Source organism: Triticum urartu, chromosome 7A (assembly GCF_056163025.1).
Source record: "Triticum urartu cultivar PI428250 chromosome 7A, HENAU_Tu73, whole genome shotgun sequence".
Taxonomy (NCBI): domain Eukaryota; kingdom Viridiplantae; phylum Streptophyta; class Magnoliopsida; order Poales; family Poaceae; genus Triticum; species Triticum urartu.
In genome coordinates this window covers 44,326,861-44,398,949 of record NC_141879.1, presented here as the reverse complement: position 1 = coordinate 44,398,949, position 72,089 = coordinate 44,326,861, and the positions used below count along the sequence as shown (strand labels likewise).

The 72,089-nt window shown below is 46.6% G+C and overlaps 2 pseudogenes; one reads left to right on the top strand and one right to left on the bottom strand.

Annotated features, from left to right (window-relative positions):
• Positions 1 to 11,086: 11,086 nt before the first annotated feature.
• Positions 11,087 to 13,278, bottom strand: LOC147957525 (uncharacterized; annotated as a pseudogene).
• A 27,685-nt stretch (positions 13,279 to 40,963) lies between these two features.
• On the top strand, positions 40,964 to 45,144 carry LOC125518241 (uncharacterized; annotated as a pseudogene).
• The last annotated feature ends 26,945 nt before the right edge of the window (positions 45,145 to 72,089 follow it).

Sequence of the window (72,089 nt, the reverse complement as noted above, 5' to 3'; positions counted from 1 at the left end):
GAAGGGGAGTGCATCTACATACCCTTGTAGATCGCTAAGCGGAAGCGTTGCAAGAACGCGGATGAGGTATTCGTACTCATGGCGATTCATATCGCGGTTGATTCCGATCTAAGCGCCGAACAACGGCGCCTCCACGTTCAACACACGTGCAGCCCGGTGACGTCTTCCATGCCTTGATCCAGCAAGGAGAGAGGGAGAGGTTGGGGAAGACTCCGTCCAGCAGCAGCACGGCGGCGTGGTGGTGGTGGAGGAGCGCGGTACTCCAGCAAGGCTTCGCCAAGCACTACGAGAGACGAGGAGGGAGAGAGGTAGGGCTGCGCCTTGAGGAGAGAGACTTGTGTTGGGCAGCCCAAAACCTCCACTATATATAGGGGGAGGGGAGGGGCTGCGCTCCCACCTAGGGTTCCCTCCCTAGGGGTGGCGGCAGCCCCCAGATCCCATCTGGGTGGCGGCCAAGGGGGGGGGGGAAAGAGAGGGGGGCGCACCTAGGGTTGGCCTTAGGGCCCATCTGCCCCTAGGGTTTGCCCCCTCTCCTCTTGAGGGCACCTTGGGCCTTGGTGGGAGGCGCCCCAGCCCACCTAGGGGCTGGTCCCTTCCCACTCTTGGCCCACGAAAGCCTCCGGGGCAGGCGGCACCTTCCGGTGGACCCCCGGAACCCTTCCGGTGGTCCTGGTACATTACCGGTGATGCCCGGAACATTTCTGGTGGCCAAATCCACACTTCATATATATCAATCTTTACCTCCGGACCATTCCGGAACTCCTCGTGACGTTGGGGATCTCATCCGGGACTCTGAACAACATTCAGTAACCGCATACATACTTTCCCTATAACCCTAGCGTCATCGAACCTTAAGTGTGTAGACCCTACGGGTTCGGGAATCATGCAGACACGACTGAGACATCTCTCTGGTTACTAACCAACAGCGGGATCTGGATACCCATGTTGGCTCCCACATGTTCCACGATGATCTCATCGGATGAACCACGATGTCAAGGATTCAATCAATCCCATATACAATTCCCTTTGTCTACTGGTATGATACTTGCCCGAGATTCGATCGTCGGTATCCCGATACCTTGTTCAATCTCGTTACCGGCAAGTCTCTTTACTCGTTCCGCAACACATCATCCCGTGATCAACTCCTTGGTCACATTGTGCACATTATGATGATGTCCTACCGAGTGGGCCCAGAGATACCTCTCCATTACACGGAGTGACAAATCCCAGTCTCGATTCGTGCCAACCCAACAGACACTTTTGGAGATACCCGTAGTGCACCTTTATATCCACCCACTTACATTGTGATGTTTGGTACACCCAAAGCATTCCTACGGTATCTGGGAGTTGCACAATCTCATGGTCTAAGGAAATGATACTTGACATTAGAAAAGTTTTAGCATACGAACTACACGATCTTGTGCTAGGCTTAGGATTGGGTCTTGTCCATCACATCATTCTCCTAATGATCATTCTCCTAATGATGTGATCCCGTTATCAACGACATCCAGTGTCCATGGTCAGGAAACCGTAACCATCTATTGATCAACGAGCTAGTCAACTAGAGGCTTACTAGGGACATGGTGTTGTCTATGTATCCACACATGTATCTGAGTTTCCTATCAATACAATTCTAGCATGGATAATAAACGATTATCATGAACAAGGAAATATAATGATAGCCAATTTATTATTGCCTCTAGGGCATATTTCCAACAGTCTCCCACTTGCACTAGAGTCAATAATCCAGTTCACATTGCTATGTGATTAACACTCAAGGTCACATCGCCATGTGACTAACACCCAAAGAGTTTACTAGAGTCAACTATCTAGTTCACATTACCATGTGATTAACACTCAATGAGTTCTGGGTTTGATCATGTTATGTTTGTGAGAGATGTTATAGTCAACGGGTCTACAACAATCAGATCCGCATGTACTTCGCAAAACTTTATGTCATATCGTAGATGCTGCTACCACGTTCCACTTGGAGCTATTCCAACTGGTTGCTCCATTATACATATCGGGTTTTTTTTCTACTCATAGTCATCCGGATAGGTGTTAAAGCTTGCATCGACGTAACTCTTAACGTCGAACTCTTTATCACCTCCATAACCGAGAAATATTTCCTTATTCCTCTAAGGATAATTCTTGACCACTGTCCAATTATCCACTCCTGAATCACCTATGTACCCTCTTGCCCGACATATGGCAAGGCACAAATCAGGTGCGGTACTCAGCATGGCATGCCGTATAGAGCGTATGACAAAAGCATAGGGGACGACCTTCGTCCTTCCTCTTTCTTCTGCCGTGGTCAAGCTTTGAGTCTTACTCAACTTCACACCTTACAACTCAGGTAAGAATCCCTTCTTTGACTGATCTATTTTGAACTCCTTCAAAATCATGTCAAGGTGTGTGTTCTTTGAAAGTATCATCAGGCGTCTTGATCTATCTCTATAGATCTTGATGCCCAATATGTAAGTAGCTTTATCCAGGTCTTCCTTTGAAAAACACTCTTCAAACAACCATTTATGCTTTCCAGAAATTCTACATTATTTTGGATCAACAATATGTCATCCACATATACTTATCAGAAATGTTGTAGTGCTCCCACTCACTTTCTTGTAAATACAAGTTTCTAGCAAACATTGTATAAACCTAAAAGCTTTGATCACTCCATCAAAGCATATATTCCGACTCCGAGATGCTTGCTCTAGTCCATAGAAGGATCGCTGGAGCCAGCATACCTTTTAGCATCCTTAGGATTGACAAAACCTTTATTGTATCACATACAACTTTTTCTTACGAAAACTGGTAAGAAAACTTGTTTTGACATCCATTTGTCAGATTTCATAATCAAAAAATACAGCTAATGCTAACATGATTTCGACGGACTTAAACATCGCTACGGGTGAGAAAATCTCATCGTAGTCAACTCCTTGAACTTGTGAAAAGACTCTTTGCCACAAGTCGAGCTTCATAGACGGTAACATTACCGTCCACGTCCGTCTTCTTCTCAAAGATCCATTTATCTCAATGGCTTGCCGATCAATGGGCAAGTCCACCAAAGTCCATGCTTTGTTCTGATACATGGATCATATCTCGGATTTCATGGCTTCTAACCATTTGTCGGAATATGGGCCCACCATCGCTTCTCCATAGCTCGTAGGTTCATTGTTGTCCAACATGATATCTAAGATAGGATCACCGTACCACTCAGGAGTAGTACATATCCTTGTCAACCTACGAGGTTTGATAGCAACTTGATCTGAAGCTTCATGATCACTATCATTAACTTCCCCTTCAGCCGACGTAGGCGCCACAGAAACATCTTTCTGTGTTGCACCAATTTCCGGTTGAAGTAGAGGTTCAACAACCTCATCAAGTTCTATCTTCCTCCCACTCAATTCTTTCAAGAGAAACTCCTTCTCGAGAAAGGACCCGTTCTTAGCGACAAACACTTTGCCCTCGGATCTGAGATAGAAGGTATACCCAACTATTACCTTTGGGTATCCTATGAAGATGTATTTGTCTGCTTTGGGTTCGAGCTTTTCCGGCTGAAGCCTTAAGCATCGCAGCACCAAATATTAAGAAACGACAACTTTGATTTCTTGCCAAACCAATGTTGATACGACGTCGTCTCAACGGACTTAGATGATGCCCTATCTAAAGTGAATGCAGCTGTCTATAACGCATAACCTCAAAATGATAGCGGTAGATCGGTAAGAGACATCATAGATCGCACCATATCTCATAAGGTTCGATTACGACGTCCGGACACGCCATTACGCTATGGTGTTCCAGGTGGTGTCAACTGTGAAACAATTTCACAATGTGTTAAGTGATTGCCAAACTCATAACTCAAAAATTCTCCATCGATCAGATCGTAGCAATTTGATCTTCTTGTTATGATGGTTCATAACTTCACTTTGAAATTGCTTGAACTTTTCAAACGTTTCAGACTTGTGCTTCATTAAGTAAATATACCCATATCTACTCAAATCGTCAGTGAAGATGAGAAAATAGCGATGTCCACCGCACGCCTCAATTCTTATTGGATCACACACATCAGCATGTACGATTTCCAACAAGTCACTTGCCCGTTTCATTGTGCCTGAAAATGGGGTCTTAGTCATCCTGCCCTTGAGGCATGGCTTGCATGTGTCAAGCGATTCAAAATCAAGTGACTCCAAACATCCATCGACATGGAGTTTCTTCATGCATCTTACGCCAATATGACCTAAGCGGCAGTGCCACAAGAAAGTGGTACTATCATTATTAACTCTACATCTTTTGGCGTGAACATGTGTATTACCACGACTGACATTCAATGAACCATTCACATAGGGTGCATGACCATGAAAGGTATTATTCATGTAAATAGAATAACCATTATTCTCTAACTTAGATGAATAACCGTATTGCAATGAACATGATCTAATCATATTCATGCTCAACGTAGACACCTGATAACATTTATCTAGGTTCAATACTAATCCCGAAGGCAGATGGAGCGTGCGATGGTGATCTCATCAACTTTGGAAACACTTCCAACACACATTGTCACCTCGCCCTTAGCCAGTCTCGTTTAGTCCGTAGCTTTTGCTTCAAGTCACCAATAATAGCAACTGAACCGGTAGCCAATACCCAGGTGCTACCAGGAGTACTAGTAAGGTACACATTAATAACACGTATATACTTTGTTGAAGTTGCCAGCCTTCTTATCTACCATGCATTTGGGGTAATACCGCTACCAGTGACCGTTCCCCTTACAATAGAAGCACTTAGTCTCGGGTTTGGGTTCAACCTTGGGTTCCTTTACTGGAGCGGCAACTAGTTTGCCATTCATGAAGTTTCCCTTCTAGCCCTTGCCCTTCTTGAAACCAGTGGTCTTGTTAAACCATCAACACTTGATGCTCCTTCTTGATTTCTTCCTTTTGCGGTCTTAAGCACCGCGAACAGCTCCGGGATCATCTCCATCCCTTGCATGTCATAGTTCATCACGAAGATCTAGTAGCTCAGTGATAGTGACTAGAGAACTCTATCAATCACTATCTTATCTGGAAGTTTAACTCCCACTTGATTCAAGTGAATGTAGCACCCAGACATTCTGAGCGTATGCTCACTAGTTGAGCTATTCTCCTCCATCTTGTAGGCAAAGAACTTGTCAGAGGTCTCATACCTCTCAACACGGGCATGAGCCTGAAATCCCAATTTCAACTCTTGGAGCATCTCATATGTTCTATGGAGTTCAAAACGTCATTGGAATCCCGATTCTATGCCGTAAAGTATGGTGCACTTAACTATCAAGTACTCATCAGGACGTGTCTGTCAAATGTTCATAACATCCACAGACGATGTTGGAGGGGTTGGCACACCGAGCGGTGCATCAAAGACATAAGCCTTCTGTGTAGCAGTGAGGACACTCCTCAGGCAACGGACCTAGTCCGCATCATTGCTTACAATATGTTTCAACCTAATCTTTCTCTAGGAACGTATTGAAACAAGGAGCTACAACGCGAGCTATTGATCTACAACCCTTTTTGCAAAGACAACTTAGACTATTGTTCATGATAAATAAGTTCATCTAATCAAATTATATAATGAACTCCCACTCAGATAGACATCCCTCTAGTCATCTAAGTTATACATGATCCGAGTCAACTAGGCCATGTCCGATCATCACGTGAGACGGACTAGTCATCATCGGTGAACATCCTCATGTTGATCGTATCTTCTATACGAATCATGTTCGACCTTTCGGTCTTCCGTGTTCCGAGGCCATGTCTGTACATGCTAGGATCGTCAAGTCAACCTAAGTGTATTGCGTGTGTAAATTTGACTTACACCCGTTGTATTCGAACGTTAAAATCTATCACACCCGATCATCACGTGGTGCTTCGAAACAACGAACCTTCGCAACGGTGCACAGTTAGGGGGAACACTTTCTTGAAATTATTGCGAGGGATCATCTTATTTAAGCTACCGTCGTTCTAAGCAAATAAGATGTAAAACATGATAAACATCACATGCAATCAAATAGTGACATGATATGGCCAATATCATTTTGCTCCTTTTGATCTCCATCTTTGGGGCGCCATGATCATCATTGTCACCGGCATGACATTATGATCTCCATCATCATGATCCCCATCATCGTGTCTTCGTGAAGTTGTCTCGCCAACTATTACTTCTACTACTACGACTAACGGTTAGCAATAAAGTAAAGTAATTACATGACGTTTATGTTGACACGTAGGTCATAAATAAATTAAGACAACTCCTATGGCTCCTGCCGGTTGTCATACTCATCGACATGCAAGTCGTGATTCCTATTACAAGAACATGATCAATCTCATACATCACATATATCATTCATCACATCCTTTTGGCCATATCACATCACACGACATATGCTGCAAAAACAAGTTAGACGTCCTCTAATTGTTGTTGCAAATTTTACGTGGCTGCTATAGGTTTCTTAGCAAGAACGTTTCTTACCTATGCCAAAACCACAATGTGATATGCCAATTTCTATTTACCCTGCATAAGGACCCTTTTCATCGAATCCGATCCGACTAAAGTGGGAGAGACAGACACCCATTAGCCACCTTATGCAACTAGTCATGTCAGTCAGTGGAACCTGTCTCACGTAAGAGTACGTGTAAGGTCGGTCCGGGCCGCTTCATCCCACGATGCCGCCGAATAAAGATAAGACTAGTAACGGCAAGTAAATTGACAAAATCGACGTCCACAACAACTTGTGTTCTACTCGTGCATAGAAACTACGCATAGACCTAGCTCATGATGCCACTGTTGGGGATCGTAGCAGAAATTTAAAAATTTCTACGCATCACCCAGATCAATCTATGGAGTAATCTAGCAACGAGGGGAAGGGGAGTGCATCTACATACCCTTGTAGATCGCTAAGCGGAAGCGTTGCAAGAACGGGGATGAGGTAGTCGTACTCGTGGCGATTCAGATCGCGGGAGATTCCGATCTAAGCGTCGAACAACGGCGCCTCCACGTTCAACACACGTGCAGCCCGGTGACGTCTCCCATGCCTTGATCCAGCAAGGAGAGAGGGAGAGGTTGGGGAAGACTCCGCCCAGCAGCAGCACGACGGCGTGGTGGTGGTGGAGGAGCGCGGTACTCCAGCAGGGCTTCGCCAAGCACTATGAGAGACGAGGAGGGGGAGAGGTAGGGCTGCGCCTTGGGGAGAGAGACTCGTGTGTTGGGCAGCCCAAAACCTCCACTATATATAGGAGGAGGGGAAGGGCTGCGCCCCCACCTAGGGTTCCCTCCCTAGGGGTGGCGGCAGCCCCCAGATCCCATCTGGGTGGCGGCCAAGGGGGGGGAGAGGGGGGCGCACCTAGGGTGGGCCTTAGGGCCCATCTGCCCCTAGGGTTTGCCCCCTCTCCTCTTGAGGGCGCCTTGGGCCTTGGTGGGAGGCTCCCCAGTCCACCTAGGGGCTGGTCCCTTCCCACTCTTGACCCACGAAAGCCTCCGGGGCTGGTGGCACCTCTCGGTGGACCCCCGGAACCCTTCCGGTGGTCCTGGTACATTACCGGCGAAGCCCGGAACACTTCCGGTGGCCAAATCCACACTTCCTATATATCAATCTTTACCTCCGGACCATTCTAGAACTCCTCGTGATGTCCGGGATGTCATCCAGCACTCTGAACAACATTCAGTAACCGCATACATACTTTCCCTATAACCCTAACGTCATCGAACCTTAAGTGTGTAGACCCTACGGGTTCGGGAATCATGCAGACATGACTGAGACATCTCTCTGGTTACTAACCAACAGCGGGATCTGGATACCCATGTTGGCTCCCACATGTTCCACGATGATCTCATCGATGAACCACGATGTCAAGGATTCAATCAATCCCGTATACAATTCACTTTGTCTACTGGTATGATACTTGCCTGAGATTCGATCGTCGGTATCCCGATACCTTGTTCAATCTCGTTACCGGCAAGTCTCTTTACTCGTTCCGCAACACATCATCCCGTGATCAACTCCTTGGTCACATTGTGCACATTATGATGATGTCCTACCGAGTGGGCCCAGAGATACCTCTCCGTTACACGGAGTGACAAATCCCAGTCTCGATTCGTGCCAACCCAACAGACACTTTCGGAGATACCCGTAGTGCATCTTTATAGCCACCCAGTTACGTTGTGACATTTGGTACACCCAAAGCATTCCTACGGTATCCGGGAGTTGCACAATCTCATGGTCTAAGGAAATGACAGTTGACATTAGAAAAGCTTTAGCATACGAACTACACGATCTTGTGCTAGGCTTAGGATTGGGTCTTGTCCATCACATCATTCTCCTAATGATGTGATCCCGTTATCAACGACATCCAATGTCCATGGTCAGGAAACCGTAACCATTTATTGATCAACGAGCTAGTCAACTAGAGGCTTACTAGGGACATGGTGTTGTCTATGTATCCACACATGTATCTGAGTTCCCTATCAATACAATTCTAGCATGCATAATAAACGATTATCATGAACAAGGAAATATAATAATAGCTAATTTATTATTGCCTCTAGGGCATATTTTCAACAACACCTACGAAATTTATTGTACATGATTTACGTACGAGCTTAGGTGGAAGTTTTTGGTTGGCGAAAATCAGGGGAAGGGCCCCCACCCACTTGAAATTTAGGGGGGGGGGAGATTATAGAGGAAGGTTGGGTAATGCTACACTCACATAAATAAACTAGGTGTTTTACCTAAAAGGCAACGTGGATAATTCAGATTGGAGAAGGGAGAGGAGGGGGCCCACCCACCTGAAAATCGAGAGGGGGTGGGGGGTGAGATTGATTATTAGGCAGTTTACGTAAATCATTTCGTAGCTTCTCGTAGATGTAGGATTATCGGATGAGGGCTACGTGAAAATTTTGTAACACGTTCTTAGGTGTTGGATTATTGGCAGGTGGCGAGCAAATGGCAATCACAGGAAGCTGCATGCAGGGAGCAATGCTACATCCACGAAAATTAACGTAGATCTTTACGTAATTAGCAACTTGTCAAGTTATGATTGGAAATAGAGGGAAAAGGAAGCCCACCCCATGAAAATCAGGGGGGGGGGGAATTAAGGGAAAGTTACGTAGGATCACGTAGTGGGTTACGTAGATGTAGCATTTACGTAGATGTAGACTAGTAAATATGCTCGTGCATTGCTACGGGCCATTGTCTGAACCATCCATAATGTAGTTCAAAGAAGTTGCACTCATGTCCTCTTTGGCAGAGCTTGCATCAGCTCGGCACTGCCCTCGAGTGGAGGGTTCTGGTTGTATAGGAATTCGGACAGATGCTTATTTTCTTCTCAACTTTGAAACATACTCTTTGAGACTCCGGTTACTGCTACTCGTGAATGTTTCATCATTGTTACCTTTATACATAACTTATTGCGTGCTCTTAGTTTTTTTCCGTATCAAGTTTCAAATGGATCTTATCTTTCAAGCATGCATATTTTGAATTGACTACTATAATATATTAGAAATTAATAAGCCCCTATGACAAATGAAAATTAGCATATTTTCATCTCGTAAAATGAAGCTGCAGTTTTCTTGCAATACATAAGTGAATCCTCTAAATATGGGCATTTGTACAACTGATTTGTTTTCAAAGCATTTCCCTATTTGATACCACCTATCTTCTGTAAATTATTTAAAGATGTCCAAACAAAAAAAATTGAAGAATGATAATGAACAATTTAAGACAATCGCAAGTATGTACATATCTTAAATAAACGAAGATGAATACACCAATGCTTCTACCGATTCTCGTCCTACACAGCAAGAAATTACGAACAATATTTTCTTTCACACTGCATATTTGGACCAACCAAAGCATGAACAAGATTATGTTTATTCTATAGCTTTTTCACCCTTCTAGTAAATATACCCATGAGTTGCGAAGAGTTGATTTCATATTTTTAGGCAAACTTGGTTAGCACATACATCCAGTCAAATATGTAACAAGGCAGCGGATGCATTTCGAGAAAAAAAAATACGTGTAGTTTAAAAAACATAGTGAAGCACTGTAATTAAATAGGTGCCTGGGCGCGAAACGGGAATCAAAGTGTAATTCTTGCCGGAGTAATGAAGTCAGCCAGATTACTGATGCAGGAAGTTACATGGTATTTATATTGGTTTATACATTTTGGAAACGATATTCAACCAAATAATATGCCACATTCATCTATATGTGTGTATCATTTCCAAAATGGCAAAAGAAGGCCTCCAAAATGTCATTCAGCAGGATCACCTGCAGCTTTTGGTTTCTTTTGTTATACCTGAAAGTGCCAAATATATTGATTTTTCACTTTTGTTACATGTCAAATCTCTTTCAACAGAGGTCAGGTAAACTCTCCTCTTCTCCATTGAAAACGGTTATAACTTTTAGATGCTAATAACAGCCTTTCCAAGTGAACAGAGCATTCCATCAGAGTAAAAAAACTGACATAGTTACTCATTAATTGCAGGCCATTCAGATGATAATCGCCTTTACAAGTCCGAATTTCACAGAAGGTAAAAAACTCAAGTAATTAATAGGCAATAATATCCAGTTGACCCTAATGTTTTACAACCAACAAATTATGAGGCACACTTTCCTGTGGCCTTTTCCAGAATAACGCACATGAACTTGTATCTAATAAAGCGGCACGCCTCTACATACATATCCGACAGTTATAATGTTCTAGAAAAGCTAACCTTGATTTATCTATGTGAGCTTGCAAGTGTAATTGTTAAGATCCTCCTTTCACATACACAGACATGTAAATCAGCCGAGGTGAGCATCTGTTTATTTCTACATTGAAAGCACCCTGAAAAAGATGATTTCGGCCAATACCATAACAGAACGAAGTGGATCTGACACGAAAGAGAAAAGCTTCACTTTATCGCTACTCCAAGAGCCTAGTTGAGGTGAGAGGCTGGATCCCAATGTTTGGAGAGAGGGGTTCGTGGCCTGGTAGACAATGACCACATATTGTGCTGGAAGAAGGCGGCTGGTAGGATCAAGTACTCTACCAGGTCTAGGGCGTAGGTGGTAAGGGAAGGATGGAGGGAGACGTGACGAGGATCGGGCGCGCCGGCGGCAGGGCGCCGTCGCGGCTAGGAGAAGGGCGGCGGCTAGGGCTGTTGGCGGCTAGGGTTCCGGCTCCTCAGGGAGCCGGGCAATAGGAGATAATATTCTTCTTATTGCTTGCCTTCAAAACGAGTCTTACAACCTATATTTATATTCTAGATAACTTGTAGAAGAATCAACCTAAGATAACTTGCCTAATCTGAAAATAAAAACTAAGATAACTTGCGGGCCTAAGCCGGCCGGCCATAACACTTCTCCCCGCCTGCACAAACAGCTCGTCCTCGAGCTGCAAGGTGGGGAAGCGCTTGCTTGAACTCTTTGAGGTAATCAACCAGCGTCAAACACCTTCTCGACATCTGGGGCGGCCAGGTCAGCGGCGACGACGTCCTCCGGAATGTAGTCTGCCACCTCCAGGTAGAAGAGTCGCGGGCAGGCGTGGCCGGGCTTGTAGGGTTCGTCGCAGTTGAAGCACAACCCTTGGCGGCGACGCTCGAGTATCTCAGCTGGGGTGAGCCGGCGGAACGGGCGCCCCGCGGTCGCGGCGAGGGGTGCCGCAGAAGCCTGCACAGGCCGACCCTGCGCGGAATCCGGTCCGGGTAGCGACCCAGTAGTCTGGGACGGTGATTCCTGCTGGATGGCCACCGCGCGGCACTCGAACGCGCGGGCGTAATACATGGCCGACTGGAGATCATGGGGTCCCCGAAGCTCCACATCCATGCGGATATGGTCCGGTAGACCGCCCACAAATAACTCGGCGCGCTGAGTGGCGGAGACGCCCGGCGCGTGGCACGCCAGGGCCTAGAAGCGGTCGGCGTAGTCCTGCACCGTGGATGTGAAAGGTAAGCGGCCGAGGGCCGCCAGTCGGCTCCCGCGGATAGGAGGCCCGAACCGGAGGAGACAAAGCTCCCGGAAGCGCTCCCATGGTGGCATGCCGCCCTCGTCCTGCTCGAGGGCGTAGTACCAGGTGTGCGCTGCGCCTCGAAGATGATAGGACGCGAGCCAGGTGCGATCCAAAGCGAGCGTCCGCTGCCCTCGAAAGAACTGCTCGCACTGGTTGAGCCAGTTGAGGGGGTCCTCCGTGCCCTCGTAGGTGGCGAAGTCCAGTTTGGCGAAGCGAGGCGGTGTCGGCCCGCCGTGCCCGGGGGCGGCCGTAGTTGCCGCCGGCGCGTATGCTGGGTCGGGAAGCGCCGGGGCGTAGTTCGCCGAGCTGGAGGGGTGATCAAACCGCAGGGAGGGCGTCGGGTGTTCCGGCGTTGTGGAGTAGACCGGCCACGAAGACGAGCCGGTCGCCCAAGCGGGGATCGGCGATGGTGACGGTGGAAACTGCACCTGGTGCAGGGGCCGACCCGTAGCCCTAGGCGCGGGTGGTGGTACTGTCGATGGCGGCGGCGCCTGGTGGAGCTGCACCGGCGCCTGCGGCGTGGGGGGCGGCGGTGACGCCGGAAGAAGCTGCTGGGTCTGGCCCTGCTCCGAGGCGCCGGTGCCCAGGTTAGGGCTGGGCGGGGCCGGTGGAGGACCCTGCTCCGAGGCCGCTGGAAGGTAGGGCGCGACGGAGGACGGCGCGACCGGCGCGGTCCAGGTGGGCCACTGCGGCCCCGTGGTGGCGAGAAGTGGCGGGGCTGCCGGCGCGATCTGCGGCGGCCACTGCGCCCAAGGCGGCGGTGCGGCCGCTGGGGCGGGGAGCGCCGGGTAGCCTCCGGTGACGGCCCCCGGTGCCGAGTACCACGGAAGCGCCTGCTGACCCGTGGCCATGGCTGGATGGAGTCCGGTGATGGCCTCCGATGCCGGGTACCACGGAAGCGCCTGCTGACCGCGGCCATGGCTGGATGGAGTGGTGGGGGCGGCCCGTACGGACCTGCCAGGTAGAGGCGGATCCCTTGAACCGCGGTGACGAGGTCGTTGAGGACACCCGCCATGGCCTCCGGCGTGAACTGTTGCGGCTGCGGGGGAGGTGATGGCGGCGGTGAGTGTTGGACGGGGGCCTGTGGCTGCCCTTGACCCGGCGTGGTGCCGGGTGCCGTTAGGACCGGTGCTGAGAGCGACGCAGTGGTGCCCTCCGAGAGCGAGGCCGTGACGCCCGGCGCAGAGGCGGCGGTGGTGGAGGAGTTGGCGGGCAGCGGTGGTGGTGGCAGTGGAATTGGCGGAGACATGGTCGAAACCCGGTTACCTGATACCAAATTGGTAGGATCAAGTACTCTACCAGGTTTAGGGCGTAGGTGGTAAGGGAAGGATGGAGGGAGACGTGGCGAGGATCGGGCGCGCCGGCGGCAGGGCGCTGTCGCGGCTAGGAGAAGGGCGGCGGCTAGGGTTGTTGGCGGCTAGGGTTCCGGCTCCTCAGGAAGCCGGGCAATAGGAGATAATATTCTTCTTATTGCTTGCCTTCAAAAAGAGTCTTACAATCTATATTTATATCCTAGATAACTTGTAGAAGAATCAACCTAAGATAACTTGCCTAAGATAACTTGCCTAATCTGAAAATAAAAACTAAAATAACTTGCGGGCCTAAGCCGGCCGGCCATAACAGCGGCGATCGAGGACAGTGGCACGAAGAAGACAACACTGATCCAAATGAAGATTCGAGGCTATATTCTTGGCGGGCACAGGAGGATTCGTACCGCACCGTGATCATTTATCTGACACATAAGACCTTGATAGATTGGTGTGGCGGATGCTAAAGTTTCACACCAGTATAGATTTTCACTCATGATTTACTTGGCCCCAATGAAGATCATTGAAAATTTGTACAATCTTGTCAAGTTTTACTTCTCCTGTTTGGATAGAGTGCTTCATCTCTTCGAATCTAGTGTGGTGTCATCCAAACTCTTATGTAGTCAAATCCTGGTAAAATTCATGTATGCAATTAGCCAAAAAAAGAGACGTTCATCAAACATGCATGCTTACATGCATCCAGTGCCTCCCATCAGCTTCTTGGTAGAACGCCGATGGAGTGTTGTGCCTGGACTCATCACGTGGACATGCATGCTTGCAGACTCTTCCAACGACTCTCTGCTGTTGGATGCTATCGGATTTACACGATGACTCTCTGCTGTTGGATGCTATCGGATTTGCATGATGACTTGTCTGGCCTCACAACAACAACACCCCGAGTCATCCTCTTCTTCATCGCTCCTCATAGCAGGCGTGCACGACCTCATGGGGACCTCCCGGGGACAGCAAGTGTGCAGGACCTTCCCTGTGGCCAGCAAGCGTGATGGCAAACCTGACAAGGGACCCAAAAGTGATGCCCTTGCCCTTGTAATCCCAACGTATTCCTATCAGGGAATTTTTTGTGTGGAGACGGTATGCAAAGCCTCTTCCGACACCTGTCCCTGCTATGCATCGGAGGGAATCATGTTCTCCCATGCTCGTGGCTTCCTCGATCGGCTCGATGGGAGTAAATAGGATAAAACTACTACTTTACATGTTAGGGTTTTAAAAAACTATCGAATATTTTTTTTCTCTGATAACTACCAAGTCAGAGGTCGGCTGTTTCAAAAAACTCTAATCGTCAAGTGCTTTACTATTGATCGTGATTATGACAGTTGGGACCCGCATGTAAAAAAACCGTTTATGTGACCGTCAGTTTGACCGTTACCTTACATGTGGAGCCCACATGTCAGTGTCCCTTTGTTATTCTAATTAGAAAAATCTGTTCCTTTACGCATTTAGAGAAAACCCCTGTAGTTTTCTAAAAAAAGCAATCGGGTCGCTAAATGTTTTTCGAAAAAGCAATCGGGTCCCTGGCAACTTGTGCGCCCAGAGGAAACGACGTCGGCGGCTCGCCGGCCGCCAGGTCGCTGGCAGGCGAAAGGAGGCGGCCGACTGCTGCAGCTGCTCATGGCCATGGCGCGCAGTCGGAGCCCTTGGCCATGGCACGGCTGGTGGCGGCCGGTGCTCCTTGGCCCGTACCAGCGAGGCGCGAGGCGAGGCGGCCGACCGCTACCGCTGCTCGTGGCCATGGCGCGCGGTCGGAGCCTGCGCTGCTCCCGGCGCTCGCGGCTGGAGCCGCCGTGAAGTCCCACGTGAGCGGCCTCTCTCTCTCCTCCCTCTTCCTGGGCGCGGCGGCCCGAGCCCGAGCCCCTGGCCATGACGCTCAGCTCGCGGCAGCACGTGCTCCTGGGCGCGTCGGCCTGAACCCTCGCCATGGCGCGCGGCGGCCCTCTCCTTGCTCCGGCGCGGCTCCCGGCGCTCGCGGCTTGTGCCGGCCCTTGCTCGCCTTGCTCCTGGGCGCGGCCGTGTGGTGGAGGTGGTCGTCGGTGAGTGGTGGAGGTGCTGTAGCTTGGGCAAGGAGGAGAGAAGAGAGAGAGAGGAGAGAATGGAGGAAGAAGAAACATCTTACATGTGGATCCCACAATAAGTTAACGGTCAAATAAAACAGTCAACAAACGGATTGTTTAGGAGCGGGCCCGACCTGTCATAAACCGGTTTAAAATGTTAGCAATGAAGAATTTGGGTTTTTTGAAACAGCCGACCCCTGAATTGGTAGTTATTTGAGAAAAAAAATATCCAGTAGTTTTTTGGAACCCTAACCTGTAAAGTAGTAGTTTTATGCTATTTACTCGCTCGATGGGGTGCCCCATCAGCTCTAGCTCACTGTAACTAAGGCAAGTGCGGACATGGCTGATCGCGGGAATTGCGAGACGACAAGAGCGTCAAGGCATAGCGCCTCGCGCCTGATTAGTGGCGGCGGCGGACCGGATTTTGTGGAGACCTCTACCAGTGAGTTTCAAGATCATTCTTGCTGGGATCCTCGTCCATCGCATGGATGATAACAATTAATGTTCTAGACCTTGACGGTGATAGGGCATCTTGACATGGATAAGAATCAATTAATTGAGGTTCTAGACCATGGCATCAATGTACGACATGCTGTCGCCGGCGGGGGGCGGCTTTCGTCTAGCTTGTTGACGCATCGAACCCCTTGCTTCTCAATCGCTCCATCTCCATCTCGACTGTTGTGCCAAGGCAAGGCCACGACGTCCTCCTGTTCTTCCACCACCGCCAGGCGCTACTCGTTGTTCTCGGAATTCCGGCGATCGGTCATGGCCACGCGGCCTCGGTTGCACCTAAGCTAATCTAGACGCACAATCGCGAGACGGCGGAATGCGCCATCGAGCCGATCGAGGAAGCCATGGGCGTATGAGAGCCGGGTTCCATCCAACGCATCACAAGGATAGGTTCGCCAGATCAATGTGGGTACGCATGGGAGGGGCTTTGCATATGGCCGGTCTCCACACACCACAAATCATGCCCTCCTGAGATTGTTCCTGTCGCCGTCACCTCCTGCAGCACACGACGGCGCTCCCATGATTGGCGCTGCCGCCGCTAGCTATAGGTTCCTTCCTCTCCCTCGTACGTGTGGTTCTGGTTTTTATTACCAAAGAGTTCGATGTCCTCGCAGCTGGTCGAGGAGTCACTAATGGACACGATTGTGTTGGAAATATGAGCAATTTACCAAATGATTTTATTAACAGAAATATTAGATAAAGCATAACTAATATAATAGTGACAAAACAAGTCATGCGATTTGACAAAGAGAAGGTAAACATCATCTTCATATATGAACTGTAACTGAAAATATCTAGAGCAGACATTATAGCAAGTTGCATATATGAAATAGAGTCTACCATATCTAGGGAAAATACTAGAACAAGGAACTGTAGCAGGACCTCTAACAGAAAGGAGAAGAACACGTACGGGACAGCAGCAGCAGAAGCGCTGGACTTGGGGTCAGTGTCCTCGCCTGCCATGTTGTCGAGGAGGTCGTGGACGTCGGGGAAGGAGTCGTCGTTGGGGAAGTAGTCGTCGGAGTCCGTGATGAAGAAGCCAGTAGTCGCGCGGAGCGCTCCCCAAAAACCTTATCACCCTTCTCCCGTACAGGACTCAAAATGTGCGGTTCCGGAGGCCTATTGTCCCAACCTGTGGTGCACGCCGCAAGACGGGATGGGGAAGAAGATAGCAGCAGCGCAGTGGTCGGAACTTTGTGGCGAGAGGAAGAGGAGATTCTGTTGTGTTTCTCTGGAGAGGAGCGGCCTCTCTTATATAGGCACAGGAGAAGGACGCAAAGAGGCTGCGGCGGGAGGTGAATCTACGAAGGGAGACGAAGTGAACAAGCAGCGACCGAAGAGGCGCGCCGTTCGAATTCAGTGTCCACTACAGAAAACATTTCAACTCCCACGTGACCTTTCGTATACCCGTCGTGCGTGGCAAAAATTTAGACATCGGCTCATTCCCGCAACCCGCGGCGCGTCGTGACGAGGCGGGCGGCGGAGGAGGAGCGCGCGTGGATGTCCCTCTTGTTCTCATGCTCATACATGTGGGGAAAGAACCTCCCTTATAAAGAGGTCCAACTCCCTCTAAACTAGCAATGTGGGACTAAACTTTGTTCCACCTCTTGCCTTGCACGAATGGGCTGCGTGGGCCTCTAGGATTTATTAGGAATTTCTGAAACTGCTATTGGGCTAGGCCCAAAATAGATAAAATTCCAGCAATCCCCCACCAGATCCCAGAGGCACACAAAATTTGCCTTTGGTTCCAAAACACTATTTTATATACCAGTACTACAGTGGAGACTGTTAAGTTGAACTTCCACCTAGAACTCTATGCTACACTAGTAAGCAACTTGAACAGTGGACTGGGCCTTGAACTGCAAGTTTTCTGCGAATCTAGCTTCACATAAAGCCTTGACCGATATGTGGCTACGGTGGGTCTTCCCGGCGGGTGGAGCTTATGCGTCATACTCCGAGACCTTTCATGAGTTTACTAGAGAGAACCATATTATCATAGATAGCGACGTTTAACAATCAGACTCATATAGGTGTGTTCTTCAAAAGATGTTCTGCAGGACGACATCTCCGCTTCAATGAGCCACTTAGAACACATTAAGATATACATTAACCTGCCATGCAGATTAGGAGAGTATTGTATCTTCATGGAGTGGCATTGTTGATAGTAAGGATACTCTCCTCTCAGTTGACCAACAGCTTGTCTTCCACATCTAATTCACGGGATCTCCAATCACAAAGAATAGGTTACCACTGTGAACAACTCATATTATGGGTCTCATACCCATCTCCCTCGATGCATTATCTATCACATTACGTGATAGACCCTTAGTAAAAGGATCTGCCAGATTCTTAGACATTTGGATATAATCCAATGCAATAACTCCGGAGTTTCTCATTTTCCTGACAGACTTTAACCTTATCTGGACGTGTCTTGATGACTTCATGTTATCCATTGAGTTGCTAACTTTCGTGATCACAGTTTGATTGCCGCAGTTCATAAGGATACCCAATACAGGTTTCGCAACAACCAGCAAGTCATTCAAGAGCCGGCGAAGCCAATCTGCTTCGACCGTAGCTGTATCTAGTGCTGTGAGTTCTGCTTCCATTGTTGACCTCGTTAAGATGGTCTGTTTGCAAGACTTCCAAGAAACAGCGCCATCTCCATGAGTGAATACATATCCGCTCGTGGCCTTTATCTCATCAGCATCTGAGATCCAGTTTGAGTCACTATACCCTTCAAGCACCTTTGGGTGCCCGGTGTAGTGAATTCCATAATTCGCAGTGCCTTTCAAATAACGCAAAACTCTTTCTAGAGATTTCCAATGCACATCTCCTGGTTTTGAGACAAACCGACTCAGTTTGCTAACAGCAAAAGAGATGTCAGGTCTTGTAGCAATGGCTAAGTACATAAGCGAGCCAATATTCTGAGAATATTTCAATTGATCTCTAGCAATTCTTCGATTCTTTCGAAGTAACACACTCGCATCATATGGTGTTGGAGAGGGCTTGCAGTCACTATAGCCAAAGTGACTCAAGATATTTTTCCACATAGTGAGATTGAAGCAATGTAATCCCACCATCATCGTCTCTCAACAAATTGATGTTCAGAATGACATCAGCCACTCCTAAATCCTTCATCTCAAAACAACGAGATAGGAAATTTTTGACCTCCTTAATAACATTCAGATTTGTTCCGAAAATCAGTATGTCATCAACATACAAGCAAAGGATAACTCCCTCGCCCCCGCCATGGCGATAGTACTACACATTTGTCAGCTTCGTTCACAACAAAGCCTGCAGCTGTTAAAGTTCTTTCAAACTTCTCATGCCACTGTTTGGGTGCTTGCTTGAGTCCGTATAAAGACTTCAGCAACTTGCACACTGTTCCTTCCTGACCATCTAGTACAAACCCATCTGGTTGTTCCATATAAATTTCCTCGTCCAACTCTCCATTTAGGAAAGCAGTCTTAACATTCATTTGATGAACGAGAAGACCATGCGAGGCAGCTAGTCAAAGTAGAACTCGAATAGTGGTCAGTCGAGTCACAGGTGAGTAAGTATCAAAGAAGTCTTCACCTTCCTTTTGGGTATAACCCTTAGCCACGAGCCGAGCCTTGTACTTTTCAATAGTACCATCAGGCCTAAGCTTCTTCTTGAATACCCATTTGCATCCTATAGGTTTGCACCCATAAGGACGATCAGTTATCTCCCAAGTTTCATTCGCTAAGATGGAATCCATCTCGCTACCAACCGCTTCCTTCCAGTAGTCAGCATCTTCAGATGCATAAGCCTCTGAAATAGAACCGGGAGTGTCATCTATGAGATATACAAGAAAATCATCACCAATGGACTTTGCAGTCCTCTGTCTCTTGCTCCTAGTAGGAACTTCATTGTTTTCCTCCATAGGACTTTCAAAGTGTTCTATCGAAATGGCAGGTTTGGTAATTGTAACTGGTTCCTGATTCGATGAACTAGGCATCTCCTGATTAGATGAGGTAGCCATATCCTTCATGGGAAAGATATCTTCAAAGAAAGTCGCATCATTCGACTCCATGATCGTACCGACATGCATGTCAGGTACCTTAGATTTTACAACCAAGAATCTATATCCAATGCTATGAAAGGCATATCCCAGGAAAACATAGTCCACAGTCTTTGGTCCAAGCTTTCGCTTCTTTGAAATTGGAACATTGACTTTCGCCAAACAACCCCATGTTCGTAGATAACAGAGTTTTAACCTTTTCTTCTCCCATTCCTCAAATGGAGTTATCTCTTTGTTCTTTGTGGGAACTCGGTTTAGGACATGACATGCCGTCAATATTGCCTCCCCCCACCATGCCTTGAAGAGACCCGATGTGTCTAACATGACATTAACCAAATCTGTTAGAGTACGGTTCTTTCTTTCGGCCACCCCATTTGACTGAAGTGAGTAGGGAGGCGTCCTCTCAAGGATTATACCATGTTCTGCACAAAAAGCATCAAATTCATTGGAAAAATACTCTCCACCACGGTCGGACCTAAGCCTCTTGATTTTTCGATCAAGTTGGTTTTCCACTTCAGCTTTATAGATCTTGAAAAAGTTCAAAGCCTCATCCTTAGATTTCAGAAGATACACACGGCAGTATCTAGTGGAGTTGTCAATTAACGTCATGAAATATTTCTTTCCACCTTTTGTCAAAATGCCATTCATTTCACAAAGATCTGAATGTATGAGTTCTAGTGGTGCAAGATTTCTCGTTTCCGCATTCGTGGGAGACTTACGAGGTTGCTTAGCTAGCACACACACACTTGACACTTAGATCCCTTGACAGTGGTGAAACTAGGTGTCGTGGAATTGTCATGGCAGATGTCCTTACTGTCAGGACTTAGTTGCGAGGCCAACGCATCTATGTGGTAGCTTGAGAGGGGTTGAGCGGGACGAGAGATGTGATGTTTTACCCAGGTTCGGCCCCTCACGGTGGAGGTAAAAGCCTACATCCTGTTTCATTGATATTGATGATGATGACCACGGTTACAAGAGTGCTCTATCTCGAGAGCTATTGTCTAAACCTAACTTGTCCAACTTGTGGAACTTGTGAATCTTCTCCCTTTTTGGGGAGCCCTGCCCCTCCTTATATATGTTGGAGGGGCGGGTTACATGTAGAGTCCTATTAGGATTAGGACTAGTCTATCTCTAATACAAACCGGATACAAGTCCAGGTCTTAACTCCTTGTAAGATAAACGTTCCTCATGCCTTTCCTCTTAAACCGGCCCACCATTAAACGTGAACCGGCCTTCTGGGCCTTGGGCCTTGTCATCCGTCTGTCCCGCACGCCGGATCACCAGTGAGTCATAATGACCAGGTGGGTTGCTTGTAAACTGCCAGGTCAGGGCGGGTCGCCAGTAACTCGCCAAGTGTCAGCGGGGTCTTCAGATAAACCGCCAAGTCCTGGCCGGGTTAACTTCCGGCCGGTTTACGCCGCGGGGTATATCCCTGACATTAGCCCCCAAGTTTAGCTTGGATTTATTCATGGTAAACTTATGCTGCAAAATAAACACAAGAACAAATTTGACAGGTTATGCTCCGGGTTAAGAATTTTTGTAAACCGGTACCTGATCATCCTTAAGTCCTTGTTATTCCTCCTTCTGAGAAATCCGGGTCAACAGACCAGCTTCATAATCAATTTGCCGACCTTGGTTTGTCACCGAGAAATATCGTGAAGAATAACTCCTTTGACTCAGCTCCCAAAGCGCCGGTTTAAGAAACATGGGTCTGAAAATACTTATCTTATATTCAACCGGTTTGAAGATGTAAAACTTGCCGGTTTAATATTACCCAATAGCCGGTTTATAAATATTGATGGCGCCGGGTCATAATTGTTGTCGACACCGGGTCATGCAATTGATCTTCCTGATTTGCTCAAAACTGATAAAATGAAGATGTTCCTCCTTTATATGCATAATACCTGTAGCCCCCAAGTCTTAAGAGGAGAACGTAGTGATAACTTAAGACTTGCTCCAATAAGTGTTTCAACCTTGAAGAAATCCGGTTTGTTCATCTCAATTATATAAACTGAATACTCCATATATGTAGCCCCCAAGTGCCGGGTTGTCATGCCTTGAATTGTTGACAGGAGCAATTGGTAGCCCCCAAGGGCCGACTCATTATAATATGATGAGTCGGGTCTTCAATAAGACTAAAAATGACTTGGTATTAGCCCCCAAGTGTCATGATGCATGCTTGCAGCGACATGAGACTTGCATGTAATCTCGATTTGAATAATGTAGCCCCCAAGTGCCGGGTTGTAAGCCTGCAGCGACTCGGGACTATTCCTTTCATTGTAGAATAAATCATATCCTTTTGATAAAATAGTAGACATTGAGCTATAGCGACTTTGAAAACTCAATAATACCGGTTATTAATAACCATAAAAATCCAGCCATGTTGGCTATTCAAGATAATATAATCCGGTGAAAACCTTATTCATTCAATATCATAATGAAAATTCAGCCAAGTTTGGCTATTTGAATAATATAACCCAATGATTTATAAGCGCATAATTCCGATGGCGCAATCCAAATATATATATATATATATATATATATATATATATATATATATATATATATATACTGGCGACTTATAGTCCAAAAACCAGGCCGGTTTAACAAACACCGGATAATTTCTCATCATACTGGCGACTTATAGTCAAAAGCCAGGCCGGTTTAACAAACCTGTTTCTTTGACATTGAATCACATCGTTGGTTACCAACTTTTTGTAGTAAGAGTGATAACCCCAATCTTGGAGTAATGATAACTCCTTTCATATTGTACCGGTTTATGATGAAACCGTACCGAGTTGTGATAAACACCGGTTTACTCCATAATAGGATGGTAACAGAAAATCAAACCGAGCAAATAGTCTCCGGATTAAAATGGACCGTGTTCCGTCAATTGACAGATTGAACCGGCTTAAAACTTTGTCGGTTTAAAAAAACGCAGTAAAAAGAAAAAATGTGAAGCAAAGGCAATGACAAAACCATTTGCAAAAAGAGGCTTATTTGAGTTGATCAGATGGTGTTACCATGGTCGGACACGACCAAGCTCCCGATAGGTGTAGCTATGGTTCAAGTCAGCCAGGTCCCTAAATGAAACCGTGGCATTTATGCCGATCAAGTGGCATGGCAATGGTTCGGGTTCGACCAAGCCCCCAAGTGATTATGTGGCCTTAGGCCGATCAAGAGGCATGACTGGTTCAGACGTGACCAAGTCTCCAAGTGATCTGGTGGCTCTCGCCTATCAAGAGGTATTGCATTGGTTCGGACACGACCAAGCCCCCAAGTGATATAACATGATGCTTTTGAAAAGCTAACTCAAGGGGTAAACCGGAGGCCGCTTTAGAACAACTCCATGTAACCACACATGATGTAAAAGAACAGAGACCCCGCTTTATGAAGCAGAAGCCCCCATGTGATCAATAATATGTCAGGCCAGTAAGGCGGGATACCCATGTTCGAACCGCGCATCGTGGCAGCAGGTCCTCTTCGACAATTTTTAACTTTTTGCAAGAGATAAATTCTTCTTGAACCGGATATTGAGATCTTCAAAGTTTTGTAGGAGACATCTTTCCCTTGAACCGGATTTTAAACCGGAATCTTCATTTTTAGCCGGAATTTTATGACGGCCTTTAAACTCGAACTTGCGAGAAGTTAATTCCTTTTTGAACCGGACATTGTTAAACCGGATTTTTGAGAGCTGCAGTCAGACTGACTTCCCTTGAGCCGGATTTTAAACCGGAATCCTTTCTGATGACCCGGATCTTCTTCATTGAGCCGGGATTTTGTAACTGTCATATACTTTCTAAACCGGAAATTTTCTGACGGCCTTTAAATTTTCATCAATATAATAGTAGCCTCCAGGACTGGGTTATCTTTCCCTCCATCGTCCTGGGGTTCTTAAACCGGCTGAAACTGGCAAGATTTGCTGAGTCATGTCATCGTAGCCCCCGAGTCTCAAAGGTGCCTCGAGGAGTTGGCTTGAGACTCCCTATATTTGACCGTGATATAAACCGACATAATTTGTATATCATTGATGTTGATAGCACGATGTGAATCCACAGAAGGTTGAGGTGACTGCGGCGGGTTATAAATGATCCCGTATGATCCGTGTCAGCAACTCGGCCAATGGTTCCTTCCAACTGGTTGTTTGAAATTTTTCCAAACTGTAGTGGTGACAACTTGTGCGCCTGCCCATTGAACCATCCAGTGCAGACGGCGGCTGATAATATATGATAATTTGCCTCCAATTTGTTGGAAGAAAACTGGGCTTCTCAAGTAGTGACTTGCTCATACTCAATAAACAGCTCATCCAGACAAGTGCGACCCAGTGCGTTGATGTAGACCAGGCCGCGAGAGACGGGCGGTAAAAAACGACCGCCGCATCAGAGGTGGCCCAAAACAGATGAGTCGGCCACAGTGCTGTAAACCGGCGCGGGTGAGTCAACCACATTGTCCTGCATCAACAATAGTGCAGACCAAGGCAAAGATAAACTGCTCTTTGACAACAATAATATATGCCAATAAAATATATCTAGATGGATATCACCTAATGTGCCCGGCCGGAAATGATCCGCCATGAGATTGATGATCGCTTAGTGAAATTGAAGTCGCTCACGGATGAACCGGTGCGGACGGGTGAGTCGGCCGCGACATTTGTAAGCCGGCGTGGAGAGCGAGTCAACCGCGACGTTATAAACCGGTGCGGGCGGGAGAATCGACCGTAGGGGCGAACAATAAGTCAATTGCGTGTGCTGATGTAACGGGGGTAGCAACCTGCACAGGATGAGCGCTAGTGCAAAAAATAATATCTGCTCGCGCCCCTTTTGCAAGACCTTTTTGTGAGGAATAATGGTACTACGAAAAAATAGCATAGACCAAATAATTGTTCTTTGATAAAAACAATGTGTTAAGAAAAATAAATTTAGATGGATATGACCTGGCATTTTTGCCGGATGAACAGGATGCTAGTGTTGGATGATACTGGACGTAGTCGTCGGATAAAAAAGACAACTCGTATATATGTACGTCTGATCTGACGTTCCACTAGCAATCAGTAGTCTTGATTCATACGCGGATTAGTACCGCCAGCACTGCTTTGGAAACGAGTTAGCGTATCTTCACGTGGACTCTTCCCTTGGATTGATCCTTTACTTGGAGTCATGCTAGCAAGTACTAGCACTCCACGGATGAATTGTTTATTAGTAGTGAATTGGCTTGCCTTGTAGCGCCATGGGTGCCGGCGGGTCGACAACGCAGACGGGTCGAGCGGCCTCCTGGACTCTAGAACCGTGAGCTGCTTGAGGTGATGGTAGTGAGCAACGAGACGAAGGTGCCTCAGACAGCGGGTCGATCCGGCGACTCGAGGCGGCCTGTTTCTACGGAAGTGAGTCGGAAGAACGCGTCGGCAAGGTTGGTAACAGCAGAAGCGGCGGCGGCCGAGGGCGACGGAGGCCGAGTCCGCGTCCATGCCTGGGTCACGTCCGGCTCACCTTGGACGACAGAAGCCGGCGGCGTGGTGTACCCCGCCGACGCAGGTGGCTTAACACCAGCTGAGGTGGTGACTTGTTGCTCGGGACGGAGGCGGATGCTGGGCGAGGCGCGGCGGCTTGAGGCTGAGGCGGATCCGGCCAGGTACGGCGGCCCGAAGCAGAGGTGAACGAGGGCAGCGGCCCGCGCGGTAATGGAGGCGAGGCCGCGGGCGGCGGAGGCGGGATGGTAGCGGGCGGCTCGCTGGCGAAGCCACCTGCGTATCTGTTCCCGAATCGTGGCACTTTTTTTTTTCAACTGCTGGTCCACGTGCCTGAGGTTTCGGCCTTGATCCGTTGAAAAATTGGCAGAAGGCCTAGGGGGCCACGCCATGCAATAGCGATGGAATCTGATGCTTCGAATTAGATTTGGACACGGACGACGGTGTCGGTCTCGGCGACTTGTCCCTCGTATCAACTGTTTTCGGATGCTAGACTTGACTCAAACAGCCGGCCGCTCATCGATGAGCGAAAAACGCGATCGTGAAGACTCGCCAAAACAGGAAAGAGCGGCCGCCGACGATGTAGATCCGATCGCGCCGGATCTTCTTCATCCAGTTAACCGCGAGCTTCTTGAAACCCTGGAAAGATTCCTCCAAAAACTCAACACCATCATGCGCGAGCCCCACGACCACAAGGTTAAGAGAAACTGAAGCTAGGGATTAAGTTCAACTTTGCTAGTCGCGACATGCAACCAAAGTTAACATGACAAAGACGTGAATGCCACACATTTGATTCACTATTGTTGCAAACATGATTAACAACTTTATTGCAAACGTCTGATAAGGATAAACGAAACATGCCTCCTGACTCATAGCCTTTGCCAACAAAGGTTTCATACTTGGATATTACAAATTTATTCGACTCAAAGACAAGCTTGTAGCCATCTCTACATAGAAGGAATCCACTAACAAGATTTTTATTGAAGGAGGGGACATAATGCACGTTCTTCAGCCGCACGATCTTCCCCGAAGTAAACTTCAGATCGACCGTGCCAACACCACGAACAGAAGCACTTGAACCGTTGCCCATCAGCACGGTTGAAGTCCCTGCGGTATGATAAGACGAAAACATGGAAATATCACCGCATACATGCACATTAGCACCCGTGTCAATCAACCAATCAGGAGAATGTCATACTGAAAGAATAGTGGGAAATATACCATACCTAGCATCCTTCATATCAATGTCTCCAATGACAACATTAGCGGTCTTGCCGCCTTTCCCAGGATGACGCTTGTCATAGCGATTAGGGCAATTAGGAGCCCAATGATCAAGATCCCCACACACATGACAGACACCTTTCTTCTTATCATTCTTCTTCTTGAAGTTCTTGTGTTGGACAGCCTTGTTCTTCCCATCAAACTTTGCTTTACCATCAAACTTGCCCTTGTTCTTGAACTTGTGGGGCTGAAAGTTCTGCTTCTGTACCACATTGGCACTAGATCCTCCCTCAATACCTCGAGCACGTGTGTCCTTTGCTCTCGCCTTTTCTTCCACATCAAGAGTGCCAATGAGATCCGGGACGGAAAACTCCCGCCTCTTATGCTTCAGCAAGGTAGCAAAGTTCCTCCATGAAGGAGGAAGCTTAGTGATGATACCTCCGACAACAAACTTGTCCGGTAGCATACAACCAAAGTGCTCAAGTTCTGTAGCAAATGACTGTATCTCATGAGCTTTATCAACCACGGAGCGCTCTTCAGTCATCCTGTAATCATAGAATTGCTCCATGATGTACAGCTCAGTGCCAGCATCCGAGACCCCAAACTTGGCCTTGAGTGCATCCCACATATCTTTTCCATTATCAATTGACGCATAAGCATCAACTATGTTCTCACCAAGAACACTCAAGAGAGCAGCCTTAAACAGAGTATCCCTTTTCTGAAAGGCTTGAGCCTATTGAGCATCAAGATCCCCTTCAGGTTTGCCGAGAATGGCGTCATAGAAACTCATGGTTTGAAACCATAAGACTGCTCTCACGCGCCACCTCTTATAATGGATACCCTCAAATATAGGAGGTCTCATGGAAGCAGCAAAACCACTTGGGATAAATTGCTTATAATAAGATCTTTGGATTGTTGGAAATATGAGCAATTTACCAAATGATTTTATTAGCAAAAATATTAGATAAAGCATGACTAATATAACAATGACAAAACAAGTCATGCGATTTGACAAAGAGAAGGTAAACAACATCTTCATATATGAACTATAACTGAATATATCTAAAGCAAACATTATAGCAAGTTGCATATATGAAATAGAGTCTAACATATCTAGGGCAAATACTAGAACAAGGAACTGTATCAGGACCTCTAACAGAAAGGAGAAGAACACGTACGGGACAGCAGCAGCAGAAGCGCTGGACTTGGGGTCGGTGTCCTCGCCTGCCATGTCGTCGAGGAGGTCGTGGACGTCGGGGAAGAAGTCGTCGTCGGGGAAGTAGTCGTCGGAGTCCGTGATGAAGAAGCCAGTATTCGCGCGGAGCGCTCCCCAAAAACCTTATCACCCTTCTCCCGTACAGGACTCAAAATGTGCGGTTCCGGAGGCCTATTGTCCCAACCTGCGGTGCACGCCGCAAGACGGGATGGGGAAGAAGGTAGCAGCAGCGCAGTGGTCGGAACTTTGTGGCGAGAGGAAGAGGAGATTCTGTTGTGTTTCTCTAGAGAGGAGCGGCCTCTCTTATATAGGCACAGGAGAAGGACGCAAAGAGGCTGCGGCGGGAGGTGAATCTACGAAGGGAGACGAAGTGAACAAGCAGCGACCGAAGAGGCGCGCCGTTCGAATTCAGTGTCCACTACAGAAAACATTTCAACTCCCACGTGACCTTTCGTATACCCATCGTGCGTGGCAAAAATTTAGACATCGGCTCGGCTCATTCCCGCAACCCGCGGCGCGGCGCGGCGCGGCACGGCGTGGTGAGGCGGGCGGCGGAGGAGGAGCGCGCGTGGATGTCCCTCTTGTTCTCATGCTCATACATGTGGGGAAAAAACCTTCCTTATAAAGAGGTCCAACTCCCTCTAAACTAGCAATGTGGGACTAAACTTTGTGCCACCTCTTGCCTTGCACGAATGGGCTGCGTGGGCCTCTGGGATTTATTAGGAATTTCTGAAACTGCTATTGGGCTAGGCCCAAAATAGACAAAATTCCAGCAATCCCCCACCAGATCCCAGAGGCACACAAAATTTGCCTTTGGTTCCAAAACACTGTTTTATATACCGGTACTACAGTGGAGACTGTTAAGTTGAACTTCCACCTAGAACTCTATGCTACACTAGTAAGCAACTTGAACATTGGACCGGGCCTTGAACTGCAAATTTTCCGCGAATCTAGCTTCACATAAAGCCTTGACCGATACGTGGCTACCGTGGGTCTTCCCCGCGGGTGGACCTTATGTGTAATACTCCGAGACCTTTCATGAGTTTACTAGAGAGAACCCTACTCTCATAGATTGCGACGTTTAACAATAAGACTCATATAGGTGTGTTCTTCAAAAAATGTTCTGCAGGACAACATCTCTGCTTCAATGAGCCACTTATAATACATTAAGACACTCGCCTCGTTGTCCTCACAACGCCTTGGTTTTCCGCGGGAAATCAATGCGAAGGCTGCCGCCGGTCAGCCTTCCATTGATTCCTCACGAGCAGCGCGGCGACGCCCTCCTTCCCGCCATGCGTACACATGGCGCCCGGTCGTTATAAAGGCAACGCCTCCCCCTCGCCTCTGGCCATACCCCGCAGTGCTCTGCCTCTATCTCCCCGTGCACAGCCGCCGCCGAATTTCCTCCCCTCTCTCCCCAAGCCCAGCCACGGTGATGTGTGAGCGATTTGCCGGCGATGGGGCGGAGCCCAACGGCTTCGGCCGCTGCTCGCTGCAGGAGTGGGAGGCGTACTTGCTCTTCGAGGCCAACATCCCGGCGCCTCCCGATATGCGCGCAGGGCCGGGCGGGTGGAGTCTTAGGGCCGGTGGCGTCCCCATTCCCCCGCTGCCCGACATCAACACGCGCCGACTACTTCGCCGACGAGGTCGACCGCGTGCGGGCGTCGCTGGCGGAGGAGCAGCGCGCCCTCCCGCAGTACGCGGCATGTTTCCAGCACCAGCTGGCCTCCACCAATGGGGCGCCGGTGCTGCGGGGCGCCAAGAACAGCGAGGGGCGCCGCCTATGGTGGGGCACCCCCGGGCGCTCGCTTCTCTCCGTTCTCGGGTACCTCGAGGGCGGCAACGACCCACCCTTGACGTACCCTGCCGCCCCGCCCTAGAGCGGCGGCCAATGGATGCCGAGGAGGATGGCGTCCTCATCTTCCTCCTATCGCTCCTCCTCCTCCAGGTCGCCGGCATTGTTCAGCGCCAAGGCCGAGCCCATGGAGTTGCCGCTCGGCCAGCGCACCCGCAGCGCCGGCATCGTCATCAACGAGGGCGGGCGCGCCTCCTCCTCGGATCCTCCTCACTTAGTCAAGCTGAACACGGAGCCGGGGCTCGCCGCCATGAAGACGGAGCCGGGGCTCTCTGACGAGGCGGCATTGAAATGGGTGCACGAAGACTGGGAGCGGACGAAGATAGAGCGCCAGTGTCGCGCCCTGGAGCAGTTCGATGCTCGGCGTCGTGGCCACGACGAGGGAGGCGTGGTCATTCTCGACGATGACAGCGACGACGACGCGCCACCACCGGTCCGCCGGGGCGACCCCGGGCAGGGGTCCAGCAGGAGCGGCCGCGTCAAGGAGGAGAAGGACGACGAGGACAACGGCGATGGCGACGACTTCGACGCGCTGAGCTTGTTCTTCATGTAGTCTAGGCTTTGTTTTTAGTAAATTTTAAGTTCGCTATGTAAAAATTGTTTAAGTCGTCGAAGTTTATGCCCGTTTGCCGAATAATAGCCGAATATCTTTTTAAAAAAATTAAAAAGCTTTCTGGGGCGACCCTGAGGCCAACGGCTGGGAACCAGTTCGGCCCCAAGCCGATTTTATTGCCGGGTCACCCCTAGGCGGCGCTTTATCGAGCCCCCTAGGGGGCCAACGGTTGGAGATGCTCTAAAAACGCTGACATGCATGCATGCTACAGCCCACGGCCACATGGGACTACTAGTAGATAAAGGGCCTTTAGTTCCGGTTCATAAGGGCCTTTAGTCTCGGTTCTGGAACCGGGACTAAAGGGTTGTTACTAAAGCCTCCCCTTTAGTCCCGGTTCTTATACGAACCGAGACTAAAGGCCCTCCACGTGGCCGCTGACTGGAGGTCCACCTTTAGTACTATAGGAAATTTTATGATTTTTTTGAAAAAAAATTTGAATTTTTTTTATTTTCAAATTTCTGATTTTTTTTAACCTCTAATCTCTAATCACCACTCATCACTGCTCAATTTAACCTCTAATCTCTAATCACCCCTCATCATTCCAAATCATCTAACTTTTCAAACGGTCACCCATGCTCTCACTACTTCAGCCTGAGCACGCTTAACTTCCAGGTTCTATTCTCCCTCGTTTCCAAGTCTGCACTTGTTGTTTTCCTGACAATAGTAAGATGTCAAGCCTATTAACCCTTAGGAATTTAGCTTGAGCATGAAGTCACACATTTCACCGTTTGAGTTTGAAACTACTGTTCTAAAAAACAATAATTATTTAGTAACACTAATATTTCTTGAATAAATAGTTTGACCACAGTTTGACCAATGTTTGACCAGATTTGACCAAAATTCAAAAAAACTGAAATAATTATTTAGTAACACTAATATTTCTTGAATAAGTAGTTTGACCATTGTTTGACCACAGTTTGACCAGATTTGACCAAAATTCAAAAAAACTGAAATAATTATTTAGTAACACTAATACTTCTTGAATAAGTAGTTTGACCATAGTTTGACCAGATTTAACGAAAAATAAAAAAACTGAAATTTGAGCATAACTTTTTTTCCTTTTAGAATTTGAGGATTCTAAAAATTTGCAAACAGGCCGTAAGCGGTCAAAGTCGGATGCGCATTTTCGTGCTGAACATTTTGATATATTATACGTTTTTTTCCGACATCGTATGCAAAAGTTATAGCCATTTACGTTTTCCCTGCACTTTTTGCAAAACATGTCCCAATTTAAGTTTTAAAATTTTCCTAACTAGTAGATGTAGTAAGATAACTACCTCTCGAAGGATTTTATTTTTTAAAGTTTTTTTCATTTTCTTTTGATTTTTTCAAAACAAAAAAGGCGATCCACGGCGGGGGAGGGGGGGGGTAGAGTTTGAAAATGGGATCTTTAGTCCCGGTTTGAGACACAAACCGGGACTAAAGGGCATCGCACCCTTTAGTCCCGGTTCGTGTCTCAAACCGGGACTAAAGGTCTAATCTTTAGTCACGGTTCGTGTCTCAAACCAGGACTAAAGGTCTAATCTTTAGTCACGGTTTGAGACACAAACCGGGACTAAAGGGCATCGCACCTTTTAGTCCCGGTTCATGTCTTAAACCGGGACTAAAGGGCTCAGGTGAACCGGGACAAATGTCTTAGCCGCACGAACCGGGACCAATGCTCACATTAGTCCCGGTTCATGACTTAACCGGGACTAATGTGAATATTGCCCTGTGACCAAAGCCCTGTTTTCTACTAGTGGACAATGGCTGCGTGCCTCCCTCTGGACAAAGTCAAAAACCCCATTACAAAACTAATTTCGAATGCATCTCCTGTTCTAGCACTGATTTTTGTTCCTGGGTCCTCCTTTTCGCACCTCTGTCTACAAAGAGAACACATCTCCATGGAGATCAACCAGACTACAGTGGAGAGATGAATCTCTGAAGAGCAAAAGTGAAAGAATTGTGTGTAGTGGTAGTGGACCAGCGGCAGCTAGCAGTAGCAAAAACTTCTATCTTGTTTATGCTGGGTCTGACGTGTGGTGGTTAATGCCATGTGGTGGTTAACTAATCAAAGTGCATGATCAGATTTTTAGCCTAACCTTTCCGAACAAGGAGGTTGAGGTTTTCACTTCTTTTCTCGGGTGGATAGCGGTGTCTGTTCTGAAACTCAGTGCTAGATGCAAGTTTGTGGTGCAATGAGTACAGCAGAGGCTGCCGTGCAGGTGCGCGCAGGCTCCTTATCCATGCAAGATCATTTGTCCCGTCCATCAATCATGAGTGTAAGGAATTATGGAAGCGTATCTACCCCGTAGGGCCGCGTGTGGTTTATATTGATAGAGGACAAAGCCTGCCGTGACGTACAAGTCTTGGACTATCGCAAAGATGCGTCCAGATGATGGTGATCGAGAGAGAAAGAGTAAGGAGAAAGAAAGAGTTTAAACAGATATACAGATATCTCTAACACTCCCCTCAATCTAAACCCCATGAATTTTACCAAGGTTGAGATTGTACTTGAAGTCATCTAACCTTCTCATTGTGAGAGGCTTTGTGAAGCCATCAGCAAGTTGATCTCCTGTTGGAATAAACCTGATATCAAGCAATTTATGTGCCACTCTTTCTCTGACAAAATGAAAATCGATCTCAATATGCTTTGTACGTGCATGAAAAATAGGATTAGCGGAGAGATAGGTTGCACCAATGTTGTCACACCATAATCTTGCAGCTTGTGGGACTTTGATCCCAAGTTCATGAAGCAATGTCTGGATCCACATCACTTCAGCTGTAGCATTTGCTAAAGCTTTATACTCTGCCTCAGTACTTGACCTTGAGACTGTAGCCTGTTTTCTTGCACTCCATGACATAAGATTTGTTCTCATAAACACAACAAAGCCACCCGTGGACCTCCTGTCATCAGCACACCCTACCCAGTCTGCATCAGAATAGGCAGATACAAGAAGAGACGGAGACTTGACAATCTGAAGACCAAGTCCCTCTGTAAATTTGAGATACCTTAGAATCCTTTTTACTGTAGTCCAATGAGCTGTAGTAGGAGCATGTAAATACTGACATACTTTGTTCCCAGAGTAGGAAATATCAGGACGTGTAACAGTCAGATACTGTAATACACCTACAACACTTCTATAATTCGTTGCATCCTCTGATCCAAGTACTTCTCCAATTTCAACAGTAAGTTTTTCTGAAGTAGAGATGGGTGTACTAACAGACATACACTTTTCCATACCTACCCTTCTGAGAATATCCGTGGTATATTTTTCCTGTGTAAGAAGTATCCCATCTTTTACCTTCTCGACCTCAATTCCAACAAAGTAATGAAGATCTCCCAAGTTCTTAAGAGCAAACTCTAGTTTCAGATCCTTGAGTAGACAAGTAGTGGCATCTGGATTGGAGCTAGCAACAATTATATCATCAACATAAACAAGAACAAACATGGTAATATTGTTCTTACTGTAAAAGAATAATGAGGTATCTGTCTTTGATGGTGTAAACCCAAGTTTCTGTAACTGTGTATTCAACCTTGAGTACCAGGCTCTTGGGGCCTGTTTTAACCCATACAAAGCTTTATCCAACTTGCAAACATAATGTGGTGTGCTTTTGTTTACATATCCTGGTGGCTGCCGCATGAACACTTCTTCCTCAAGAACACCATGAAGAAACGCGTTCTGAACATCTAGCTGCCGCAAACTCCATCCTCTGAAAACAGCAATAGACAGAACAAGTCGAATAGTAGCTGCTTTAATAATAGGACTAAAAGTATCCTCATAGTCAATACCAAACCTTTGCTGAAAAACCCTTTGCAACTAGTCTAGCCTTGTATCTGTCTATACTGCCATCAGCCTTTCTTTTGATTTTATAAACCCACTTACAATCAATCACATTATCACCCTTTCTTGGTGGAACTAAGTGCCAAGTTCTATTTTTAACAAGTGCATCATATTCACTATCCATAGCCTTCTTCCAATCTTTATGAGCAAGGGCATCATGCAAATGAGTTGGCTCACCGGTGCTAGTAAAAAATGCACGCTTGATTTTATCATACCTGACCGTACCATCGGTGTACTTTTTTCCCTTTATAATGCTTGACTGAGATCTTGTATGTCGAAGAGGGAGCACGGGTGCTGCTGTTTGTGCTGCTGTAGACCTCTCCACAGAGGATTCAGGAGAGCTAGGTTCTGTAGCTGGAGATCCAGCCACAGAAGATCCGGACGCATCAGCCGCAACATCCAGCGCCAGATCGAAGGCTGCAGGTGCGACAGGTGATCTGCTATGTGTGTGTGTGTGTATAGACCATGCATGAGGGGGTGGATAGATTGATTGAACACATCATGGAAATCCGTGATGTACAGATCGCTCTCCTTTACTCACACTTATCCATCTAGCCGTGAAATGATGGCAAAAACATACACACACTATGAGTGTAGTACATGTGTCACTGCGTGTGTCCTCTTCAGTTTCTGACTTTCAATTTCTTAGATGTGCTTGAATGGATGGATGATGGTAACGGAGAGGTGGCTGAAGTTCAGTGCACACTGGACAATGCATATGCGCTGTGTGTGTATAAATGTAGGCCATGCATGAGGAGGATGGATGGATAGATTGATTGAACACATCATGGAATACGTCACGGGTAGATCCCTGTCCTTTACTCCCCCTATCGATGTAGCGGTGAAATGATGACAGAAGCATATTAGTCTCCATGTAGAGCAGCCAAAAATTTTGTTTCTCTCACTGCGAGTGTAGTACATGTGTCACTGTGTGTGTTCCTCAGTTTCTGAGTTTTTTTTAGTTTTTAGAGACTACAATATATGGAGTATACACGTGGCCTAAAGCATGCAACTTGTGTGAGGATCTCACATCCATGCTTGCCATTATCCATGTAACTAAGGGCTTGTTTGGTTTCAAATAAGTCACCATTTTATAAGTCGAAAAATGAAAAAAGTGATTTATTTTGCCAAACGGATCCAACTTATAAGTCACCCCAACTTATAAGTCATAAGTTGCTCCATCCCAACTTAAAACTTATAAGTCACCCCTTTTGTGTGGGTCCCATCACTTTTACATTAAAAAACAAGATGAAAAGATGTGGTCAGGTGACTTATAAGTCAGGTGACAACCAAACAGGCGTGACTTATAAGTCACTGGTTTTAAGTCACCTGACTTAACCAATGAGCGACACAATGGACCACATGCCATGCCCATCTCCATCGATATATCTAGCCATGGAACAGAAGGCTGCATCATATAGAAAGTCGGAGTCGCCACCAGGACACAGGCTAGACATATGCAGCATGGCAATGCATTATTTAGTGAGTTGTCATATTTCCAGATTATAAGTGGTGAGTTTGCAAAGAAGGGAGCCCAAAACGGAGAAGATTGAATGGTGGTGGGGTACCCTGGTGCCCCATTGCCGGATCAGTGGAGATATTATTGTTGGCAAGCACAGGCCATGTGAGTGAAGGCAGAGCTAGCAACGCACATCTTATGCATGCATGACATGGCACCCCGGCCGGCCAGAACTTGATAGATAAAAGATGAGGAGGGCTTGGTGGTTTTGGTGAGAAAAGACAAGGCCAGAGAGAGAGAGAGAGAGAGAGAGAGAGAGAGAGAGAGAGAGAGAGAGAGAGAGAGAGAGAGAGAGAATACTAGCTGAGCCAAGTTTGTGCATGTGAAAAAGAAACTCCTTCCCTTATCATTTGGGAGTTATGAATTGTTACTTGAGGCGCAGTCTTTCGACAAACTCACAACAATTGGTACAAGTAAACGAGAAAATTGATGAGAAATGAGTTATGGGATGTGAGTGAGTCCCCATGGCTCCCGCACCATCCTTCCGTCCGGACTCAGCTCCCCTGACATACTGCTGGGTGTAGTTGGGTCACTAACAGGTGGGCCGACTTGCTTTCGGACCCACATGTCAGTGGCCCAACTGTGCCCTGCAGCACGTTAGAGTAGCCTCCTCCCCTTCCGTCCATACATCCTTGCATGGGTGGTCCCATTTCAAGATCCATCGTGGAATGGCATGTTGCATCGACCGGTCATGTGTTCCCTTCTTGTTTCGCTTTCCTATATAAGGGCATCTTCAACACCAACCATCAAACCGTCAGTATCAGTTCGGATGACACAGTTTGGATGTGTTCTGCCATTCAACACGCTCCTATACTGGCCTGCTTGGCAGTCCGGGTGTACTTTTTCACGCAAACCAGAGACAAATTGGGGGACTTTGTGGACGTCCGGACAGCTGCCACATCCGCTCCTGACTGCCCTGTCCCTTCAAATAACCCCACCAGCCTCTCCTCCGCTTTTCTTCCGATGCACGTGCCGCTTCCCAATCCGCATCAATGTCGGCCTAGGCAGTGGCCTATATTGATGCCGCGTTATGTGACGGGACAGGAGGGCTGCGCTGATCGACGCGACCTCTCGGAAGCCACCGCTTCAATACAGACGCAGACCGCTGCACCGCATTGATGCAGTTGACCGTCCGTTCGCATTGTCTCGCCATGACTTTAAGCATTGCTCCAGCGCCGTTCACATCGCACCCACTGCATCACTCTGCACATCCTCCTCCTACCCTCCCCTCTTCCTCCACAACTTTGGCAATGGGCAAGTCATTGGCCTCGGCGCTAGGCGGTGGCTCCGGAACAGTGGGTGGCTTCGGAGGACCTTGGTGGTGCCGTCCTCGAACTCTGGGGCCGTTGTCCTCATCGGAGGGCAGCTCCGCACAGAAGGTGAAGATTTTCATCTCCTCCGGCAACGAGGAGGAGCAGCCATCACAGCAGTAGTCCGCACCAATGTTTGCGGAAACATCCTCATACACAATGTAGAAAAATGCCAACAATGGCGAGTTCTTCTAAAATGTCCATCCTCTAGCGCCACTCCCAACTATTTACTCAACCATCAACCCATTATTGAGGAGAAGCCTCGAGCATTGGTATAAGTCCATGGTGGCCACAACACACCTCGCCCGGCGTGAGACTCCTTGTAGAGAACAAGGAAGCCGGGCGACCAGGTCGTTTGTGTATGAAAAGTTCTATTCTCGGACGCATCGAACACACTTGGAATGTTTGACATGCGCTTGTATTTACCACTAGTGGCAAAGTATGAGACAATACATAGATAATGCATTTTGGTTTTGGAGAGTGAGTTTGTGAAAACTTTAATCATGGGTACTAGGCATACACAACATAAATACATTGCTGAAATATGTTTTAAGGAAATGTAATATCAACACAAAAGGTAATAATATTTTGGATGATGGATAGCCAACCCTACCAACCACAAATGAAAAGGTTAAGTTGGGACTAGGGCACCATAGACCTCACCACCAGAGTTCATCTTACCAAACACTGCGCTACGAACTTAAGATTAAACACAATCGGAGTTCATCTTACATATACATAGCATAAAAACATAGATCCAACTAGTTTAAACCTAGGGATGGCTAGCCAATCAGTTCTTGACACCGAGTTAAATGCCTCGGCCGACCTCCAGCGTGCATGGGCGTATGTGTGCTCTTCCTTTTCCGCCTATAGCCGCTCGACGACGCCATCTTCTCCGGCCGCCACCGCGTTCTGCGCGGCCAAGAGCTCCTCGTCCACCTCCCGACACCTCTTCGTGTGCGGGAAAAGCGCTGGATCGAAGAAGCAATCCCATGCGCCCCGGCTGTTGCTGCGGAAGAGTCGGCCACGTTCGCGTGTCTGCTTGGAGCGCCATGGCTCGATGCCAGCCCTCCTGGAGCTGCAGGCCTATGCGTCATGCCGGGGCGCGCTTGCGCGACGGCGACCCGCGACGGCCCCCATGTCCCCAAGCACCTCCATCCATGGATCTACTTGAGAGGGCAAAAAATGCTTCGAATAGCTATCTCAAGAAACGAAAAGAGACGACGGAGGGGAACGGATTGGGGCAAAGGGGGAGGAGAATATGCAGGACAGGAACCCTAAAACGCCTCCACCCCATAGATATAGCGATGAAGGGGGCGGGCCGCCTGTATATTTTTTTACAGGCCGGGAGAATTATACGGCACCAGTTCGTGCCCAAAAAAGGCTGAAAACTGTAAAACGGCCGGAAATGTCGAGGGCGATGGCGATATAACGCATCTGCTAGAGTTGCTCTTGCTACTACCATCCTGCTAGTACGCATTTGGCCATTCTTAGTACGCATGCCCATGATGTTGATGGTGTATGCATGTATAACTACTATGGGTGTTGATTGATGTAGCCGTAGTATACGATTCGTGGAGTATAATTTCTATTTTACTCCCTTATGTCGCACCTAACCAATCCCCTGAGACATATAGAGGAAGATAATTTATCCTCCAGCACCTAACCAATCCCTAAATATAATTCGTTTGGAGGCGTTCGAGAATATTACTCCCTCCATTTTTATATACAAGGCCACAAACTTACATTACAGGTACCAAGATAAAAATTAATATGTGCTTTACAAGCCAATTTGTTTTCTCGGTTACCGACTTAATTAATAGGGTGCATGCACATTAGAAGAAACTTAGTGGCCGTGAGGGAGGAAGTAGATGAGCATGTCATTATCATCCATTACATGCATGCTAGTAATTAAATGATGGATTATTAGTACCAGGAAATGTCATTAATATTTGTCTCGAATATTGTTGGTGACCTTGTATAGATGCAAAATGTGTTTTTCATAGTGGTCATGTATACAAAAATAAAGGGAGTAGTTTTTCAAGCAAAGACCTTCTTGTGGCCGGCCGGTGACTCACGTGAAACTCCTTTGTCGACGACGGCGACCACCGGCCTCGCCGCTAACCTTGCCGGCATACGGAAGCTGAGGCAGTACGTATACAACCACCTCAAGCTCACGGTTCTTGTCAACAAGCAGAAGAACGACACCGCCAGGGTGGAGGCCTTCATGGCCACCGCTGACGCGTCCGAGCTTGTCAGGTTAATTATATCCAGGCTCCAGGGGCCGAGGCCGTGGTGATGGGTACACCGTCGTTGCGCACTGCCGCTGGCACGCCGGCGCCACGGCCAATGTACGAGGTCTTGATGCCCTTCTGTGGTGGGCATGCGCGTGCAGGCAACAGGCCGCTAGCCTTCTCGTACGAGATGGCCTCTGTGGAGAGCGCCGTAGAGTGGCCGTCGCGCTGGGACGGTACCTCGAGATGGGCGGCGCCCAGGTGTTCTGGTTCTCCATCCTCAACTCCATCGTGGTGGTGGTGTTCCTCGCGGCCATCGCACTCGTCATCCTGCTGCGCACCGTGTGGCGCGACCTCGCGCAGTACGAGGAGCTCGGCAGCGAGGCGCCGCCGCACGCGGATGACATCGCCGGGTGGCTGGGGACGCGTTCCAGGAGCCCAGCTACCCTGTGCTCCTGTGCGTGATGGTCGGCGACGGCGTGCGCATCCTGTGCATGGGCGTGGTCACCATCATCCTTGTTAGAAGGGAGAGAAGGATTTGGTGGAATAGTTCGTTGTATTGCTTGAGCCTCGTGGGCATATATATAAGAGTACAATCATCTACTTGCAGTACAAGACAAGCCAAAACAAATCCTAGTCTATCTTGTCTTTTCTAATAAACATTATACTCAACATCCCTCCGCAGTCACAACGGTAGCGACGCAGACGGTGAGACTGGAGAAAAATCTGAAGGTAAGCCGACGGACACCACCCACGGTCGTAACTGTCGACGCATCGCGGAGTCGTTGCTGGAGTGGAAACCAACGAGGTTGCTCAAGCAGGCGGTAGCCCTTTGTGCCGTTCGTCGATGTAGCCGAGAGCGTGGGTGGTGGAGACGTGGTCGAGGTAGCCGTGCGAAGAATGCCGTGGTCGATATCGAGTCGGGGTGGCCGGTGTCGAGGAAGTCGCCGTGGAGCCGCGGGCGCAAGAGGGCGCCGAGTTAGCATGGGCGCAGTGGTGTCGAAGTAGGAGTGCGCCGGGAAGAAAATGTTGTTGACGACGCGTCGTGGCGGGTTTGCCAAGCCCGAGGACACATCGTGGACGAAGGCACGCCCCGGTGTTGCCAGCACCGGGCATGCGTAGATGGACGGAGACGAAGTTGACGAAGCGCCGACCAGGCTTGCCAGGCCCGGGGACACGTCGTGGATGAAGGCACACATCGGTGTTGCCAGCACCGAGCATGCATAGACGAGGGACCCGCACGAGTTGTACGCCATTTCGGAGAAGTCGGAGGGGCCAGCAGAGAAGAACTCAACGACGATTGCGGCGTCCATCGGCGCGGGGCCGATGTCACCAACGGTGGTCGGAGTAGACGAAGTGGTTGGGGTAGATGACGACGACGCTGGCGACGGGCTAGTGCTTGGACGAAGACGAAGGGGGTGGATGGGCGGCGGCGGCGGCTACGAAGGTAGCGGCGGCGGCCAAAGAAGAGCGGCGGCGCCGAGGTTAGGAGTGCGGCGGCGGTGCTCGAAGTAGGCGAAGAACCCGGAGAGCGTGACGAAGACCAGCGCGGACAGTGGCGTTCCCGCGCCAAGGAAGACGGCGTGGCGCATACCAGGGAGGTCGACGCACTGTAACGGCGGAGCGGACCGCGGGCCGCGGCGCTAAGGCCCGAGGGGGCGACGCAGCGGCGGAAGTCGGGCCGGCGCCACGGCAGAAAGACCTCTGGGCGGCGGCGGGGACCGCGGGCCGCGATGCTGCGGCCCGAAGGGGCAACACAATGGCGGTTCGCGACTCGGTGCGACCGCGGGGACGGTCTCGGGGCGGCGGCGGGGACCGCGTATCGCGACACTACAGCCCGAAGGGGCGACGCAGCGGCGACGCACGAGTCGATGCAGCCGCGAGGAGAACCACGGGGAGGCGGCGCTACGGCCCGACGTGGCGACACAATGGCAGCCCGATGCTCGATCGGTGGAGAGGCGCGCTAAACTCGGGGATGATCTTCAAGGGACCTGCGGAGGCGCGCGTAACCGACGGGCCAGGTCGGTTGCGCAGCGGAGATAAGGCGGATCGTGGCGGCGAGCAGGCGATCAAGCCGATCGCGCGCGAGGTCGGGGACACCGCTTGGTGGATGTGTGGTGACCGCGGAGTCTGAAATGAAGCCGGCGACGACAGATGGCGTGGGACGTCGTGTGGACGAGCTTGTCAGCACCGGCACCCGGGCTGCCAAAGCAACGTCGGCGCCCGGACAGCGAGGCCCGAGCGACCAACGGAGCAGCGGCCCGAGTTGAGGTAGCCGACGAGCCTGACGCAGTAGTCCCGATGCAGCCGAGGACGAGGCCGGCGAGGTAGACCGCCGGGCCGCCGTGCAGACGCGGCGAAGGCGGGTGATGTGGATCGATGGACGGGCCGGCGTGCGAGCGACAACTATGATTGGCCGTCGCATAGCGCGAGGCCGCCGGGTCGGGATGATGGAGGTGTCCCGGTCGGAGCAGGGTGGTGACGGCCGGAGTAGGGCGACGGGCGGATTGACGTGCGGACGACGGCTGGCCCAGACGGGCCGCCTCGTCGCGCGTGGACGCCGGGTCGAAGGAGAGGCCGGCTGGTCGCGCCGGGGTCGGAGTAGAGGCGCTCGGAGTCGACGGCGGTGGTGGGTGACGCAAACCGATCATGAATAGATTGGAAAATCAAAAAGAAACCGAGCGATCAAAATGACCGGCGGGAGAGAGAAAACCCCGAAGTAGAGCTCGGAGAAAATACTATCTAGAACATCCGGTCAACACGACCGGCGGACGAATCCTAGGTACGGGCGACGCGGCCCCTGGCGGCGGTCATGGAGGTCGCCCGCTTCGGGGACGGCGGGCGGGTGTGGAAGCGGCGGCGGCTAAGGTTTAGGATTGACTTATGATAGATACCATGTTAGAAGGGATAGAATAATTTGATGGAATAGTTTGTTGTATTGCTTAAGCCTCGTGGGCATATATATAAAAGTACAATATCTACTTAGAGTACAAAACAAGCCAGAACAAATCTTAATCTATCTCATCTTTCCTAATAAACATTATACTCAACAATCCACGTCCTCCCCTACTTTTTAGGATCGATATAGAGATGCCCTAATCTAATTCCCTGGCACTATTTCCCAGGAACCATATAATATGATAATGCAAGGAGTGCAGTACAATATTGCAGTTCCAACGGTTGCTGAACTATGTGAACTCCATTTCCCGAGGCAAGAGCAGAGCATGTGTTTGGCAGGAGAGAACATTCGGAGGCAAATCGCCATTGGGCCTACACATCAGTCACGACATCTTCAACAGGTGTAAGCAGTGGCGAAGCCAGAATTTTTGTGGAGCCTGGGCAAGTTGAGCCTAAGTGTATAATCTACTATCTATCTACTACCCATATAAAAGCACGAAAAGGCGGAGAACTAAATCATCTCAACCATTAAAACATGTTGATCTGATGGTCCAAATCGTCTCATAGCATCAAACGCGTTTGACACTCTAATTACGCACCACTGTCATTGGTTATTACCACGATTAGCTTATACCAAAAAAAAGACCCTGTCTAGGCAGAACACCCGATACCCTTCCCACCATAGGCCCGCCCACGATCCCCAGTTCCTCTCGCAAACCACCAGGTCGTTTTGTCCCCCACCCCCACCAAGCCCCTTCCCTGCCACCACCATTCTCTTCTCCTTGTGTGCTCTTGCCCTGCCCGCACCTCCCACATGCTCTTCATGGCCGCCGCCTGGCCCGCCTCAGAAAACCGGCACCATCACGCGACCTGCTGTGGATCCGCTTGAGGGGTAGACGGAGCAGGACGCGCTCATGGCAAGTCGGACAAGGAGGGCTTCTACGTCGCCGCGCTCTGGATGCACGAGCAGCACCCGCGCACGCTCGCCTGCAACATCGCCGCGGTCGCGCTCGCCGAGTTCAGCTACCTCAAGGACTTCCCCGAGCTGCTGTTCCGCCTCCTCCACGGCCCCGACGTGCGCGCGTTCGCCAAGGCCGGCGCCGTGGCTGACAAGGTGCGCAGGAAGGCCAAGGGCCTCGCCAACCAACAGGAGGACTTGCGGGCTAGGCTCGCCGGCCGCAAGCGCGCCCGCGAGCTCGCCCCCATGACTGCCAAGGCCACCTTCGGTGACTTCCTCTCCGCCGCGCTCTCAAGGCCGGCAAGGGCAGCAAGCACGTGGAGGTTGTCCCGGTCCAGGAGCCTGCGGAGGTGCAGAAGCTGGAAGCGATGGAGGTGGACCAGAAGAAGACGACGGCGGCGAGTAAGGCGCGGCGGATGTCGAAGAAGGTACGCACGGTTGCCAAGCTTGCCGTGCAGTCGTTGGAGACGTACTACGGCGACCGTGCCTACCGCTTCCTGTTCGACGCCGTCTTCGACTTCTTCGCCTCGCTCCTCACCTTGGACCTCCAGCAGCTGGCCTCCGGCGGCAAAAAGAGGAAGATCGGGCTCGCCGCCAAGTGGTGCCCCACGCCAGGCTCGTCCTTCGACCGTACCACGCTGCTCTGCGAGGCCATCGTCCGCCACCTCTTCCCGCGACTCGGACCCCGAGCTCACCCAGCTCCCGGATGGGCACTATGCGTACCGCGCCCTACACCGCCTCCGCCGCGAGGTGCTCTGCTCGTGCCGCTGTGCAAGGTGCTGGAGCTCCCGGAGGTGTACATGAGCGCGCAGCGGTGGTCGGAGCTGCCCTACAGCCGCGTCGCCTCAGTGGCCATGCGGCGCTACAAGTTCCTCTTCAAGAAGCACGATGAGGAGCGTTTCGACAAGTACCTGGAGGACGTGGAGGCTGGCCAGGCCAAGATCGCGGCCGGCGCGCTCCTGCCCCACGAGATCGCCGCGGCCGCCTACCGCGGCCAGGACGACAATGTGTCGGAGCTGAAGTGCCGCCGCATGGTGGACAACCTCCGTTCCAAGGGGTCGCTGCGCAACTGCATCTCAGTCTGCGACGTGTCCGCGAGCATGAGCGGCACCCCGATGGAGGTGTGCATCGCGCTGGGCGTGCTCACCTCGGAGCTCAGCCAACAAGGTGATCACCTTCAGCGAGAACCCGCCAGAAGATGCACTTCGTGCGACACATGCACTGGGGCGGGAGCACCAACTTCCAGGGGGTGTTCGACCAGATCCTCCGCACGGCGGTGGAGGCGAGTAGGCGTGTCTGGCGCCGGAGAAGATGATCAGGACCGTGTTCGTGACTTCGTGTACAGCGACATAGAGTTCAATATGGCGTCTGGGAGGGAGGGGAACTTTTGGTCTATTGGGACATATGCACCTTATATGGGAATTTTTTTTAGTAATTCAACAAAAAGTCAAAAATTCCTGAAAATATTTTTGAAATAAACTTGACCTTCTATTGTACTCGTGAGAAATAAAATCCACAAAAAAAAAATCCTTTTGACTTCTTTTTGAAAAAGAAATTTTTTTGGCTAAAATAGTGTGAATAGTGACCTATAGTAGCAAATAAATTTTGTCTTTTTTGCTTAAGGTCAACTTTTGTTGTTTTTCATCGACATTTACATATCAGTGCAAAAATAAGTCAAGTCTTTTGTCAAAATAGTTCTTACCTATTTTGACTTTTTATTAAAAAATTAAAAAATTCCTATATAGGGTGCATATACAACCAGGAACCAAAGTGTATTTCCTGTCTGGGAGCGCCTACGCCTACTACTACTACAGCCGGCGGGAGTCTGTTCCGTGTGGGAGACTGACTACGAGGTGATCTGCAAATAGTTCAGGGACGCTGGCTACGGCGACGTGGTGCCCCGCATCATCTTCTGGAACCTGCGTGACTCGCAGTCGACGCTGGTGACGTCGACCCAGCCAGGGGTGGCCATGGTGAGCGGCTTCTCCAAGAACTTCCGCAAGATCTTTCTGAAGAACGATGGGGTGGTGAACCCTGAGGCCATCGCTGGCGAAGAGTACCAGAAGCTCGTCGTGTACGACTAGATCCATGCATTGTCAGTTGTCATCATCAGCTTAGTTGGTCTGTCATGTTGTTGGATTATCTTGTTTTTAGAATTGTGAACAGCAGGCTTTGCTGTGCTTGATTAGCTTATTTTCTGAAATAAAACCAAAATCATGCTTGACTATAATTATCCAATGTACTGATCGATCATCATTTGGAGTGCATTAATTTATTGGCTGTGCCTTGTGAATTCCGAAGAGCTTAGCTGCCCATGTTGTTCTTGGTTAGCATAGTCTTTTGTGCATTTGTACCTTATTACCCTGTTTGCTTTCCAATGTCATTAGGAATTCTCTTGATTGCAACCTTATATACTTGCATAGAGCTGCATGTATGCACTGAATTGAATTATGAATTCGGACCTGGTAAAAGTGGTCTGAACTGTTGCCTGTTTTATCATCGTGCCACTAATGCGGAAACTTACTCATCGTTCATGTGTGCATTTGGGTTTCTCTGTTTTATCACGCAGCTTTGGCAAGTTCATTCTGTAGTGTAGGAACACGTTTCTAAACACAGTGTCCTTAAATGGCCTGCACATCCTCTATGCATACATGTGGTTGGTACTGTTATTAATCTGTAACTGAGCCGAAGGTTGAAGCTAGATGCAGAATCTCTCTTATGTAAAAAAAATCCATGCTGGTTAACTTCACATTTAACAGTGGAGTTACTAAAACTAAATTTTGGCGAACAGTGGTAAAATGGATATACTATGCAGTAGGCATAAGTGGAGAGCTGCATGTATGCAATGAATTCAGGGTACGGCATGCCAAAACTGCAGAAACTTTTTTTTTGAGAGTCGCGCAAATACAACTTTGGCAGAGAATGGATGACTCCTATTGTCATCAGTCAGGAAATGAACGAAATAAACTTTGGCAGTACTACAAAGTATAAATTTTATTAATTATAGCTTTTCTGAAACCTCAAATGCACATTCATTGGTAATATTTTTGACTTTTACAATTGGATATTCTATCTATACTCCCCGCAAAATAAAAGGATATTTTATCTAGACACACGTGAAATTCAGGTGCAAGCTTACTAGCATATCAAAAGCTTTACAGATCAGCATAATTGATGCTGATTTCATATCTTGAAGTTTTTTATTCCTGTAACGAAAATATTGCTAATGCTCTGAGTACCCCCCCCCCCCCCCCCCTGGTTGTAGAGCAAGGGCTCGCTTCCTTATATTTTCAATGCATATATACTTTGAATTTTTATCTTTTCCTTTTTGGGTTGCCCTTAATGATCACCGCTAAGTTTGCATTGCATTTTGTGGAAGCACATGAAAATGCAGGTTTTGCTTGATGAATTGGTTGGCTTAGCACCCATGGACTCGAGCTGAAAGGAAGTAGCCTTGTAAGGACCCAAGCCATGCAAGATACGAATAATTGTTGCCTTGGCATTATCTCTTTCTTCATGGTGTTTAGATTGTAGTGATATGATAGATGACAGCGAAATCCAGAATTTTGAGAGCTCATATGTGTGCGTAAGACCAGTAAGGGGTAGATTGCCTTTGATGCTGATCTTGTATCCACCTATAAGCGTATGAAATTAAATAGGTATGCATTGACTCATCAGGAGAGAAATTTACGTCAATGGGTTTAATCTCAATATAATTAAGCTTTAGGCAAGTTCGCAATTTGCGAAGTACTGGATCCTACCTTGATTTAAACTGGCATAGTATATGCAAGGAACTTAAAGTAGCTATATGTGGATTGAAATTTAAACATGTTCATATTCAAATTTTAAACTCGAATAAGACGTGCATTGCACGTGCAAGCTTACTAGTATAGAAATAAACAACCGGATATTCATACACTACATATAATATATATACTCCCTCCGTTCCGAATTACTTGTCGTAGATATGGATGTATCTAGATGTATTTTAGTTCTAGATACATCCATTTCTGCGACGAGTAATTTGGAACGGAGGGAGTAGCAAAGAAGTCCCAAACCAAACATTTGCATTAATAACTAAGTGAAAACCTTAACATAATAGTCTAACAAAAATGAAGTTTCTTAGATTGAGACTTGACAACAGAAGACATAAAATTAGCCTTGCATAGAGGCAAACTCGCCATGTTGCCAATAAAAGTAAAGCTATCCATACCAGATGTCATTGTGCAATTTCTTCCACCATGTTCAAAAGCCTCTCTCACTTGTTCATTTTGCCAAAAGAAAGACATAACAAACTTCCATAGAGGCAAACTCGCCATGTTACCAAAGTCCTAGAAGACACTACAAGATAAGAAAAATGGATTTGTAATTCAATAAATCTAGTTGCGACATGTGAATATATTCAAAATAAAAAGCCTGCAAAAATAGAGATGGTTAGATGAAACATACCAATAGTGCGCTAAAGAAAATCACAAGTCAGATGGAACATACCAATAATGCGCTAAAGAAAATGACGAGGCAAATGCCCTTTCCGAGACTTCATTGCAGCAAATGTTGGAATAATACCATCAACTGACTTGACTAACTCCCGCTAGGTGTAACATATCATCAAGTCATTGAACCACTCATTACTGATCTTGCTACACAATTTATTCTTGATAATCGTCCAAATTCAGTACGATGAAATTTATTCAGATCTGGTTGCATTCACTAGTAGAAAACGGGCCTATTGTCCCGGCTCATAAGGGCCTTTTGTCCCGGTTCCAGAACCGGGACTAAAGGGTTGTTACTAATGCCCTGACCCTTTAGTCCCGGTTCTAACCAGAACCGGGACAGATGGGCCTCCATGTGTCCTGCGCGCTGAGCCCGGGCAGGAGGGCCTTTGGTACCGGTTGGTTCCATCAACCGGGACCAATAGGCCTCCACGCGTCAGCATTTCTGTGACTGGGGTTTTTGTTTTTTTAAGGGAGGGGGGGGGGTTGGGGGTTTTGGGGGTTAATTTAGGTGTTTCATATATTGTGTTAGCTAGCTATAATTAATAGAGAGAAGTGTCATCTCTTATGTCCGTGCTTGGTCGACGCTACGTACTATACATACGTATAGAGAGGACTAGACACGCTAGATAGCTAGTAAGCAAACGAAGGAAACCGAAGATGTCATGCATGAACATATATGCATACAGAGAGAAGTGATATCGACCACCTCTCCTTCTCCGAGAGATTGGTCGAACAACAAGTTCTGGTATATCTATCCGACACTACCGGCTACATATATACAATAATTATCTCTTACAAATATAATCATACGGACGCATGGTCCACATAGTATTCTCCGTCTTCAGCGATCACGTGGTCAAGAAAGAATGCCGCAAATTCCTCTTGAATTTCTCGCATGCGAGCTGGTGCTAGGAGTTCATCCCGCTTCCGAAACATCTAATTTGAAGAAGGGGGTCAATACATATATATATATATATGAATGAATGAAACTCAACACAAATGATTGTAATAAAATAAAATTGTGAATATTGTTATTTACGCACTTCATATTGTTCGTCAGAGTACCCGCCCCGCTCACAGGTCGTGTGGCGGATGGACTCGCAGACGTAGTATCCACAGAAATCATTCCCTTATTCCTGCCACAACCACTTTACAAAAAATAGAGGTCAATCAAACTGATAAGCAAGAATGCTAAATGGTATTGATGAAACTAGCGCTTGAATCACTAGGAGATGCGCGGAACATGCTACTATAGTACTTACTTTCGGGTGTCTAAATTCCAACTCCTTCGGCAGTCCCGAAACTTTTCTGGTGAATTTGTGTTGCTGATATGGTGGATAATGATCGATTTAACTTACTTCTTGAGGATTTCAGTCATGTCCGCATACTCCTGGGGATCTTTTCGTTTAGAGTCCAAGACAGTTACTACTCCCTGCTCAAGCTTAATCTCTAGGAGAATATAGTGGTACCTGCGCACGCATGCATAACTCATCAATTACATTACTATAATCTGGACTAATATATAAGGGAAACCGAATATGCACAAGACAGTAACACTCACTTGAAGTTGTAAGGAAAGAGTATTATATCTTTGTTTTCATTTATTTTGAATGATCGTAGCTAGTTGGCCTCGGTATCTTCGGGACGATGTTCAACCTCAGTTGCATCTATGAAATATGTGTTAACGAACCCAATATCACCGATTTGTCTTTTCTTCAATTCGGCGATCTTCAATCTGCATAATATAGTGAGGATAATTATAAATACATGCAATGAAAGAGATGAGTTATATAGAGAGACTTAATGACAGAAGTAGTAGTACTTACAGACAGTAGCAGGTGACCGTTGTTTTATCGAGGGCCAATTGATTGAAAAACTGATAGAACTCCTCAAATGGAATAGGCAACAGTTCAATTCCAACGAGGTCATGCTCCGGTTTAACTCTCGCATACAAAGTACTCCTCCCCCCAGACTCTCTGTAGATTTTCAAGTACCAATCATGCAATCTTTGCATCATCGTTGTTAAAGATTTTTCATCTTTGACGAGAGGCTTACCGTACTCGTATCTGTGTATCTGCACCTCCATGGGATCATAATGTACATTGTCGGGCAGGTAATCGTCAACATTGCAATAACCGGGCACCATCCTCGGATCGACGATGTCGCTAGGCACCTTGAGCGGGGGGCACGATTGCTTCGCTTGTTCGCCGAGCTGGGCAATTTGTTTCCCAGCTGCTCGTCGTTCTTTCAGCCTTTGATCACTGACTGTACTTCCCGACCGCTCCGCTTCGACCCATGTCTTTGCAATAATGCGCTCATAGTTGCCTTTCGGCGGAGATTTGGGTGGTTTTGCCAGGGCAGCCAGAGTGCGCTTCACTTTCACCGGATCTACCTTCTCCTCCGGAGGTGGATGTCTCTTTGCTTTCAACCCTGGAAACCAGTCATCCACTTCGGTTCGCGCGATCTTCGCATTCTCCTCCGGGGTCCTCTCGTATGGTAACTTCTGTGGACTCTTCAGAGAAGGACCGAATCTGTATGTCCTCCCGCCTCTGGCTGTACTGCTAGACGCCGGCCGAACAGACGGAGCGGATGTCTTCTTGACTTGCTTACGAGGCGGAGGAGAAGGACTACGACACGCCGGAGCAGCTGCCGAAGCGGCGACGGGTCTCTTCCGCCCTTGCTGACGAGGCGGAGAAGGAGGAGGCTGGCTGCTCGAGCGCGCCGGCGCAGGCGGAGAAGGAGGCGGAGTGCCGCCACGCGCCGGAGAAGGAGCCGGCCGAGGGCCCTGATCGTCACTCGCTGGAGGAGGAGGCGGTGGAGGAGGCGGAGTGCCCTGACTCGCCGGAGGAGGAGGAGGAGGCGGAGGCGTCCAGTTCGGAAGGTTGATGAGCTCCTTCCGCCATAGGCATGGAGTCTTCAGAGAAGAACCCAGCCGAGTCTCCCCTTCTCCGGTAGGGTGGTCAAGCGGGAGGTCCTCAAATCCCTCCGTTATTTCATCCACCATCACCTTAGCACATCCTTCTGGAATCGGTCGGCAGTGAAAAGTTGCGCCGGGTTCATTAGGAAAAACAGAGCCAACAGCCGCCTTGACCTTCATATTAATCCATTGCGTCATAAGGTGGCAATTTTGAGCCTCCGTGATAGCATCCACGGGATAGCTGGCAGGAGCCGTCAAGACAAGCTCCGGCTAAAGCAGCTCGGTGGAAGCCATGCTGCTTCTCCGCTGAGATGGCGGGGTAGCTTCAGGGGAAGCTTCGGCAAGTCGTTCGCTGCGATTTGCTTCTCGTTCCTCTATCGCTTGTACCCTTGCATGCAGCGCCTGCAGTCCGGTCTGCTGCAATTTTTTCCTCCTCTCGTGGCTTTTGTAACCGCCTGCGTCCGGAAACCCAGCCTTCCACGGAATGGAGCCTGGCGTGCCTCGTGTCCATCCAGGGTGCTCAGGATTTCCGAGGGCCTCTGTGAGCTCGTCGTTCTCTCTGTCTGGAAGGAACGTCCCTTTCTGCGCTGCAGCGATATAGTACCAAAGCTTCTTCAAGGGTATGTCAAGTTGCTTGTCTGTCCAAATGCACTTCCCTGTTACAGGGTCCAAGGTTCTGCCAGCCTCGAAGAACCAAGTCCGGCAACGGTCTGGCCAGTTCATTGTCTCTGGTTCGATCCCTTTTTCAACCAGATCATTCTCAAGCTTGGCCCACTTAGGCCGGGCTACGAGGTAGCCACCTGACCCCGTGCGATGGTGAAGCTTCTTCTTCGCAGCATTTATCTTGTTTGTCGCCGACATCTTCTTACTCTTTTCCGATGTCTTGTTGGCCACAAATGCGGGCCAGTGATCTCTGATCTTCTAATATCTGCCCTTGAATTCTGGTGTCTCTTTTTTCTCGACAAACCTATTCAGCTCTTTCTTCCACCTCCTGAATAGGTCTGCCATCCTCTTAAGAGCAAAAGACTTGATTAATTGCTCTTTAACTGGCTTCTCCGGATCATCCTCTGGGGGTAGGGTGAAATTTGACTTCAGCTCAGTCCAAAGATCATTTTTCTGCATATCATTGACGTAAGACACCTCAGGGTCTTCTGTAGCCGGCTTTAACCATTGCTGGATGCTGATTGGGATCTTGTCCCTAACCAGAACCCCGCACTGAGCAACAAATGCGTTCTTTGTTCGGATGGGTTCAATCAGTTGGCCGTCGGGCGCGATTGCTATGATCTCAAACCTTTCATCCGAGCTCAACTTTTTCTTCGGGCCTCGTCTCTTTACCTCAGTTGTGCTCGATCCGAAGGGCTAGAAAAAAGAACAAAGACTCAATTAATATGTGTACATACCAAAACAATGAATGCATTAATTAGCTAGTCACCACAGGATTAACTAATATATATACCTGGCCGGACTCGGTTCGGTCACCGGAGCCGTCATCACGGTCTCCTTCTTGCACCGGCATTGGGTCACCGGAGCCGTCCTCATGTTCTTCTTCTTGCATCGGCATTAGGTCACCGGAGCCAGCTTCTTTACCCTCTCCTTCCAGACCATCAGTGTCGTTGAGAAAGAACGAGACGACATCACTTCCTTCTGCGATTATGTCCCTCAACAACGCTTCTTTTGCTTCGTCTCAGGCGGTGTCCATAGTTTCTACAAATATTTACAATATGGCAATTATTATTCAAACATGACAGATGGATATATTAGTGGCAAACGTAGAACTAGCTAGCTAATCATAGTAAGGAATCATATATATTAATTAGTGGCCTCGACGCTGCTTCTCTAGGGTTTAGGGTGGCCTCGACAACGCTTTAAGGGTTTGGGGTGGCCTCGAGAACGCTTCAAGGAGGGGGTAATATCGACCCCCCCCCACGTGTTGAAGCTATCGGGAGGGGGTATATCAACAACGACGACACTACATCTATGTCCCTCGACGACCCTCGTTCCCGATAAAAAAAAGAGGAAGAAGAAGAAAAAAAAGAGGAGAAGAAAGAATAGAGGAGAAGAACTCCTCTATTCTTTCTTCCCCTCTTTTTTTTTCTTCTTCCTCTTCTTTTTTTATCCTCTTCTTCCTCTCATGTTCGAGAGGATCGCCGAGGGGTCGGGAGGTTGCCTAGTGTCAAAGGATTCAACAAAACCATGTCTTCATCATTAGGCGAAAGTAACAGGTGCATGATGGTACGAAGCTCTCCAAAGTTATTTTGGAACGGAGTCCCAGATAGGATAATTCGCTTTTTGGTACAAAGTTCAGCAAGAACCTTCCAAATATCGTTATTTGGAAGGCCTTTGCTGAAATTCATACAAAAAGGCAAATTATCCTATCCGGGACACCATTCCAAAATAACTTTGGAGGACTTCGTCATGCCCTGGTTACTTCCGGCTAATGATGAAGCCATGGATTTCTTCAATACTTTGACACAAGGAAACAACTCTCGACCCCTCGGCGATCCTCGACCCCTCGAACCCTCGACCCCTAGACGACCCTGGAACCCTCGACCCTCAATCCCTAGACCCTATAGAACCCTCGAACCCTCGACCCTGAAACCCTCGACCCTTGACCCCTTAACGACCCTCGACCCTCTACCCTAGTTCCCGACCCTCGACCCCTCGGCGATCCTCGACACCCTCGTTCCCGATAAAAATTAAGAAGAAGAAGAAGAAGAAGAAAAAAAAAAGAGGAGAAGAAGAAAGGAATATCTAGAGGAGAAGATCGAAGAAAAAAAAGAGGAGAAGAAGAAAGGAATAGTGGAGAAGAAGAGAAAATAGAAGCACTATTCCTTTCTTCTTCTATTTTCTCTTCTTCTCCACTATTCCTTTCTTCTTCTCCTCTTCTTTTTCTTCTTTTTTCTTCTTCTTATTTATTTCTCCTCTTCTTTTCCTCTCCTCTTCTTCTTTCTTTCCTCTTCTTATTTTCTTCTTTCCTATCCTTCTTTTTCTAAAATTGTAACTTTTGCATATATAAAACTTTTCTAAAATTGTAACTTTCTATATAAAACTTTCCTATCGGGAGGGGGTTATATCGACCCCCCCCCCTCGTGTTGAAGAAAACGAAGAAGACATAAAAAGAGGAGAAGAAGAAAGGAATAGAGGAGAAGATCGAAAAAAAAGAAGAAAAAAAAGAGGAGAAGAAGAAAGGAATAGAGGAGAAGAAGAAAAAATAGAATTATTCTATTTTTTCTTCTTCTCCTCTATTCCTTTCTTCTTCTCCTCTTCCTTTTCTTCCTCTCCTCTTCTTCTCCTTTTTCCTCTTCTTATTTCCTTTTTCCTCTCCTAAATATATAAAACTTTTCTAAAAATGAAAGTAACCTAAAATGTACTAAATCAGAGAACATATATAGATAATCCTTTTCTAAATATTTAAATCTAACTTTTGCATATATGAACATATATACACAAAGAGGCAATATACACAAGCATATATAATATATAAAAAACAAGGGAGGGGCGCCGGCCGGACCAACGGGCAGGGCGACGTCGACGGGCGGGCCGGGGCGACGGCGACGGGCGGGGCAGGGGCGACGGCGACGGGCGGGGCAGGGCGACGGCGACGGGCGGGCCGGGGCGCGCGACGCGCGTCGGGGCAGGGCGGCGATCGGCGACGGCGTCGGGCGAGGGCACGGGCGACGGCGAGCGGGCGGCGACGGCGACCTCGGGCGGCTAGGGGAGGCGACGGCGACGTCGGGGCAGCCGGCGTCGAGAAGCAACGCAGCAGCCTGGCGGCGTTTGGAGAGAAGAATGGCGGGTGGGGGAAAATTCCTAAGTGTTTGGTTATATAGGAAATGTATTGGTCCCGGTTCGTGGCTCAACCCGGGACCAATGCCCCCCTTTAGTCCCGGTTGGTGCCAGCCATTGGTCCCGGTTGGTGAGGCGAACCGGGACCAAAGGGGTCCATTGGTCTCGGTTGGTGCGTCGAACCGGGACCAATGCCCCCCTTTGGTCCCGGTTCTTCCCACCAACCGGGACCAATGGCCTTGTGCTGCCCCGCGCCCAAAAGTTTAGTCTCACCTCGCTAGTTGAGAGGGCTCGGGAGTGGTTTATAAGCGCTGCTGCGCCCACCCTCTCGAGCTCCTCTCAATTGCAGGCTTTCGGGCCTAATCTGTCACTGCAATGCTTGTGGGCCTAATGGGCCTGCTGCGGGCCTGAATCCGGGCCCATGGTTGGGTTTCTAGTCGTATTCAGGCCGTGGTGGCCCAGTAGGTGGCATTTTTTTTCTTTGCTATTTTTTTCATTTCTACTTAGAACTAAATACTTATAGTTTTGTAGTGATTTCTTTTTTATTTTAGGTCACAAAAATTATAAAATTTCTGTTAGTGCCATTAGTTTTAAAATTAGAATAGTTTAAATTTGAATTTTCTAAAATTTGTGTGAATCACTAGTTTATGAATAACTTTACTATAAAAATTGATTTTTGAGTCATTCTTTTTCCTGCTATTTAATATTACTGCTATTTTTTTCTAGTTTTTTTGTTTTGTTTTCTGCATTATTTATTTCCTTTTGTTTTTTGCTTTATTTTTTAATTCTTTTTGCTTTTAGTTTTAGAAAAATTATAAACTTTCTGTTAGTGCCATTAGTTTTCAAATTTGAAAACACTTTTTTAGTTTTTTTTGTTTTCTTTGTTGCTTTATTTATTTTATTTTGTTTCCACTTACAACAAAATACTTATTGTTGCTATTTTTATTTTTTTTCCAGTTTTTTTTTGTTTTCTGTATTATTTATTTTCTTTTGTTTCTTGCTTTATTTTTTAATTATTTTTGCTTTTAGGTCAGCAAAATTATAAACTTTCTGTTAGTGCCATTAGTTTTAGAAAAATTATAAACTTTCTGTTAGTGCCATTAGTTTTCAAATTTGAATAGTTAAAATTTGAATTCTTTGAAATTTGTGTGAATCACAAGTTTGTGATTAAGTTTACTAAAAAAATGAACATAGATGCACCTATAGAGAAAATTCGACATAAATTCATAGTTTTCAAATGAACTCTGAAAAAGTTGGCATAGCATACTCGTCTGTTACAAATTTGGCATGGTATCATCATAATAGTTGCGGGAGAAAGTCTTCACTTTTTCTTCGCTTGTGTCATTTGCTTATTGTGCCGTAACCATGGATAATCTTCATCGTTTATCAGGATGCTTGGGTCAGCCTTGACATTGAAGGGAGGAATTTCATGAAACTTTTCATAATCTTCAGACATGTCTGTCTTGCCCTCCACTCCCAAGATGTCCCTTTTTTCTGAAAGAACTATGTGGCGCTTTGACTCATCGTATGATGTATTCTTTTCCTTATCTTTTCTTTTTCTCGGTCTGGTAGACATGTCCTTCACATAGATAACCTCTGCCACATCATTGGCTAGGACGAATGGTTCGTCAGTGTACCCAAGATTTTTCAGATCGACTGTTGTCATTCCGTACTGTGGGTCTACATGTACCCCGCCTCCTGACAGATTGACCCATTTGCACTTAAACAAAGGGACCTTAAAATCTTGTCCGTAGTCAAGTTCCCATATGTCCACTATGTAACCATAATATGTGTCCTTTCCCTTCTCGGTTGTTGCATCAAAGCGGACATCGCTGTTTTGGTTGGTGATCTTTTGATCTTGGTCAATCGTGTAAAATGTATTCCCATTTATTTCGTATCCTTTGTAAATCAATACAGTCATAGATGGTCCCCTGGACAACAAGTACAACTCATCACAAACAGTGTTGTCACCTCTGAGACGTGCTTCCAACCAACTACTGGAAGTCCTAATGTGTTCACATGTAATCCAGTCGTCGCACTGCCCCGGGTGTTTGGAGCGCAGACTATTCTTGTGTTCATCGACATACGGGGTCACCAAGGTAGAGTTCTGTAGAACTGTGTAGTGTCCTTGAGACCAAGAATGCCCGTCCCTGCATATTATTGAGTCCGCTCCTAGCGTGCCTTTTCCAGTCAGTCTCCCCTCATACCGCGATTTAGGGAGACCTATCTTCTTAAGGCCAGGAATGAAGTCAACACAAAACCCGATGACATCCTCTGTTTGATGGCCCATGGAGATGCTTCCTTCTGGCCTAGCGCGGTTACGGACATATTTATTTAGGACTCCCATGAACCTCTCAAAGGGGAACATATTGTGTAGAAATATGGGCCCCAGAATGACAATCTCGTCGACTAGATGAACTAGGACATGCGTCATGATATTGAAGAAGGATGGTGGGAACACCAGCTCGAAACTGACAAGACATTGCGCCACATCACTCCTTAGCCTTGGTATGATTTCTGGATCGATCACCTTCTGAGAGATTGCATTGAGAAATGCACATAGCTTCACAATGGCTAATCGGACGTTTTCCGGTAGAAGCCCCCTCAATGCAACCGGAAGCCGTTGCGTCATAATCACGTGGCAGTTCTGAGACTTTAGGTTCTGGAACTTTTTCTCTGCCATATTTATTATTCCCTTTATATTCGACGAGAAGCCAGTCGGGACCTTCATACTGAGCAGGCATTCAAAGAAAATTTCTTTCTCTTCTTTCGTAAGAGCGTAGCTGGCAGGACCTTCATACTGCTTCGGAGGCATGCCGTCTTTTTCGTGCAAACGTTGCAGGTCCTCCCGTGCCTCAGGTGTATCTTTTGTCTTTCCATACACGCCCAAGAAGCCTAGCAGGTTCACGCAAAGGTTCTTCGTCACATGCATCACGTCGATTGAAGAGCGGACCTTTAGGTCTTTCCAGTAGGGTAGGTCCCAAAATATAGATTTCTTCTTCCACATGGGTGCGTGTCCCTCAGCGTCATTCGGAACAGCTAGTGCGCCGGGACCCTTTCCAAAGATTACGTGTAAATCATTGACCATAGCAAGTACGTGATCACTGGTACGCATGGCGAGCTTCTTCCGGTGATCTGCCTTGCATTTGAAATGATTGCCTTTCTTTCGACATTGATGGTTGGTCGGAAGAAATCGACGATGGCCCAGGTACACATTCTTCCTGCATTTGTCCAGGTATATACTTTCAGTGTCATCTAAACAGTGTGTGCATGCCTGGTATCCTTTGTTTGTCTGTCCTGAAAGGTTACTGAGAGCGAGCCAATCGTTGATGGTCACGAACAGCAACGCCTTTAGATTGAATTCCTCTTGTCTGTGCTCATCCCACGTACGTACACCGTTTTCATTCCACAGCTGTAAAAGTTCTTCAACTAATGGCCTTAGGTACACATCAATGTCATTGCCGGGTTGCTTAGGGCCTTGGATGACAACTGGCATCATAATGAACTTCTGCTTCATGCACATCCAAGGAGGAAGGTTATACATACATAGAGTCACAGGCCAGGTGCTGTGATTGCTGCTCTGCTCCCCGAAAGGATTAATGCCATCCGCGCTTAAAGCAAACCATACGTTCCTTGGGTCCTTTGCAAACTCATCCCAGTACTTTCTCACGATTTTTCTCCACTGCGATCCGTCAGCGGGTGCTCTCAACTTCCCGTCTTTCTTACGGTCCTCACTGTGCCATCTCATCGACTTTGCATGCTTTCTGTTTCTGAACAGACGTTTCAACCGTGGTATTATAGGAGCATACCACATCACCTTCGCAGGAACCCTCTTCCTGTGGGGCTCGCCGTGAACATCACAAGGGTCATCTCGTCTGATCTTATACCGCAATGCACCGCATACCGGGCATGCAGTCAGATCCTTGTATGCACCGCGGTATAGGATGCAGTCATTAGGGCATGCATGTATCTTCTCCACCTCCAATCCTAGAGGGCATACGACCTTCTTTGCTGCGTATGTACTGTCGGGCAATTCGTTATCCTTTGGAAGCTTCTTCTTCAATATTTTCAGTAGCTTCTCAAATCCTTTGTCAGGCACAGCATTCTCTGCCTTCCACTGCAGCAATTCCAGTATGGTACCGAGCTTTGTGTTGCCATCTTTGCAATTGGGGTACAACCCTTTTTTGTGATCCTCTAACATGCGATCAAACTTCAGCTTCTCCTTTTGACCTTCGCATTGCGTCCTTGCATCAACAATGACCCGGCGGAGATCATCATCATCGGGCACATCGTCTGGTTCCTCTTGATCTTCAGCAGCTTCACCCGTTGCAGCATCATTGGGCACATCGTCTGGTTCCTCTTGATCTTCCCCAGCTCCCCCCGTTGCAGCATCACGGTATTCAGGGGGCACATAGTTGTCATCATACTCTTCTTCTTCGTCGTCTTCCATCATAACCCCTATTTCTCCGTGCCTCGTCCAAACATTATAGTGTGGCATGAAACCCTTGTAAAGCAGGTGGGTGTGAAGGATTTTCCGGTTAGAGTAAGACACCGTATTCCCACATTTAGTGCATGGACAATACATAAAACCATTCTGCTTGTTTGCCTCAGCCGCATCGAGAAACTCATGCACGCCCTTAATGTACTCGGAGGTATGTCTGTCACCGTACATCCATTGCCGGTTCATCTGCGTGCATTATATATAATTAAGTGTCCAAATTAATAGAAGTTCATCATCACATTAAAACCAAAGTACATACATAGTTCTCATCTAACAACATATAGCTCTCCAGAGCATCTAATTAATTAAACCATACATTGAAACTATGTAAAACATTTAAATGCGAAAACAAAGGCGATCATAATCGCAACCAAGGTAACAATTGATCCAACGGCATAATGATACCAAGCCTCGGTATGAATGGCATATTTTCTAATCTTTCTAATCTTCAAGCGCATTGCATCCATCTTTATCTTGTGATCATCAACGAAATCCGCAACATGCAACTCCAATATCATCTTCTCCTCCTCAATTTTTTTTATTTTTTCCTTCAAGAAATTGTTTTCTTCTTCAACTAAATTTAACCTCTCGACAATAGGGTCGGTTGGAATTTCCGGTTCACATACATCCTAGATAAATAAAATATATGTCACGTTGGTCCGCATAATTTTCATAAACAATAAATGAACCAATAGTTATAAAGATAATATATATACCACATCCGAATCATAGACAGGACGAGGGCCGAAGGGGGCGGATACCAAAACCATCGCACTATATAAGATGCAATAATAAAAGTAAGAAAATGATACAAGTATCTATCTAAACATACAAGTAAGAATATTTGTCCTTTCAGAAAGAAGATAAGAACAAGAGGCTCACCACGGTGGTGTCGGTGATGAAATCGGCGCGGGTGATCGACGACGGTGAAGACGGGGGTGGGGCGTGATGGACCGCTAAATCTAGACAAATCTCGAGGAAAATGTAGTTTTGAGGTCGAGCTTTGAGAGGAGAAAGCTTAACTAGTGTGGCTCGGGCATTTCATCGAACACCTCATGTGCATAGGAGGTGAGCTAGAGCACCACACAAACCCCTCCCCTCGCCGGCCAGAGAAAAACAGAGCACTGAAGTGCTCTGCTCGCGGGCGAGGGTATATATATAGGCACCTCATTGGTCCCGGTTCGTGGCATGAACCGGGACTAAAGGGCAGCCTTTGGTCCCGGTTCAGGCCACCAACCGGGACCAATGGTGGTGGGCCAGGAGCCAGGCCCATTGGTCCCGGTTCGTCCCACCAACCGGGACCAAAAGGTCCAGACGAACCGGGACCAATGGCCCACGTGGCCCGGCCGGCCCCCTGGGCTCACGAACCGGGTCCAATGCCCCCATTGGTCTCGGTTCTGGACTGAACCGGGACTAATGGGCTGACCCGGCCTGGACCATTGCCCCCTTTTCTACTAGTGATTGCATCCTTCAATACATATGCTCTTCTCACTTGGTCTTGAATATTAGGAGGATACTCCCAGATTTCTTTTCTCTTTCCTGGATCACGCTCGATCTCATTTGAATTAAATTCATTGGTTATGCTTCCTCTATTAAACAAAAACCATTCACATTTTCGGTTGCACACCATTCATATTTTCTGTGCTTCCTCTATTAAAAAACCCTCCTCATCTCTGTAATTTAATAAAAAAAATGATGTTAGTTGTTACACGAGTAAATAAGAAAATAAGCTACAATAAGTAACAAGTTTATAGAAACATCAACTACATGTGTGGTACATACTTCGATTTTGTAGTTTCCAGCAGCCAACAAATATAATTTTTCTCTAGTCATGATCATCCCAAACGAAACATTCCCTAAATTGAAGTCCCATGTCTATTGGTTCATTGCCAAATGAATTTTCAGAGGTAAAGAAATCATTAAACACTTTCGTATGAAAATTGATTCTTCTGGAGGATGTAGTAGTAGTAATTAACACTTCAACTAACATCATAGCACAGAGCAGCGCAGCGCTGATGCTATTTTGAGGTTGTACTTGAGGCCTTTGGTGTGCTCCAAATCGATCCCTAATCGTAATTTCCATGGAGGATTCTTTCCGGACAAACTGCCGAACCTGAATGAGACTACGAGAGGAAGGAGGGGATGAGGGACGATTAGACTTGCCTGGGCACCGACGTGCCGTGCGTCCCTCGCCGCCGCCCGTGCGTCTAGCCATCCAAGGCTAAGGCCAGCCGCCAGCCGTGCGCTCGCAGCCTGAGAAACGAACGGACGGGGAGAAGGAGAGATCGATCTGTCGATTCTGGTACGCAGTAATTTTTTTAGAAAAACGTACGCAATATTGGTGGTATGTTTTTTTTGAGCATCAGTACAGACACAAGCGTTCATATACACGCGCATACACTCACCCATATGAACGCACACACGTACACCCCACCCCTATGAGCACCTCCGAGAGACTGAGCCGGCATATCATCTTGAGATTTACGAAGTCACCGTAGGCGTCTCGTTAATAAATCCAGGAATAATGCGAGCACCAGGATTTGAACCCTGGTGGGTTGAGGATACCACTGTCCACCTAACCAACTCAACCGAAGGTTGATTCGCTATTGGTGGTATGTATTCCCTCGCGTCAATTGTTTCAACCTGGGCTGTGAACTGTGACAAACAAGGCCCAAATTGTTTTTGCCCGGGTAAAGCAGGAAACGAACAGGTTTTGCGCATTATATCTTTGTCGATCTCTGTTGTCGTCGCGCCAGCGAGCCCGTGCAAGTGCCCAGGGTCGCTGGGCGGTGCCTCCGCCACTGATTGTAAGATAATTGTTGGTAGACTTTGTCACATAAATTTTTTAAGAGTTAAATACACCACACATGCCCGAACTTATCCGGTGCGGTCAGTTTGGTGCCTAAATTTGAAAAATACACAAAAGTGATGCCGTAACTTGTCTAGGCGTTCAAATACGGCGCCTCTGGGCGTATACCGTCATATCAAGTGTCCGGGTGGCATGCCAGCGTGTCGCTGGTCCACATGTCAGTTGCTGCGGGCGCGTTGTGAGTTGTGTGTAGTTTTTTTTCAGAAATGCCTCTGAACTTTAGTTAATTCTTGGAAAAAACGTTACGGACACTGCACGCACACTATTTTTTTCTATGGGAACGCGTCTGTACTTTAATTAATTTTCACAAAAATATAAACACAAGTTGGCATGAAGTGAATTCGAACCACGGACCTGCTGGTTGCCTATCAAACAGGCGCACCAAGAGGCCACACTTTGGTTTATGTTTAAATGTTAGCAAGCAACTTATATGAACGATTCCATGTATCGCTTTGCCCATGTTTTCTACAGTTTTTTTAAAGTACTGCTTAGGGTTTTTTTGAGCAAAGTTTCTGTTTAATTTTCATGATACATAAATTTTCCCATATGAAAAAATAAAATAATTATCAATATGCAATTATTGTTTATTTTTACATCTCTATTATATTTTCATTATTGTGTAACTTGATGAGATAAACATGAGTTTTTTTCCAAAATTAATGTGGACAAAAAAGTTGAATGTATATTAAAAGTTATTGTGTAAATTTATGCTTTCTCATTGAGGACCATAAGCACGCACAATTATTGTGTATCTTCATTCTATTTTTAAAATAAACAATCATTTAAAATTGACAATATTGTATTTTAAAAACTTTTCAACATGTATTAAATTTTATTGTGTGACAATAATAATTTCTAGAACTGTACTAACACGTTAAGCGGGTTTGTAGAAATTTAAGAATAATATTACACAATATTATTTTAATATGCATTCAACATTTTCAAGAAACATGGTGAGCATTTTCTAAAATAATATGAAAATGAAAAATGAAAAATGAAAATGAATGTGAACGTGAACGTTTATTTCAGAAAATGCTCACTGTGTTTTTAATATAAGTTCAACTTTTTAATTCCACATCAATTTTAGAAAAAAATCATTTTTATCTCTTCAAAGTACACAGTGATGGAAATAAAATAGAGATATAAAATAAACAACATTTAATATTAGTAATTATTTATTTTTTCATATGGAAAAATTTATGTATCATGAAAACTAAACAGAAACTTCACTTGAAGAAAAATAAGTTAGTAACTTGGAAATAAATAGAAATAAAATTACTCCAGTAGAAGCATGTGCAGAGCGATACGTGCAATCATCTATATAAATTATTGGCTGATAATTAAGAGCAAACCAGATCGTGGCCGCCTGGTCCGCTCGATCGTCAGGCGACGAGGATGTCCCATGTTCGAATTCCCTGCATGCTTGCTTCCTGATATTTTTTGTGAGTATTAATTAAAATTAAGGGGTGTTTTTTGCAAGAATTAATTAAAATCCAGGGGCATTCCTGTAAAAAACAGCACGCGTCACGCCTGCAACCACTGACATGTGGCCCGGCAACACGCTGGCATGCCATGCGGTCACTCGATACGGCGGCATACGTCGAGGCACCATATTTGAACGCCCAGACAAGTTACGACACCACTTTTGTATATTTTTCAAGTTTAGGCACCAAACTGATCGCGCCGGACAAGTTAGGGCACCTGTAGTGTATTTAACTCATTTTTTAATGATGTGTCATAAAATAAATAAAGGAAGAGAGGAAGGTTATATGTACATAAACCAACACCCCTTGCATAAACTTCAATGTAGAATGAGAGAGCACCTTATTTATTATCTCACATTCTATTGGGCAAACTAGATACAACTCATTGAACTTGTTTTATGTTAAGGTGTTAGTTAATGACATGACATATCTTACCAAACAAGCTAACATACAAACTATTGAAGATGTCCTCAATGGTGCACGCATGAGTGGCCCATCCAGAGGGGGATCCGGCTTGCCTGCTCCCTCCCCATGCTCCCATCCGTGCACCCACTCCATCCTACGGCTGTCTTTTTCTCTTTTTTCTTTCTAATCTAATCATCTCCCCTCCCCCCCTGATTTTAAGGGGGTGGGACCGGACCTTATTTTGTTTCAATCAAACCATGCCACGTATGCGGGAGCACGGATGGGCGCACGCCGGGGGAGCAGGTAAGTCTCGTCCCCCAGAGGGTATAGAGAGAGGGAGAGTAATGGCTCACCTAATAAATACTGAAGTTAAGTAGGATCCTAATAAGCCTGCATTGATCTTTGCTGATGCGTTCTTGACATGTTTGTTGCCGCGACACATTTCATGGAACACCGATTAATATCCACAGCCAGCTCTGGACGACCGCACATGCGCATGGCACCGTGCGGTGCCGCCGTCAGTGGTGTAAACGTCAAACCCGGTACACGGGCGACGGCATGATTAACCGTCGCCATCTCGCAGCAATCATATGCAGCTACCTAGCTTCGACTGGTCATATGCTCCCTTCCTGTTTCGCTTTCCTTTGCAAGCTCCAGTAAACCAATGGAAACACTACACGGCTGATGAACGAACCTGAGGAGATTTGCAAGCCACTAAACTGTCTGATATCCACACCAAACTTTCTGTGAGTTCGTACTCAATTCGCCGTTCCTTTTCCACAGCTCGTCCCATTTGCTCTTCTGCAAACTCATACTTGTCGTGGCCATCGCGCTCTAGAACTCTTCGCATCTGAACGGTCGCAGCTAGCTGCAACACAGCAATCACAAAGTTAATGATATTTTTAGCCTTCACATACATCCCATATATTTCAGTGAATTCCTCGCGTTTGATTGTCACTGACTATTTCAAAAATTTCGTTCAGACTGTAACATAGTCATCATAATCGTACCTTTTAAAACAGGCTCACCTTATGATTTTTTAGAGGCTGAGGCTTCATTGAAGCTAGCCTATCCCAAATTGTTTGGAACTAAAGGCTTTGTTATTGTTTGTTGTTGTTTTTTAGGGGAGTTATAGTTCGTTGTTGTTTATTTGTTTTGAGGCTTCATTGAAGGACGTGAATATCTGGTTGTCGTTTCTAGGGAAGCCACACTGGATCCAACGATTGGTTCGCTCGAAAATCCTCACCCTGCAACCGTTTTCGTTCGCTACTGGAAAGCCCTCCCTGCCAACCTTTATGTCATCACGTACACAATGCCTGCTTGCCTAAAAAAACGTACACAATGCCTGCAAAGATGGACATGGGCTAGGCTCGTATTACGCTGGCAGATTCGACTAAAAAAATGGCATGCTTTGTGTTGTAAATTTGTCAAGAAAAGAGAAAAAAAACACAAAAAAGATTCCATGTTGTAGACCATAACAAAATTGCCTTTATAAGGAAAGAATAAATCAGCCATGCTGCAGAGCAAAACAATACATGTACAAAATAAAACCAAAATCAAGACTAGCATGAAATATCATCATGATATAAATTACAAAAATTGTAATAGTCACATGACAACTATGGGGGAGTTGTTTCTCTAGATCATGGCAAATTTTGAAATTTGCTTTTGGTCATCACATATCCAATTTATTAGAAAAATGTTTTCCATATAAAATTAATGGAAACCAAATGAAGAAAAGTTGTGGAAAATTCACATTAAAATAAAAATTGATGAGGAAAATTTGAATATTTTGCAATGTTATAAAAAATAAATTACCGTGGTTTATTAAATAAATTTGCCATCATATGAAGAATAAATTTGCATTAACCAAAGATGATGTACCAAAAGAATTTACCATGGTATGTACAATAATAATTGCTATGTGCAAGCAATAAAATTTGACATGGACAAAAGTAGATAAAACTTCCATGGTCCAATAGATGAAACATGTGTGCCCCCCCCCCCCCCCCCCCTCCCCAACTCATTCCAGGCATCCCACATCATAAGGAAGCAAAAAAATTCACCTAGAGTGGTCTGTTTGCAGGCTTAGGTGAAAAATGGCTAGTAATAATGTGCCCAATAGATGAAACATGTGTGGTTGCCATGCGTGCAATCATATAAAAATCACATGAGCCTATGATGCGACAATGATATGTTTGCAACATAAATGTGAATATAGAAAATAAAAATAAAATAGAAGATATTACCACACATGTGCTAGAATTGAAGAAGTCTGCACTCACACATAAGCTAATAAATGTGTTGACGCACTACTTTTGCTCCAACAAGGTTGGAGATATAAATATAGGCCCCTTACAATACTCTTGGTACCAATTTATATAGCATTACATATGTTCAAAGAGCAGAGATCAGATTGTAGTATATGAATGAGTTGTATAGGCTTGGAAGGCATGGGAAATTATTTGCTGACAATGAGGGTGGCCGATGTGATAAATTTGATCCGTTAGCCATTCTCGACACAACAGGAACTGTCACCGTATCTATATTTTGGATCCTTATTATGTGAATCAGCCCAAGAGAACCCAATCTACTAACATGGAGTCCATATGCTAGAACGTTTAAGGATCCCTAGTTCCTTCCATAATGCAACTATTTTTCTGCTAGGCATTAAGATGTAACTATAGGTACAACAATTGTTATAGTTGCCATTGTTGTTGGAGCTAGATTGTCAACATAACTATTGGCGATGCTTCACTTGGCAAACAACAACTTAAGTGCAACAGTGCTCGCATGTAGTCATTCACTTATAGAGTTGTGCAAATTTTCTTACAACCTAATATTGTATTGTCAAGTCTTCTTTGTTTCTGCAAAGATTTGCTACTGGCAGGTACCAGTGTCAGTTGTATGAATTGTTTTTTTTTGCTCTTGAGCAGAGGCGTCGTTGGCAGACAGGAGACCCATCTAATCACCGACTGATGCAAACTTACCTCTGACATTTAGTTGCTATTAGAAACAAAAATCAGTAAGTTGGGATATTTTCCAAGCACATGCACCAAACCATTGATGCACGCCCCCCTTCACCTCCTTTTCTTTCCTGTGTGTCTGGTATTTTAGTCACCCAAGCCAAAGTTTTGGAAGGCAAGAAAGTGGTTGAATGGCTCATGAGTGAGAGAGGTGTTGGATGGACGGGAAGGGCATACATGCCATAAAAATCTCTAGTAAATTTTGTTGGCTAATTCGGAATAGAAATGAGTGTTGAATAGAAAGTCTCATTTTTATACTACCAGACCATGAGATTGTACTAATATTGCTTCATGTATAAAAAAACTAATCACTGGATTGCCGATCAACATCGGTCTAATGTTGTCTAAATAGATACCAGTCTTCGTCTATCTTGCCATCCTATTTCATGGTAGGAACTCAAGGTAGGCAAGTTGTGGCCCAGTAGTAGGGAGATGGCAGTGGTGTCGCATTTCGATGGGCAAAATGAGCTATACACCACAAAATCCTAATGGTGTGGTTCAAAGATAATTATGAATATAGCCAATGAAAACATAATAGAAGAGATTACCAAACATGTTCTAGAATTGAAGAAGCCCACACTCATAGAAGCGAATAAATGAATCAAAACTCTAAGTTTACTCCAACAATGCCCAATATATAAATATAGGTCATTTCCAGCACTATCAATTCCAATTCCTAAAGCGTCGAGAAATAGATATAATACACATGTTCAAAGAGTAGGTATAGGTTTGTGTATGATGAGTTGTCTAGGCTTGGAAGGCACCGTAAGTTATTTTACAGCTTGAAGGCACGTCCACGTGAGCATTTTGATCCCTTTGGCCCAGACGACTGCAATGAGCATTATCGTACGCATATTTTTATCCATATGATGTGAATCGGCCTCGAAGAAGATTCATTGCATGGACGCATAGTGCATATGCTTGATGTTGTAAAGGACCCCATGTTCATTCCATTTAGTGTCTATTTTGCTACTAGGCTTTAAAGATGTAACTCTAGGTACTATGAGTTTTCCCATTTTGGTTGTCGTTGTAGGTGGAGATAGCTGCGATGTCTAGGTTTGTCTATATGACCGGTTGTGGAGCTACACTTGACCAATCAAGAACAACAAGGTAGTAATACCGTCATTATTCATTCATTTAGGGATTGGTATCAATCCCCTATTCCTTTAGTTTGTTTTCATAGAGAGATATAAATGATAGGTACAGACAGGACAATGTCAGTAGAATTGTTTTTCTCCTAAAAGAAGCACAATTAGTAGGCAAAACACCCGTTCAATCATTGGGAGGCGTAAAAGTAACCATTGATGGATAATACTGATGGACGAAAAACCTGTGAGCGGAAAAAATAGGGAATTGTGTTAGAGAAACTCTAGCAGAGTCGCCATATTAGGCCAACCAACATAATATCCGCCGATATGGCAATTTTGGCTGTACGGTCTCATTCTGTCCCAAGTCACCATAGTTTATGGACGTCTCTCTATATCCAACCCGCAAGCCTCCATATCTAGAGGTTATGGGGCGTCGGGTTGGAGGGCACTCCATCTGCCAACCACTCACGTAGGATGGTAGTTTCACATAGACGAGTTACAAGGCGATAAAATCCCCATTTTTCATCATTACTTCATCTTTTCAGTATAAAGTGGCTAGATATGTTCTTTCTTGATGCAAGGAATGTTCTGCATGTAGAAACATGTATAATACTATAATAACACATGTTCTTGCTCCATACAATGCATGTTTGGGATATAGAATTATGTATACTACTATAATAAACCAGAACTAATAAGTTAAAAACAACAAGCAATAATATCCGACCAGATATTTCAAGTTAGTAGCTACAAACACACAACAAATATGACAAGAGAGGCAGGAGCTCACCGGGGAGAGATGATGTGGTGTCAGACGTGGTGGTGTTGGAGATAGGCGCGACGTTAGAGGTAGTGGCGCAATGCCGGGAGTGTCATCGACAGGGGTGACGACGTGGAGTCAGGCGCGTCGGCGCAGATGACAACACAGTATCGGGTTCACGGTGGTGCTCGAGTTGGTGGCAAGGTCGGAGCAAGGGCGTCGTGGTCCAGGGTAAAGGTAGCTAGGGCTCTCGCGCGGTAGGAGGGGAGCTGGGGATTGAGGGGACATAATTTTTCTAAGTCCCGCGCATGTTACGAACCCCATGTGATACCAGTGGTGGGCGTAGTAGCTGGCCCAGTACTAGTAATAAGGTTACCATAGAGGTTGATTCTAGGCGCCGGACATTGGTATTCTTTTTGCCATTTTTTGTAATGTCAAGGTTTTAGTATTTTAGATGGAGCTAGGGTCCAATTGTTTTTTGTTGAAGTTACACCATTAGAGGATTCATGTAAAGCTTTGGCGCTTTTTTTGGTTTATTTTTAATTTTTAGGGCACTATATAGATTCGCAGATGTCTACTGGAGGTAAATGACTCTTGATTTTAAAAAAGATGTAAATGAAGTTAGGAAAATATGACACTTGGCATGGTGTCATGGTATTAGCCCTAGAGTGTATGGTAGAAAGTTTAGAGAGTTACGAAAACTATGATACACTTCACTTAAAAATTGAAAAAGTTTCCAGGGAATAATCAGAGTTTCGAACGGAAAGCGCCGGGTTTGAAGTGGAACTCATTTTTCTCATCATTTCACCTTGAAACTTCTCTATGTTGAAGATACACCATCACAATTTCCATTTCAAATATGAGACTTTTAGTTGACAAAAAACTACATGTCCGGTTTGAAGGGTTAATTTGATATATTTAGGGCACTTAATACCTTTCTAGCTATTTAACAAACATTAATAAAATTTGAACTACATGTACATTAAAAGTGGCCAAAGTTGGTGCAAACCATCCATCTAAGTTCTTATGTACGCATTTAGGTCATATATACAAGAAACAACTATAAGGTCATTAATTGATATAAATATTAATACATAAAATCAAAAGATAATAGAAGATAATACCACAGTGTGCTATCATTGAAGAAGGTCCACTCACATAACCTAATAAATGCATTTAAACAGTATGTTCATCCAAACAATGCCCTATATATATATTCGTCACCCTGGGTGAGGAATAGTTATTCTTCACCCCCTCTATTTTACCATCAATGCACCGTAATTTTACGTTCCGTAAGTTTTGTCTTATTTCCAACGCAAAAAGGGATTGTAGGAAAATATATAATCGTTGTAAAAAATTATGTTATGTAAAATTACAAACGTAAAAACATAGTCTAAAATACACATAAACTGCAAATTTTCTTGTCTTATGACCTATATTTTTATTTTCTTATATCAAATTTTACGTAGTGAATCAATAGGAATGTAACTATTTGAATTCGAAACATAATTTAATTATGAAATGATCGTAAGATTACCTCGGATGAAGAATAACTTATTATGCACCCTGGATAATGAATAGTAACATTATATATATATATATATATATATATATATATATATATATAGTATATATATATATATATATATATATATATATAGGAAAATGGATTAGTACTCCTAGGAGTACATACTCCCATCACTAAACTAGTTCTTTTCAGTTTAACTGAAATTAGATAATTAAGTACCGTCCAAGTCCATTTGAATGGATAAGGTGGGCTTTGAAAATTAGTTCCTTGAAAATAGGGATTCTTGCTGCACATTGTTTGCCCAACTATTAATACCAGGCCGGCGGCTACTTGTACACGGTGCTAACCAACATGATCTACGACGGCATGGACGAGAGCTGGCAGCGTGCACCTCGTCCGCCGGCCGGCAGCCGGCGGTAACTCATCCATGGTGCTCAGCTACACCATCTCCGACGACATGGACGAGACCTAGCAGCGTGCGCATCATCCGGCGACTGGCGGGCGGCGACAACTCGTCCTGCTTAGCAGCACCATCTCTCACGGCATCGATGGGACCCGGCAGCGTGCGCGTCATCCGGCGACCGACGGCTACTCGTCCATGGTGCTCGCCAACATGGTCTCTAATGGCATCGACGAGATTCGGCAGCGGCCGCCTCGACCGGCTGCATGTCCAGGGATCCGTCTCAATAGCATAATGAGTTGATTCGTTTGTTGCATGTTGTTACACTACGTGGACTAGTAGTCGTGGTGCGCGGAGGTTGTATGTGATCTTGTTAATTCTTTGAATTCGTATCCTTTTAATCCAACTTGTTCAGATCGCATTCGAGAGATGCCATGCGACCAGCGGTGGACGACGTTGACGGCATGCTGGCGACGAGCTGACGACGGTTAGCCGGCAACACGCATGAAGCTGCACACCGATGTTCTGAACGTGCTTCCACTAACTCTCATGTCAATCAGGGTGGTGCATGGGCAGATGGGCTGGTGGCCAAGGTTTCAACCTGAAGCTCCGGCGGGCTAAAATACTTCATGCATGGCTAGTGATCCACCCATGGCGTGATACAATACATGCACATACTGATTTTTTTGGCAGCGTATAATTTTTTGAATTGGACGGCATATACTACTTCATTTTAGATGAAATATGCACTCCATAAAAAAAACTTCAGTATATACCATCTATTATTTCACTTGGATCTCAGATGGACATTTTTTTTTCAAATAATTGGAAATAGCTGTAAACTCAGTATAAAAGGAGTAAATTCGTACTTTCGCCAGAAATAAGAGTAAATACCTACTCGTTCATTCCGAGCTACCTGGCTAAAAAAAGGTACACACGCTCGAAAAAATGTATAGACCCAAAGGTTGAAAGTTGCATTTTTTATCAATAAAGTAGTATATACTCTTTTATTTTGAGGTAGTATATACTTTCCAATCTGTTCTAAAAGTAGTATATCAACCTTTTGATTGGAAAGGAGTATATACTCGCTCCAGTTGTAGTTGTCTGGCCGAAAAGTATAGTATATACATATACTCCAAGCTAGTAGCATATATACTACCATCCCGTAAAAATAATAGCATATATACTAGCACATATGGCATGTACGGCATGCATGACATGAAAAACAAATGAGCACGTCAACTGTACTCAACTTGCTAAACCTTTGGATAAAATATGAGCGGTTCCTACCTTCTAGGGAGTAGCTATGCATGCAAAGGAGTTTGTTATTAATTAGGATGGTTTGTTAGTCACGGCCAAGAGGTATCTTCCTCTCATCTCTCGTACCTTATCCATTAAGGATGGGAGTACATACTCCCACGAATGCGGAAAAGGTGTCCTATATATATATATATATATATATATATATATATATATATATCCCTTTCAATACTCCTCATTCCAGATCCTACAACACTAATGGATAGAGATCTACATATGTTCAAAGACCAGAAATCGGGTCATATACGAATGAGTTGTCTAGGATTGGAAGGCAACGGAAATTGTTTTAGAGCTTGACGACATATCCATGAGAGTGATTTGATCCCTTTGGCCTCCTGGACTTGACTAGGATGGGCATCGCGCCCATATTTTTTATCCACATGATTAGATACAACCCCGAAGTATACTTAATGCGCAGACAAGGAGTCCCAATGCTTGAAACTGCAAGG